A 72,089-nucleotide genomic window follows, 5' to 3' on the forward strand; every position below is an offset into this window, starting at 1 on the left:
GCTAGGTCACGTAACAGTATTGATAAGCTTACAGGCTTCCAAGCAATAGGTTGCTAATTAAATAAGTTTTCCTTCTACTCATTGTGATACTCTGCTAAAAACTCTGMTAGATATTATAATACAAATTAGATCCAGACGTAAAGTTGTGGGGGAAAAAKTAGTAGGGAAAACAAAAGCCAAACTACTAATACATCAATCCTTATGGTAGCAAAGAAGAAAATGGTGTTCAAGGATGGCAGTGATTACGTCTAGCTAGATAGATGAGAATTTGCACTGTTTTTCACTGAATTTCACAGAATTTTCTTTCATATGAAAGAAAAGCTATCTGATGCCTAAGCATTCAGATGATTCAGAAATTAAACTTCCTTAATATGAATACTTTGAAGAATCTCCTGCGCTCCCAAATCTTAACACTTTAGATTTTACAGAACATTAATTCTAGAAAAGTCCCAATTTTATTGGTTGTATAATGGCGCCTGAAGCAAGAAATTCTCTTTCTCTTCCCTTCCACAGTACCTCAAACTGAAGCAGACAAATCTGAAGGAAAAAATAAGGAAAAAGGTTAATATGGTAGTTAARGAATATAAAAAAGGCCACACTGCCCAGAGGCAAGAGGCAGCTGACTCCCACGCTGACAAAGCAGACAATATCCTACAGGAATGTACAAGGCCTGGACTGTAGGAAAAAGAGCAAAAGGGGAGGATCATAAAAAGCACAGATGGGCTTGGAGACCAAGCCCCAGGCAGCCAGTGTTGCAGGAGACAGACTGGAGGGGAACATGGTTAAGGACAAAGGACTCATAAATGAAGGTGCAGGGAGAGAAATAGGAAGCAGATGTTTCAAAAGGATGAAGAAAAGTGATGGTRATAGAAAAGCAGATAGAAAAGAACACTACAGAAAAAGGAAATTTACATGAAAATAATTGAACAAAGAATATTATAAGTTAATGAAAATCTGTTTAACTTAACTGCATCAGATTTTTTTCTACCAGCACCAGTCCATCTACCCCCAAACTTGCACACCTTCATTTTCTTCTAAATTGATTTTATTTAGATACTGCCTTAAGAGAGTCTCTCATTGGTGGTGAGATAGGAGAGACATTATCATAATTTGTTCTGAAAGAAAATTGGACTAAAATCCATCTATAGATTCACATACGTACAATCACAGCTAAAATTCTGGAGTTGGACAGAACTACTACTTACTTTCTGAATCAGTTCAGAAATAGAATCTGATGCTCAAATCTTTGGTCTTTGCTAAGAAACTCCAGTGACAAATAATAATTCTTCCAAAGCAACTGAAGTGGCATCTACAAAGGAGCATAGCTTTCTAGAATGGTTATTTCTCTTTTCCAGACTAGAGCATAACTTTCTTTTCTACTKGAAAAGTAAAATATTTCACCAATATTTTAACTTGCATTTATTTTCATTATCAAAGAATTTGTTTGCAAACATTAAATTATTTCAGWATTATAGTTTAAAAAGAAATTTGAAAATGAGAAGAATTCAGTGAAGTGTCACAAGAATGATTAAACAGGAATGACTGGAAGACAGGACATGCCTTACRGTATAAAAATTGAAGGATGAGGTGATGATAATGAAGTTGTTTAATAGCAGTCTATAGAGCATGGTCGCATCAGGAAAAAAAATCATATCTATTATCTATCATACAAATTAATACGAGTCAATAGCTAGAAATCTTTTTTTTCCTCTATGYAGCCCCATTTAGAAACAAAGAATGTTTTTTGGTCAGGAAGCTGAAGAAGGAAGAAATGTGATAYGATATTTCCCAACTTTTCTGTCCCATGGCAACAACACCAGCAAATGGCATATGGCAGGCAATGTCATAAGTAGCTCCTACAGCCAATCTGTTCCTTAGTACTGACTTCCTGTTGCCACAAGCAATATTAAAGCAACATGTTGCCCTTGAGACAGAGGCTAATATTCTCARTGTCAAGTGAACAAGATGCATCTATGCCCTGAATGGTACAAAAGGTACACGGCACTGCCAGTGCCAAGCAGAGATCCGAGAATCCGGTAAGCGGATAGGAGAAGCAATGTGCATTATTGTAGCACTCCTTCAAACTCAAGCCCACACCTTTCAGCAGGTGGAGCCACAGTAGTACATTTTAGCTTGTCTGATTCCTGACCTAGTGTTCCTATACTTAGAGAGGTGATCTTCATGCCACATTCAATTATATAATAAAAACATGGTCCAAGATATTTGCAGAAAGACTCATAGTGGTCTTTTATCCCAATACATTTTCTCCATAGGACTATTTTTATTTCTGGTAGGCAACTGCAAGCCGTAAAAAATGAAGCCATAGGAAGCATAATAAATAACAACTGATGCATCATTATAAGTCTGCTTCCCAGGAAAAAAAAAAAAAAGGAACGGGGAAAACAATGCATTTTGATGTCAACATCAGCAACATTTCTGGATCCTGATTTTGTGTCCTTAATCATACTGACATCAAGTCAGTAGAAATTTTTGCAATTGTGAAAACTTTTTGTTCCAATGGGACCTACAGATTACTCACTCTTTTGATTGTTTACAAAACAGTGGAATTCTGTCTTGACAGATACAGCACAATAACCATATTCCATTTTCTGTTTTGTATTTCCCAGAAACATTTTCAATTGAGATTTAAGTATTTAATTTCAACTTCATAAAAGTTATTGAATATTAAATAAATAGCAACTACATACTAAAACATATTTGCAGAGTATTATGGCTATGCAATAGGTTCATATCAATTTCACAGTTATGAATCTATTACATAATTTTAAATCTTTGGTGAATGTTTAATAATGAGTATTCAAATAACATACATCAACTGTCCTATTAAATCTGAATTAATTGTGGCTCAGKGAACATTAACTTAAAAGGTTACCTATTTTCCCAGCAGATCTGATCTTTGTTTCATATTTTTTTTTCATTAAAATTAATGTTAAAGACTTTGTGTAAATTTGTTTCATTTAGAATATTGTTACTAGGTGCCTGAAATATCTGGGAATCACATTCTCCCAAGCTTTTCTACTAATAGAGATATTAAAGATTTCTCCACTTTTCTTCTAGTGTAATTAGCATTACCTGGAGATAATAAAAACATTACATATTTGTTTTTAAAAAGTAATCGCTATTGAGTAAAGGAGTTGACATTCAATAGTTTATCAAAATCAGTAAGTTAAAAGTTGGCTGTAGGGTTTGCATATTTTGAATTTACAAAATGACCAGCTCACAGGAAGATACGTAAGAAATTTTTTGAAATACGTTTCTTCTCTAAATGAATGAGCATCACCACAGAATTGATCTAAAAGCAACTGAATCCCTTGCAGTCTTCTGCACGCCAAATAWGAGAAGCTAGGATAATGCTGGATTTAGACTTTGGCTTCTATCAGTTGCCAAAGACTGCACAAAAATAAGCAAGAGCAGGCATGAGAGTATTTTCATCTCTGAACTGAGATGTTTCATTGGAGAAAGAGACAAGATTCACGGAAATTATTGTCAGAAGAAACTCCTGAATCACTTCAACTAACTTATACTATAAAAGGGCATGAAAGCCCGTTCTGACCTCAGAGAATTGTTACCTGATTCAAGCTCTCTAGAAAAAGATTTCTTAATCTGAAAACATCCAGAGCTAGACAAGCCATTGCTTCTCTTGGTATTCTATTCCCATTTTCCGTTCAGCTTCAGTGTTAAAAATAAACATCTATTTTATTTTGGGGGGATTCAGTTATGCTGATTTTAAAGAGAGTAAGGCATTATTTAGCATCCCATGTCTAATTCTCATGATTGGATGTATATAGTCATATTATCACTTAGTCTTCGTAAAATCAAACARTCTCTCTCATGCAGAAATTTGTCCTAGCCCCTTGAATCACTTTAGTGAATTTTTTCTTCACTCTTTCTAGTTTTGCAGCATCCCCAAACACAGTTGCCAAAATTATACAGTATTCTAATACTAGGCTCATCGATACGATATGAAACAGCTTCTATGTTTCAACTCAGCATTCCTTTTATATTTCCAATGACTTTTTTTTTTCTTCCACTGTGCATTGAACATCAGTGTTCAGGCACGCACTGAATAGTCTGTTGTTTTGTAAATTGACCTCGAATTCTGGTTCCCGTCTAGATACCGTATTTAGATACACCTGTGTATGAAGACACATGTAAGTTTTTAACTAGAAACAATATGGCATCCAGCTTCATGTATTGAATGTTAGTTTTGCATGAAGGACTACAGGCTTCTGAAACCAAACTTTTGATGTTTTACTAGGAGAACTATTACAGTGATGCTGTAATAACATCTAACATAACTAAACCACCGTCACACCAGAATTGTGTTTTTGCTCTTCTTACGCAGTTTCTGCTTGAAACCTGCATCTTTCAAATTACAGTCATAAAATAATATAGATTGGAAGAGACATCTATAGATCATCTGGTCCAACTCCAGCTCTAGGCAGGGCCAGCTTCTATATTCAAGGTTGCTCAGGGCCTTGTCCAGTTCTATACAGGTTCTTGTTCAAGTTCCAGGCAAGCTGCTGCAGTCCCAAGGAATCTGCTATATTACCCTGTACATATTATCCATCACTATAACAGACATACATTTCAGCAAATATTTATTTATTTACAGAATTGAAATTAAAACATGGTATAGTATCTGGACTAAGTCTCTCATGAGATGCACTAGAAACATCTCAGGCCCAGTTCCCATAGGTATCATTTTAAGTGTATTATTTTTTGAGTGCTTAATCCAGATAACACATTGCCAATTGGTAACACRTAGCATTGATTTCTTTTAAACCAGAATTCTGTTTAGTGTGTTATTATAGCACTCTGCAAGAAATTAGATCTCTGAAGTTACCTCTATCAATCAAACCTGTCTCACRAAAGAATGAGCTCAAATATTTATAAGAGCTGTACTTAAAATATATATATATATACACACATACATACATACATATATATATATATAAAATTTTGTCTTTGTTGATCAGYTAAATCCTGTGTTGACTTTTGCTATATGCTTCAAGTTTAAAGGTTCACATAGGTCACGGTGCTTTGAATACTGGTACAACAATAATGCTGCTTCTGCTCTCTGGAGTTCTTTCAGCACGTACTAAAGTGAGTATCTCCAAGTAAGAGATATCCTTAGCAGACTCTCCTTGGAGTCTCAGCCACAGCTAATTGATCTTTTTTATAAAAAAAAATATTATCCTTAATAGATGTTGTTTCACATCCTCCAAGGTCACTAGTGAGGAGTCAAAACCCAATATGTTACTTGTGCAAGATTGCTGACTTCCATATATTAAATATACAGTTTTGAACTGCATTTTCTGCACTCCTGTGCAGACCTGTTAGGTTTGTCCATTAGCTCCTGTTTTGCAACATCTTGCAGCCAGGCTGTTCGCCTAAGTTTGCAGTGCCATCTTGTAATTTTTCTCCCACTCCGTAACACTGTATACCAGATGCATCAATTAACTATCTGTAGCTGACATACAAAGTTATAGAGCAGGATGGTGGCTGGGGTGATAATGTCACATCAGGTKAGTGGGCAAAGGTTACCTGTTAGAAAGCACATTCCTGAAGTGCAGGCTAATATTGAGCCTATCTGTCCAGCTTTTAATTTGATGTACAGAATCTTAAGAGAATCTGGGTTTGTATTTGCTGTAGGAGTGAAATAGTGTTGGGGAGTATTGTTCCACAGTTCTTTCTAGAGATCACCCTGTGGACTCTTTTCCATAGAAGTTGAGTAGGAAGGAAGCTGATGGCGGCTGCTATGGTAAAAGAGTACAAGCTTCATAATCCTGTCCAGTCTGAGAAAATAGGGAGCGCTTAAAAAGAGTTAAACTGTGTTAGTTAGACATATAATGTAGACAGATTTTACTACCCTTTAAATGTATAGAGGTTTGTGGCTGAATGCTGAGTCAGTTGATTCATGATCCAAAGATACTAAGCAAGCAATGTAACAGTGCCAACATTTTACTTTGCTGCCCCTCTCAACCTGTAGAGGTACACACTTAGGCTAAACAAGAAGTACCGGCAACAAGAGAAGGCATGGTTTTGTGAGCCAAAGATGAGTAACCACTTCTCTTTTCCAATTTGAGTAGAACTTTCTCCTTTGATCACTGAAGTCATTTGTTGATCAAACTGGATTTTACTAGTCAAGTGTTACTGTTTAGTGCTTACTCTGAAATATCACTCTGTCTTCATTTCAGGAAATCAAAGGGGAGTTATATTACATTTTTAAGAATGAGACTAAGCAATGGATGAAGAGAGGTGAAGAAGAATTATAGGCCACTAAGTTTAACTGCAATATCTGACATTTAACTGGAATAACTAGCAAAGCAAGAGCAGTCAGTATGTAAACAGCTAAAAGAAAAAGCAGTGATGAATCAGTAACACATTTGTAAAAAGCATAAATCAAGCTCAACCAAATTAATTGGTTTCTTTCATGGAATAAAGTACGTATAAAGGAAGCATGGCAGACAAAACTTCTTGATGTTAGTAAGACACTGATACTGGTTGCACATGACGATCTTAGAAGGAAGTTAAAAGAGAGTGGATGAAACCAATATAAAATGGATACACAGATAAAATAAATGAAACACTGAGAAAGTTTATGAACACTTCAGATGGTGGCTGGGAAGGGGTCAAATACATTTCAGATGACCAAATATCTTACATGACACAATAAGACTTGAGATRTGGCAGGCAGAGGTTTATTTAAAAGAAGCAAAAACAAACAAAACAAAACAACCCCCTCCCCMAWAAAAGAGACCAAAAGATCATAAAACAGCATCTAGTACAAGAAACACCTAAATAAAGAAACTGAATAGACTAGCAAAAATTACAGCCATTTTGGTTCTATGCCAGCACCAGAATAGCTTACATCACCATCGTTTTTCTGCTACACAGCTGAGTTTCTTTATTTAGATGTATTAAATACTCTAAAGCATATCTAAATAGAGCTTTGATGACTGCAGGATTATCTCAAATTTATTTATTGACATTGCTTCTGTTGACTGATATTCCTGTCCATTCATCTAAAAACTCCATGATTTATGAAATGTTTATGTCTTTTTGTTGTGACTGAGAGAGAAAAGATGTCTAGTAGCATGATAAGTCTCTGGAAACTTTTGCTACATTTTCTTTATAAAAGCAAGTAAAGATTGCCATGATTGTTTATTTACGTTTATCACAGGAAATATTCACTTAGGTGGCAGCAACCTAAGAGTTGCTCTATTTTGGATTTCAGGAATACAGTACAAAAACCTGTTCTCAAAAGCTGACCAATCAGGCCTCCAATTGCAATAACATCACAGTAAATCAATATTCTAATTTTAATTACCCTCCCCACCTTCAAAAATCTGTATTATGAAAAGCCCTTATTAGTCCGCTACAAAATGATAAACATGACTCATAATTTTTGTAATGTAAAGACAGTTCCTTTCCGCAAGATGCTTGCAGTCTTAAAAAGCTGAGTTCAACAAATAAGCATTCTCATGATTTCTCCAAATTGTATCTCACCAATCTGATTCTCACTGGTCAGAAAACAGTGTTCATAGCATTTTACATTAAGAGTTTAGCCAGATGGAATCCACTTTACATTAAACAATCTAATCCTTTGTAATTTTGGAGCTGGGTGAAAGAGCTATAAGCAAGTTTATACTTCTGGCTTAAAATACCAGAGGTGCTTGAGCTGACAGTCTGTACATCTTCTGCTCTCAGGCAGACTTTGTCAGTGAAAGAAAGGCCCCTCGTCTTTAGCATTTGTGCCCCAGATAGTCTAGCAAGCTGTTGTGCTCATATCTTCAGAGCATGCTGCAATTTTCCTAGGCTCTTTTTCTGAATAGAGCATATAATGTCAGGAGAATAATTTTGTCTTTATAAACAATGCCCATGTTGATGACTATATTGTTTATAAAACTCACCTATTTTATGTTCAAGCAGTACATTATATAAATGTGAAAATAAATGCCTGTTTTAGAGTCTTAAAGATGCACAGCTGAAGACTTCCTTCCTCTTCTAAATGCAAATGCTATTAAAATCACTTTTTCAGCAATTAAAGAGCATTAGGTAGACTCTCAGTTAAGATAAATTTACCTCAAGAATGTATTCATCACTCTCTTCAAAAGTAAAGCCCAAAAGCAGAATGCACATAGTTGCCAGCAGCTTTAGTTAAAGCTAAAATTAGCTATGCTGATTAAATGGATTTTGCATAACCTTAGCTATTAATCCTTCATATCAGTCTTTTTTTTCCTTTGAAAAACCTTGAAGTACCAATAACCTAAAGGTTTATAGAGTTACTTTTTAATACTACTTAGTTAAGATTTAATCCTTTGTATAATAGTTAACATTGGCACCATCTTTTAATAGCCAAAGATTTCTAACATGCACTTACCTAACAAAAAAGATATATTTGATTCCATGCAAAGAATGGCAAAACACATAAAGCAGCAGAACTTTAATTTAAAGAATTAAAAATGTATTTAGAAGAAATGAAATTGAAGTAACAGTAAATTAATCYTTCAGTTTTCACCCTTTCTGTAAATGGTAGTCTTTCAGACCTTTAAAATATTTCTTTTCATGCTAAATTCTCTCCCTTTCCAATTTCTTTAACTCAGTTCCTTATTTTCTAATAACTAGATTGTTCTCCATCTTACCTGGCTAAGCAGGGCATAAATTCCATTTTCTAGTGAGACCAGTATAGAATTTGACTCATAACCTGTTTTGGAAAACAGCCCTTATTTCATAGATCTTTCCTCTAAACTAGCAAGATAGCACTAAGGCTCAGATAGTACTGAGTCTATTATTTTGCTGTCAGAGACAAATTAAATTGCCTCTTTTAAAAGCTGAAATCATTCCTATTCTCAGACCAGGACAAGGGGGAATCGGGTAAATTGTTCTTACTGAAGTGGTGTATCACTGAGAACTTGCCTCTTGTTGTGGCTGCTCTGCTAAGAGAGAGTTCTCTCCCTGAAGATTAATCTAACACACTTTGCTTCTTGTTTGCTTCAGGCAAAGAGTGCAAATATTGTTAGTTACCAAAGCTCAGCTGACACCTGGAAGCTCATTAGTTTACAATAATTCCTTGGTGGGCTCGAGCCCTGCCTYGGAGTTCCATAGCATTTTCTCCCGTGCTTTTTCATACAAAAATTAATCAGYGTTCACATTTTAGAATAATTGGCATTTTCTGATATTTATTTCTTATCACCAGTAATTTGAAGAGAGTTTGGGAGCCTCAGTGATTCTGCTTTCTTCCACCTGGAAATATTTGAAAAAAAATCCCCAAATAAGCTACTATGGGTAGTTAATAATTTTAGTTCTCTCTTTTGCCAGACAGCCAATTMAAAAAATCAATTATAAAGCAAATTATTAATTAGTTAAGAATTAATGTTTTTACTCTTTTATATCAATTAGGCTTCTTTCCTCTGTGTTTAAGCATTAATTTATTAATTGTTTTAACCACCGCTTCATCAGCAGTGAACYGAGAGCAGCTGACAGTTGTGTTTTGTTTATGTATTTGATCAATACAACCAGCATTGATCATGCCACATTCTGCTGAGTAATTGGCCAGTAAAATTGGGTATTTGGAAACTAATGACTTAGTGGTTCAAGAGTCAATTCAGTAAAAAACTAAAGTTGGCTAAAACAGACTTTTTTSCCTTCCTTTTTCTATTTCTTCAGTGGGTGGTCTTGTGGGTGATCTGTCATCTCATCTCCAATCTTCCAGTTTTTCCTCTTTATTAATGATGGACTTGTTCCATAGATTGCCCTACTATACTGTCTATGTTGCATTGCCAAAGCAGTAGCAATAGCTCTCCAAATTGAGAGCATAATGACATTTGCAGGTAAATTTCCTTAAATTTTCTTTCTGTCCTTTTCAGGTACTTTTAACTCTTTCACACTTTCATAGCTGAAATTTCTCAGATATGATCGTTTCCCAAACTTCAATTTTATCTGAAGTGTTAGCAAAAAACTTTTCATCCAGCCCCCTGATCTTAAGTTGTGTAACAGGTCTTTTCTCATGTGAAGGATTGTGTTTTCTCGTACAGAAATTTAAGCAATGGTTAAAGCAGAAGACTTCAAAATTTAACTCAGAGAGCACATAGTATAGACACATTATTTTCAGTGGTTTATTATAAGTCTATTCCTGTTTGGTAGAGTTACATAGATTATCAAAGCTATGTTTCTCTTTCAACAGTGTGGGTCACATGTGGAAAGAAATAGAACTTTGAAACTCTAATGCAAATTATGAGATTGCCAATGTTTGGAGAGTTTAATTTTTTCCTCTTTGATGGATTCRTATTTCAGAGTAAGTTCATGTGAACATTTATCTCACTAAATGATGTGGTGCCTTCGCTCAGAAAACTGGCACCTAGGAGAGACTGCACTAGGGTCAAAGAATCATAAAGAGACATAATACCTGAAAAAGCAAGTGGGATGAATGAACTCATGGGAGCTTAAACATACTAGATGSTGCAAGTGGGATAATGTCATTCCTCCATAGATTTCAGTGAAATTAGAGAAAACTTCCTTGCCCACTATTCAGAAGAGCTCGCTATGGTCACTGAATAACACTGCTCATTTTTTCTTCTCCCTTTGCATAGTGACAGTCACAATTTCTTGCAGTTATGTTAGGCTCAAGTAGCCCAACAATCTTTTGAGMTATTCCCAGCCTTCAGCAGAAACTTTCTTTCATTTATCATAGTAATGGATAGCTTCAGTATATATACACRAACATAGATTGAGAAGAGTTTGGATTCAAGTTGTAATGATTGCTAAGAGGATAAATTGTAAAGTGCTGTGTAGACAGCAACAGAGATAAACCAAAATGGAAAAACATAGCAGGGTTTTTGATACTGTTTAGTGAAAAAGCTATTATTGTTTGCAGATAGATTTACCACATCTGTTAAAATTCTAGWCCCACAGTAAAACACTGATCTGCCCTCTTATAAGATTGTGATCACAACTCACTTCAAAGGCAATTAGAATTATTTCCTCTGTAAAACCACCTCTTCCTCTGACAAATTCACAGGAGAAATTTGAATGATAAAAACTATCAAAAAAGGWAATCTCTAATGTCATTTACAGTACTCTTATTTGAATTGATTGTATACTGAATACAAACCTTTAAGATTTACTTCTCCACAGGAGTTGAGATACTGCAGTATTGACTTAAATTTAATAGGCAGTCGTTCATTTAACTTTTAAAATACAAAATAAATTCAGTTCAGGAAACTCGTCATTGCAAAGTTATAGATGAAAAGATCTGTTTCAGCATGCAGTCAACARTACGTATGGGTTGCTGCATACAAACTGTTTAGAAGGGCAGAGTGATACATGACTTTAAGTTTCAGGTCTTCTTTCTGACATTTTAATGTTTCACTTATAAAGCTCCATTAATGTCATTTTTTGAGAGGTTGTATTAAGTTTCCCATTCTGTTGAGTATTTTTACACATATATGCTCCAGGACAAAGCAGCACTGTAATCTGATTTTTAATATGTACATAAATAGAGAAGACAGTTAAACCTAACAAAGTACTCTTAGCTTTCCATTTTTCTAATTGTATGCAGTAAAACAAAACATCTGTTAACATGTTTTCCTAATTCTTCAGATATGTGCTCGATGCAAAATAATTCTGCAGTAGGTGTGAGAAGGTACAGATAGGTATAGTCCCCTGAAAAGGACGTTTGCCTGATGAAAGATCAAGATGTTTTCCTAATCCTGATATTGATCTTTTGTATGGCCTTTGAGAAATTGTCTTTTCTCTAGGGACTCTGTTTTTCTTCCAAAGGTCTTTTCAGGGACAGAGAATGAGAATCTGAATATAGCAGCGTTGGAATCATTGCACTGGGATGTTTCCTGTGTTGTGGTATTTAGGAACAGTTATCATTTGTTTTTTTCAGGAATCTGTGTACTTTGATGGTGTATTCCCTGCTTAGATCTTACCTTTCCATTTGCTCATACATGATCTCTTCTCTAGGAACAGTAATTATGATTCCTAGCCATTGAAAAACTTGGCACGTTCAAGAAAAAGAAGTTCCAAAAAATTAATAGCATCATTCTTTGTGTATTATTTTTCAATTAGGGGAGAGACTAAACCATTGGCTACAGAATTGCTAGAGAAGATAGCTAGGTGTTGCCAGAAACAGAAGATATAATATTCACCACATCTTCTCTTAAGAAAATATTCTCAGCTTGCTTGATTGTGCTGACATTGTCATTGAACTTTCCTAGGAGAACAACAGTTTTGTTTTGTTTAAACCTTCTCCTTGAAAGGCAAAGTATGCTTAAGGCAGTAGTCCGCTATGTAACAATTGCAAGCTTTATAAGCAGTAGCACATGACAGAGCATGCTGAGAGATGCACATCTTGAGTCTGATCTAGGCAGCAGTCCAAGACTGTATGCTGCAACTCCAAGAGAAATATGGATTTTTTTTTAATGTGCACCACCTGCAGCCCATAGAAAACCTTTAGAAATCCTATATATAATATACCTTAATAAGGTGGGTGCCTAATCTTGGTTAGGAGTGGGAGAGCAAAACAAAAATCCCAGTCCCTTGTGCAGTAACCATTTAAGATCGCATTGCCATACTGGCAGTTCAACCATGTTAGAAGAAGGCTGAGATAATAGCTTTTAAACGATCAGTTACAGATCTGTGAAAAAAGACAGATTTTAGTCAAAGGAACAATTCAGGTACCATTCATGTGCTATAGTTTCTTCTCCTTTCATTCACGTTGACTAATGGGTTTATTTTCATGAAAGCTAAGATACGATAGAATTTACAAAGATTTTAATAAAAAGCTTGTGTTGATTTTGTTCAGCGAATTGTTCTATCTATATAGTCTCTGAAGTGAGAGAGTTTATATTCTGTTCTACAAATAAGAAAYGTGGTAGAATTTGACTTTTTCTGTCTCGCTCTGAGGCATTCCAAGCTATGATGTTTCAAAGGAAGAAAACAGCAAATATGGAAGGAATGACTTTAAAAAGTAGAGATGATTATGAATTTTTTATGATTTTTTTTTACTGTTARCAACTGATAGATCCATTAGTACCCAAACATTTTTCTAGAAGCTTACCATTGTGATACACTTTTTGTCAGTAAGATATCCAGATGTCAAAACAAAGGAAGAGAATTTTCAGGTTCAACTCAGAATAGCCAATACCTGCTACTTAGGACACTCATCTGGTTAGTGAGAAATCCATATTTGATCCTGACTTGAGCAAAATAAAAACTTAATCTTTCTTTCTAATATTTCATCTAAGACTTCTAGGCATCATGCCTCTATTCTTGGTTGTTCAAGGGCCTCTATTCTTGGGGTAGAAGGCTGCTTGCCGTTCTCTTTGGTTTCAGATTTGTCCTGGTAYGGACCAGAGGTGTTTAAAACAGGAGATTCTGCAAGAAGAAAACAACATTGCACACACAACTCCATTTAAAAGAGAAATGGACATAAGTCTGTATTTGGGGCTGAGGTTTTTTGGTTGGTTGTTTTTTAATCTAGGATTTGTAAACCTATGTAGATATGAAAGSTTCTTTCTAGGGCTAGAAAGAAGATTTATTTCTACAGATCACCTGCGATCGTGTCAGCATCCAGGGACTTTCCTACAACATACATAAAGAAGAAGGTCTTAAAAACAAACAAACAAAAAAACCACTGTATCATCCAAAATTTTAATATTAAATTATATGTATGCAAATTTCACATATCAGTTGACTTGATAAAAGTAATTGTTTTCTTTACGAAAGCCTCTGCAAAATAACTGAGCAATTTCTGAGAACAAACCTAGGAAAATACAATGTTTTGGCTATTAATAATATAGAAGCATTAGCATTTTCAGACACTGAAGGAGTGAATTGAAATTTGGACACAAATGACACCTGCGTGTCAGCATGCATCTCTTTGCCRTATCTGGTAACATTCACTCAGATTTGGACCCAGGATAAAAATTGGAAAGCATGCACTTCATAAATACTCAGTGGAGAACTTGTTGGAGTTTGGTAGCATAACTGACCAAAARTTCAACCCACTTTGAGAACAGCTTCCTTGCATTAACTGATTGGACCATTCCAGCACAGTTTGATCAGGCTCCTTTCTGCAGTTTAGAGACCAAACAAAATTTTCCTTGCCATTTTCCTACTGCTGCCAAAGGTTGTTAAAAAACAGACACTAAGATGAGGAATGCAAGCCAGCCAGAGGATARAAATAATTTATAATCAGTAGAGCACACACTGCTGCAGAACTTGGAACTCAACATAAAGTTCCTCAATCTTTGGCAAGGAAACAAATATCTGAAACCAATGACAAGCTGTAGTAATAGTCCACATAGAACGTAACAGCTTTCTGTTGTTACGTCTTCTTGCTTTGGCACAGACTAACAGAGGAAAGTGGTATGAGTAGCAGCATCAYCAGCGGCCAAATTTTTAAATACATTTAGTGAGCTGTTATTAACTTTGTATTCTGCTAAAAGAATGTTAGTTTACAAAATCTAGTTTTCAAAGGCTAGAAATTCATAGATTGCCTTTGTGTCCCCATCCCAGCCTATGTCATAGGTCCTGATATAATTTTTTAATGACCCAAATGCCCACTATTTTTCCCCAGGCCTCCCTGGGTGGGTAAAGAACCAGAAACATTTCTAAGAGCTCAGTATGTTTACCCAACTTTCACATCTCTCATGCGTTTAGATATTGCCTCCTGCTGGATATTGATCACAGCAGCCAAAAACTTTAACAGCTAGTACTAGGTCTGTTCACCAGCATAGTTTGAAAGAGGCAATTGAGAGAGATAGGTACAAAGGAGTTGGGTACAAAGACTGGGCTTGCTTATCCATAAACTCATTTTGTTGTTGTTGTTGTTGTTGTTTATATAAAATTCTTTAGTATTTTATCAGAAGAGGAAAAATATTTATGATTTCATCTACACTATGCAACTGCTCAGTTTTCTTTGAATCAAGTTAAAATACAAGGAAAAATCTGAAGAGCTTAAATTGAATGAGATACTGTATTCATCCATGTGACTTCTTTGTTAAGTAGACAACCTCTGTGATGATAAAAAGGTCAGTGCTGCACCATTATACCTACTGTATCCTTTAATCTTTTTTTCATTTATGTGTTTAAATCAAGCAAGAGACAGCTATGTTGAAGAGTTATATTGATTTTTTTTTTCTTTTGATTCTATTAGTTTAGCTTCAGGGTCAGGTTTTGTGATATTTCCAGAACAACATCATGCTAATACATCACTGCACATCTGTAATAGTGTTTGGAAGACCAAAAAATATACATAAAGCATAAGTTATTTGAAAAATAACCTATATTTACTGAATACCAAATAGGTATTTGGATTACTTTGTCAAATTAAAGTACTGCTATGCTACTTATCTCACTTTCCAGGTGCAAGCAGTAGTGTTCACTAATATTTTGCAGGATAAAAATGAAGAGTACAGTGGATAGTATTTCTTGCAAAAGGAAAAAAAATATTTACAGCATAATGGCATAGCACAAATCTTTTCAAAAGTAGTATCAACTACTGTCTCTCATAGTGTGCTGCTGCTTAATAGTAGATTGTTTCATATTGCTGATATAGAGAAGTGAATTTTATGTAAATGTACTAATATAATGAGATTTCTTAATCCTGACTGGTGGAAGAAGCTTTTCAAGCATATTTGCTAAAGTCAAAGTCAATGTCATTAGTCATAGTCAGTGACATTAGCAACAGCATTTCTATAAGAAAAGAAAATGAGAGATACAGTTTCACTGCTGTAAAAACTAGTTCCACTATTTCTAGCCCATTCTGAAAACAAAATGTGGTTACTTTACAGGACTTAATACATGTCATAAATGGAGAGATCATTCGGTTTAGTCAGCATATCCCCAGTACAAAATCAGTCTGAGCAGAATCCTTTCCTAGCTTCTTTATATATGTTAAAATAAAAAAAAATCTGTCAGGAAAAAAAGATAAAAATTGTTAAGAATTTTTCTAGGTTATTAGTGTTTCAGCGAGAAAATCTGCAGAGAACTAAAAAAGAACAAGTAGTTCTGTGATCATTAATGGTTTTAAAAACAGGCTTGTCTGTAGGTTTTTGACCTTTGCTTTTTTGTGGTTTTGTGCATCTTGCTTGAAATGTTTCCCATGGTTATTTGCATTTCTAATGTGTCCCCTCTGAATATATTCTCTGGAGTCTAGTATTATAGTTGTGCTTCCATTTTGGGCTTTGCATCAGTTGCAACAGCAATATGAATCTATCCAGTTTGTTTAGCCACATATTCTCACAAATGTTATTTTTCTATCAAATTTGGTTGAAACTGGTTAATGTTTTCCATTGATATTCCATCATTGGGGTAACAACATTCAAACTTCTCAACTCCATTTTTCCCGCTCTACCAGGCTATGTGACTGGAAAGCACCTTTCCCTCTGGGGGAATAGAAYAGCAGCCAGGAGCTTTGGGCATGTGCATGGGACAGGAGCTGTAGTCTATGCCTGCTCTGCCCTGCTTTGGCTAGGCTCCTGCCCACTGCTTCTTGTTGATGAGCCCATCAGTCTGGCGCATGGGGTCAGAAGCCCCCAAGAAAAGTCTGTGCTGGGAGATAYGTAAATTGTGAGGGTTAGGGTGGGAGGATAATACAGAGAGAGCACATATGTGAATCCCAGGAATCTAAAGTTATCTCTTAGGTTTCTGAGGATGAATATTAGTTAGGTCTTAACAGAAGAGAAGTTTCACAAAGTATTTTGATACTGGATACTGGGCCTGTGTTTTCAAAAGAGGCAAGATTGACTTCCATATTTGCATTCATGTGAACACTTGGATGATGCTCCAGTGTGAGGGAACCTTTGCTTGAGATGTTGGGATTTGGAGGTGTATATTTTTTAAATAAAATAAATAAGTGAACATACTGGTTATAAAGCAGAATATGGTATGTGCAGAGAAGATCATACATGCATGGATTTGAAAATTTGGCTGTGGGGAGAAATAGTGTACAGATTCATGTCATAAATAAGGAAATCATACTGCTTTCACATCCAGTTAAGATTTCTGGGTCTTCTATTTTAGAGATGATAAACAGTGCAGTTTAAAATCATTCAGACAAGTCATCCTAACCAGTTGCATCCAATTTGATTAGCTGCAACAGACATTTTCTTGGCAAAATCATATCAAGCAACTTTGCCATTAGGCAGTTTCTACAAACTGCTTGACGCTGTCCATTTTTGCAAAATATAGACAGCTTTCCCTGTAACATTAATGAAGGGGTACTGTCTCAGCAAGTAGGTTTCATTTACAAGGGACCTTTTTGATGTTCCTCTATGACTCTGGTATTTTTTATGTTACTTTTCATATGTAGCCTCCTTCTTTTTTTCCTGACATTTTTGCATGACAGTTTACTGTTTTTGTTTACTTAGAAGGTGAACAATCCAGAAATGTGGAACAGCAGGGAACATGGTGCATGAAGGAGTTTTTGCCAGTTTTTCTACTGAAATGTAAAAATTTTAAACTGGCTTAGCATGCTGCTGTGTGCACACTCAGTGTTGTGTCGTCACAGAGAAACAGTGACAAATTTCTGAGTGGCCTGACCTGTGGAGGCACTCAGCAGTGAAAGACAGCCAAGAACTACCAAGGACTTTTGAAGACCAGTTACCAATATGGAATATCACTGTATACACATACTATACAGGCTAATACTGTGCCATGCAGAATTATCAAAACTTTTTCGGATACAGGAAGTGGTACAACATTAGAGTTTGGCACCGCACCATAGTTCCTGTACAGTTATTCCCAGCAAGCCTAATTTGTGTGAGGTCCTCTTCTGGAATTAACTAGTCACACACAACTAGCTGCATCTCTCCAAGGTATTGTGCACATCCATCTGGTACTGGAAAGTTCATAGCAGCTGGCATTMGATGAGCAGTTTCCTCAGCAATTTCAAAAAAATTCAAACTGCATGATGTAATTACCATAAGGAATAGGAGAATATTTTATTTCTTCACTGTCTCATGCTCTTTATTGTCTTTCACCCCATCAGTCACTGTTACGTTACTCACTTTATGAGGGACAAAACACTTTGCAAACTTTATTGCTTAATTTTCTTCTTGGACAAATTTCTGAAGATGCAAAAAATACTGTTTTTTTTTCTAAAGATCTGAGTGACAGTCTGTTTTTCCAGTGCCCAGACTAAATGCATCTTCCAGAAGAGAGCTAAATATACAAGAGCTGCTTCAAGATAAACTGTTACTTCTTTCCTTATTCTCTCATAATTCTGAATACACAGCCTAAATTTCACTGTTTTTTCCTACTACTTAGTTACAAATTCTTGCCTAGTTTTACTGATACTCGTAACTTTAAATCTCTCCTGGCATTACAGCTCTCCAGATTTTCACCTTTTACCATCTGTCACATTTTTTAGCCTAGATATTCTTCTATTTTCTGAACTGAATCTCATTGCAAAATTCTGCCTGTGTATCTAATCTCGCCATGACCCCTTGTATTATTTCTCCATTTTCAGCAGTGTACTCAGCTCCTCCTAGTTTAATAGATCTGCAGATTTCATTAATGTACCATTTACTCCCTCTTCTAGCTCATTATTGAAGCTATTAAATGAGATCAGAAGTAATACTAATCTTTGTGTACCACACTAAATGCCTCCCTTCAAAGTTATTGTTTATCATTACCCTTCATTGTTTGTCATCACCCTTCATTTCAGTCAACATGATAGTTCATTTCCAATTTGATTTAAGTTTGGGAACACAATTTTGACACATTGGAGAGGGAAAAAAAAGGCTAATCAGCAGTCTCGTTGAGGCTCCTAATTTAGGCTCAATTTAGAGAATCAAAGTTAGGAGTCCTCTGTTGCAGAAATGGTGTAAGGTGGAAACTGTCTCTATAAGGTAGTTAAGAATACCTAAGTTCAGTGCTAAAATATCCTAAAGAAGGTAGTATACTGCTAAAATTCAGACACATGATAGTATAGCTTCTGCTTTCCATTCATTAATTTTGCATTACTATAAAAAAATCAGGTTTGTCTGGCAGACTTCAAAGTGTTTTAGTAAATTTGTTTTCTCAATAGCTGTTCTATTATGTTGCCAGGGATAGAAGCTAAATTTATGAACAGCAATTTCAAAGACAACTCACAGAATATGTGAATTTCTTCTGTTTTGGCTGTTGCAGAGACGTATGATCTTGCTTCCAAAGCAGCTATATCCTTCTTCTGTTCCTGCAGTGTACAGTTTCAGGAAAGAGAGTTTAATTTTCACATCCCTTGCAAAGTTTAATTTTTAAATTCCATAGTAAACACTATTAAAATTATTTATAATATGAAGGTAGGAAACATAGATTCAGTCCAGAAAAGATTGCCTCTGAGTCTGTTCATCTTTCATCTTAATATAATACCCACCTTTTTAGAAAGATAGGTTGCCAACTTTTAGCATTAGGGCCAATTACTCTTGGTCTGTATTGACTTACCAAAAAATATTTTTATCCAAATACACTTGTATATCCATGAGCTGCTCAATTTTTCCAGGGAAGACTTGGCTTGAATTCATCTAGTTACAGTCTGTGTCAATGCAAATGTAAAAGCAAACAAACTCTAAATCTAGTCTGGAAAAATTGTGCCTCTGGGTAGAACTGAAGGCTCTTATTAATTAGATTCAGCTTTGGACATGTACGAGTTGGACAAAACAATGGAATATTGAATTTTAGGTTGGGCTGCGATTATTAGATGTGGGGAAAATTACCAAAATAAGAATGAAACTGAATCAGTCTGGCATTAAATAATAGTGTTCAGTGGTTTGCATCCTAAAGTCATGATTTACAGTGGGTCTAATGGAGATAAAATTGAAGTCCCATTTCTGCAACAAAAAGTAGATTCATGAATCCAGAAATGTGACCAAAAGTGAGGTCACAAATCTAGCTTTGGGTTGCCAGAAGAGTTTGAGGCTAGCTGCCATAAACTCAGCTTCTCTGAATTTTGAAGCTCTGCATCTTTCAGTATCTGCCTACTTACCTGACACAGTCTGCTATCTCATTACTGTGAATCTGCCTTCACCTCTGAGGCAAATTTTGTTCACTCTTCCCCAGACTGTTTACGGAATATTTTCCTCCCACTCAGTGTCTCCTGAAACCCATCTCTGTCTCTGTTGATTCCTGCCAGGAAATCAGCAGTGACACTTTTTAGCCTTGTTTTTATGGTTAAGCATTTTTAGAAAACTTTTTATTGGGTTTTTATTGCTACTATCTCCTGTCTGCCCCTCTCCACCTATTACTGTGTTACATATTTATTATAACTCCTGTGAAATTGAATTGTATTATTTTCTGGGAAAAGATTTGTCACTTACCTTTTCAAAGGTACCTACCAGTAACATTCAATGATGGAAAAATGTGAATAATTGCTCTTGTTCATTAATGCCTATTAATCATTATTTAAGATGTCCCTGGCGAGTTTTTTTTTGTTAAGTGTCCAATGCTTACCCTCCTGCAAATGAAAGATACTCAGCAGGTATTAATTTATAGTTTTTGATTTTAGGATTTTCAGTGTTGTACTAGGATGCTCATGAGGAGGCCACTTCAACCAGAGAACATTAGTTAGTTCATTGTATCAGTTTTGGGCCATTTGTATATAACATACAAAGGATGTATGTTTGTGTCAGGATGTGTTTGGGGAACAAGTTTGTATGTTGTGCTTCATTCCCCCCTTTGTTCCTTTGTATTCACAGGGCTTTTACCTTTCCTTTTGAAAGACACTTGAGGAAGTGCTGGCCTGCTGTGAAAGCCTGATTCATTTTGCATTGCCTCTGCGCTGGCTGGTTCTGTAATGGGCACTTCAGAATTAAATCTGCTTCTCTGCAATTCTRCTACTTTTTTTTTCCTAATAAGTTGACTCTTCCATTGTGTATATTTCTGGCAAAAATATGTGTATTAACTGTGTTAGTGGCTCTTCTGTGTATGTTAAGGAGTGTCTTATTTTCAGTGTAGAAGAAAACGTTACTAATGTGTATGCTTTTCAGGGGTAGGTTCTCATCTGGAAAGGTTTGAAAATCAAAAAGATGCAAGCAAAAGTAAATAATACCACACAACCAAGTAAGAAGAAAAGAGTGTAGTGGTCAGGCATTATTGCCTAGTAGTCTAATAAATGCAGATACTGACTTTAGCAAAAACAGTGTGGTTATGGTAATATAAGAAATGAGAAAAAAATGCTTGCAAGTCCCCCCCCCCGAAAAAACAAAAAACAAAAAAACAAAACTTGCCGTAGTGCCATCTAGTGTGCCAGATGTGAAGGTAATTTACATGTTGCAGGTTTTTGGGTAGGGACAGTAAACTACTTGCAGCCTGTCCCACATGTTACAAGCTTATCTAGACATTTCTTCCTGCTGCTGCTTCCCTCTCAGCGTGCTGCCAGGAAGGCTGTAGTAGCGCTGACAGAGGGTAGAGGAAGAGACCTGAGGGCTGTTTTGCAGATGCTGATTCTGGCACACATGCCATATGGTTGTCATTGCTGCTCTAGAAAGTATGAGCAATCATGGGATGTTAAAGGAGAAGGACAGCTGTTTGTACTCCCGTGCAGACCTTCCTCTTCTACTTACTGATTTCCATGGCTAAACATGTCATGATTAAAGCAGCCCCTTCCCCCCCTACTGCAGTGTGGTCCGGCCAATAGTTGTGTTTGGAGAGAAAAATGCTAATTGGATACCAGAAAAGAAGAGAGAGTGCMGATTTTTGGAGCTTACCAAAAGGGCTTGAAATGATTCTTTGCCAGGTGACTAAAAAATTTATGTTGGGTAGAAGCTCCAGCTCCAAAGTCCTTATTCTGGGTGGTGGGAGATAGGGGGAAGTCAAGAGAGGGCGAGCAGAAACCTGTTCAGTGTCCTGATGCTTTGTCCTGGATAGAGCCCTTTTACGGTGACTGCTGCAGGCTTTGGCACTGATGCCTTTTCACTTTCACTGTTAGCTGACTGAACCTCTCTAATCTGGAGATGTGCAAGGTGTATGGCTTACCCTTCAGTGYGTGAAACTGCTTAGGGTTTATATTTGTTTTCAATATAGAATCYGCTTGTAACAAGTGGAAGAGTAGCCAGAAACCATTGTCTGTAAAGCCAGCCCAGATCTTCACAGTKTTGGATAATGTATTCTCCTGTCCCCTACAGCTGGTGTCCAGAGGATATTGCTTTTCCAGTTGGATTTGCTTGGGGTGCAGCTACAGCAGCATATCAAACTGAAAGTATCAACTTTTATCTGCCAAAGTGTTAAGGGAGTTTTAAGTGAACATAAGCCAAAAATCTGGATCCAGGAAGGAGAGTGTTTGATCTCTGACTCGTTACATAGATGCTAAATCTGATGCAAATCCATGTAGCACTTCCTTTAAATCCTTCTGGCCTGAGCAGTAAGAAGGAAGTAAAAAAAGGTTTCAGATCTCAGAAATATGACTGTTTAATGGGAGAAGGAACCTTTCACTAACTAGTTAGAGTGAGAGAAAAAAAGCAGAAATAAGTGATTTCCCCAATAGTCCTTCTCTAGAGCTAATCTAAGTAGATTACTATCGAATATTCCCAAACAGRATGGATGGGAGAACTATCTCATCAGATGTTAGTACTGACGGAGGAGTCCTCAGTAAGGAATTCATCTCCAAGGAATATGAAAAATAGTGAGCTGAGAGCTTAACAGCTGGACTTGGGGAGACCCTCCCCTAGAATGTGCATCATGTTCCGAACAGTGAGTGGAGACACTGATAAAATGGTTTGCCCACCATCATATGAAAACATGTAGCAGAGAAGGAAGGCAAAAAGGTACAGAGATCCCAACAGCTGTCATCCCAACCTTTCTGTCTTCATAAATGTATGTTTAGGGACCTTTAAAACACATATAGATCAGATTTTCTCATATTACACCCTGCAGCGTGCAGACACTTAACTCCCATTGATTTCAGTACCTAAATGGGAGTTGTAGATCTCAAATTGTCTTTGAGGATGTAGCCTTTAGTTCTTGGTTATTGCTGAAGGTAAGGATACTTGTCCATAGCTGGAACCTTTTAATGAGCTCTATTAGCTTCACTTAATAGACTGAACAGCTCTGCGTTCTCTGCAAATCAATATTCTGGGCCAGATTCTAACTGGAGTCCTGCAATGCGCATTGCTCTACTAACTGGTTTTTAAAATGTGAATTGTGTGTTTGTGTAGAGTGACTTATAATTTCCTGCCTTTTTGAGTGGCTGGATGTGCAACGTTAATGTTCTCTTAATGTAATTTTAATGAGCTTTCCTTAAGCTTCTGAGTGGGAGAAACTTAAAAAAAATCTATAATGTGGTCTAGACGCTACTCAGATGACCCTATTCCCACGGAAGTAGGAAACTCAACAGGGAATTCCTTCTCCTGAAAGCTTGGGAAACTGCAGCTTCTGACTTAAAGGCAGCATGATTGAAGCAAGAGTTCTTGTAGAGTCCAAACTCAGTTGTTGCACATATCACATGATACACAGTGGATGAGGCAAGGGCTGACAGGCTACTTTATTTTTTACTGTCAGCGATGTATTTATGCATAGCACAACCTTCTTCACTCTGTATATTTCAAAGTGCTAAAAAATCATACCAATTGTACTCTGCATGCTCAAAGTGCAGATTTCAAAGGTTCATGACTCAGTCAAATCAAAATCAATTTGCACCAGAACACTCAAAGGCACTTCTTCTTACTGAGGGCCATTTCTATGCTAAATTTCAACTCTCTGCTTGATTTTTTGGGGGAGAGGGGGTGAGGGAAAAGTTGCAAAAATTCTCATAATGGTAAAAGTGTTTTTCTTCACTTCTTTCTCATGCCAAATAGTTGAACTGCATTAATTCAAACAAAATTTCACCTTCTGGGCAGAGATCAGGCCAAGAAATTGTCACTCCAAAAGGTGAAAGCACAACTGAATTAGAAAAAAAAATCTAACTTGGAAAGGTACATGAAAACCTAAATACTCTGATCAGTAATATTTCTACACTAGCTTCACTTCAAAGGGAAAAATAGTCTGTCTTATTCCATTGTAATAGCTGTAGAGAATGAGGAACATGTACCCGCATGTTGCATGATAATTGATTCTAATCATTTGATGACGTTATTATAATATGTAATAATTTGGTAGTTAAGTCTCACCTCTGTGTTTGAAATGCAAAATCAATTCCTCATCACTGTTTTTTCCGACCCTGAAGCTGACTAAAACTCAGTGCGTGTCTACACTATGAACTGCTGTGTATGTAGCGTAGAGATTTCTGAGCAAGCTCRAAGGTGTGAGCTTTGTTCCTTGAAGCTCGCAGGAGCAGCGCAGAGCTCTGTGCAGGCTAATTGTGGCTCAGCAGAATACATTAGAGTGTATGGAGCTTTCTGCAGCCTTGGCTAGACTGCTTCCTATACTTCAGTTCGTTAGCTCAGATATCCAGCATTGTACCGAGGGCCTCTAAGAATARCCTAAAGCATGCCTGAAAGTGGGTCTGTTTGCCACCTCCCCGGGCAGGGCTTTATACTGGTTAATGACCACCAGTCATACTCCACTGARTCTCCCCCTCCTTCCCACCTCGTTTGCTGGAGGAAGGCAGGCAAAAAAGTAATCATTCAGTGTCTGTGCCAGCTGGTTATGCCTAAATGAAGGTATCTGAGCTGTCCATTAGGGCATTTTTTTTCTTTTCACCACAACCCTGGGGAAAAGGAACCGTATCATGGTCCAGACTGGGGAGACTGTTGCAGATATATTGCAGGAAATCTGCTGTTAAAGATTTCTAAATTATAGRTACCACAAAAGAATTACTATTTATTCCTTTATGTACTCCCCCCAAAATGACTGAGGTTTTTTGTGTTTAAAATCAAAAGTGGCACATAGAAAACTTTTAGTATTGTATTTTTCTGAGGAATGTTCAGACAGAGCACAAAGTCGGTGATAAAATCTGAGAGTAAAAGAAACTCAAACTGTCTGGATCTAAAAATTGACCTACTTTGAAGGTTGTACCCTGTAAGAGTTTAATTTACTGATCAACCAAATGTAGATGTATTGGTGTTCGTGTGCTGTGATAAAATTCTGTAAAGAACATGAAATGTGACAATGATCTTTGAAAAGCTAGGTTATAGAAGTGATATTACAGATTTTAGTAATGCTTTAAATTAAGTGTCTTCAATATGCTTAACCTTGCATTAAACTTAGATTTAATAAGACAGATGTGTATTAAGTACTGAATACACTTAAGGGAGCAATCTTGCATTGGCAGGGGATGGACTCAGTGACCTCCTAATAGTTCTCCTCCATCTCTAATTTCTGTGATACTAATTGATTATTAAAACGCTTTTATTGAGGATTGATATGTAGCTATTATATAGTTATTAATCTTACAACCCAACTGATATTTAATTTATACACGATTTTAACACGCAATGTCATTTTACTTTTTAGAGAGTAATCCAGGACAGTGCATTCACTGGAGCTCTGAAAAATATCACTGAATAAAGCTGGACGTTTGGGGGGTTATTTGGAATTTTATGACAAAATCACACTTTGCAGGAGTGTAAGTTTACTGAGCTCTSTGCATTAAAAATGAAATGTTTGCCCGGGCTACAGCATCATTCTGGAAAGATAAAGAAGCTTGTCATGAGGAAAGGTGCATTTATTTGGTTTAAATACCATATAATGTCAGATCTCAAACAGTAGCTAAATTTCAAATATTTTAAAGGTAACCTCTATCTCAATTTTAGAATTGCAAAGAAATTTCTCAGAACTATGGAGTGAAGAAAGTGGTGCAGGATTTTGAAYACACAAAATTCATTTCTGTGAACGTTTGGCTAAGCGAAAAGCAGAAGATTTGCAGAGCTGTGTTATTAATTCATCTTGTATACGCCTAGGGGCATGGCTCATAATGGCATTCCTTTCTTTTTAACAGACTGTCAGGATTTTCAAAGGACATCCAGAAAGCCGTAAGTGCCTATTTGTTGGATGTATTTCTCATACCCGAAAGGCTTTCTTTGATATGGACTGATCTTTTACATTTATGGATGGAAGCTGCATTAGAAAATGCCCTTTGTGAAAACATGTAATATCTCAAGAGTTGCAAGCATCTGATTTTTGGCTAAGAAAGCATGAAGTGTGTCAGAACTCTAAGTGCTTTTAGAAACAGGATTTTCAAATAATTAACAGCTAGCAAAAATATGAATGAATGCAAAACCTAATGCAAATATCTACTAATGCTTGAAAATTCCTAGTTACTTCAAATGATATGGGAGAAGGGAGCAAATGCTGCTTGCTTTGCTCATAAGATTTTGAGATTCTTGTGCCTGCTCTGTGATAAATATTTACATTAAACATATGTCTTTTGATGTCAAAAGTGTAACGACTAAGTTTTGTTTTCTAATCAGGAGGCTGGAATGCAGATGGAAAAGGCCCTAATGTCTGGGACACATTCACCCATCAGGGAAGAGATCGAGTTTTCAAGAACCAGACTGGTGATGTAGCTTGTGGCAGCTACACTCTGTGGGAGGAAGATTTGAAATGTATCAAACAGCTTGGATTGACTCATTATCGCTTTTCTCTTTCCTGGTCACGTCTGTTACCTGATGGGACGACAGGTTTCATCAACCAGAAAGGCAATTGTTTCTTAAAAATAGAAGGTTGCAGCTTTAATTCAAGGTTATTGCTGCAGTCTGGCATAATTAATCCAGTATGCTATTCTGCGGTGTAGCTTTGAAATTGCAACTTTTTTCAGAGTAATTATGGGATGATTTTTATAGGTTTGCAACAACTTACTAATTAATATTCTAGATCCCCTTGGATAGCACAATCTTTTGGGATAGGATTAGTATTATGTTTCCTATGTATTTTTTGCTTACTCCAGTTTTTTAATTGTAATTCTAAATCACTTTGCTTCATCAGAATGTTTATACTTATAGGGATCCTAGCCACAAGGATATTTTTGGATGGCTTACAATAGACAGAGCTCTTATTTGGCCAATACATTTTGATAGTTTATCAGTATAACCAGATGTACTGAACTCCACATCTACAGTTTTACACTGTATAAGAAAGACAGAATTTCTGCAGATATTTCCATTAGTTAGAAAATTAGAGGGAATTCTTCACACTCGGCAAGGAATTGTGCTTTGTTCTGTGGTAAACACAAGGCAGTCCCTGTTCTGAACAGAAAGGTTCTCACAATCTCAGCAAGTGATATAAAAATGCAAGTGAAAAGGAATGCAGCATATAAACAGGCTGGTCAGATTGCTAAGTGTCAGAAATAAAATTTGTTGCACATCTAGTTTGTTTTTTTTTAACTCCTTTGGTATGGACTAGGGGAAAAGATGAAGGTGACTTACTTTGAAAAGAAAGAAAAAGGCAGATTTGCTTGCACAATGTAGGGAATAGAAAAAAGAAGCAGTGGAGGGAATTATGAAGAATAAAAGGAACTGAAGCTGAACCAGAAGGGACAGGAGAATCAGAGTAGTTAGCTAAGGCCTCCTATATGCTGGTGGGAAAATGTTCCAACAAAAACAAAGTAAAGTAGATTTGGAGGAACTTCTGAATCTCAACCCTATCTCCTACTCTTATGAATCTCATTTCACCCAAGAAGATATGTATTTGTACTTCTGGGGCAGAGTTTGCCTTGGCAATTGTTTTCACCCACTGTTTTGAAGATGGCAAAGATGGAAGGCTGCAAAGRAGAGAATTTCTAAAAAGATGCTCCTTCAGGGTTTCCTGATCTGTGCTAGGAAAATGCCAGCAGAAGCAGTATTTCTCTGCAGAATTTTAGTCATGTAGAATTTCAGCTGTTGAAGCAGGCAACAGTCTGTCCTCTACACCCTGCAGATTGCATTTCTCACCAGAGAGTGGAGGAGCCTCTGTTTCAAGAATTTGCAAGGTGGGGGGGAGCGGGCTGGTGAATCTGCTGTAAACAGACCAGCCAGCCTTTCTCCCCTGCAGAGCAGGGCTGCAGAATTGTGCCAATGTCCCACAGAGGCCTGACTGGAAGCTTTACCTTTGATACCAAAATTTACAACATGCAGCCTGCTCTTACTGGCACAGCTTGCCCTTCCCCAGGAATGCGTTTTGTGGCATGCTGAATTTATATTTGGCTGAGTACTTGTGGTTCCTTCCCTGTACTTAGATTCCTTCAGCTAGTGCTGCAGGCACTGCTCGTTCGCCACCGAGCTGCCTACTGCACAGGCTTTGTTATTTAGATGTCAGAGCGGGAGATAGCAAGCAGACATTCTGAATGCACCTGGTAAGGAAAGCTAACATTTTGACAAAACTCAGCTGTATTTTCAGAAAATGTTCACTTGATCCCCAGTATAAGCAGTTGTCTGATTAATATTATGAACTTTACATTTAGTGAAAGGGCATTGGAGAAACTCCAAGTAGGCCAGTTTTCATTAGGCAGCAGTTCACTTCTCTTGTGCAGTGATCTGTTGAAGCAATTGTAACTACATAGCAAGGAAAGGCCATCATCTTCTATATAAACATTTTTACAAAGAGCATGTGAAGAATTAGAAAGCTTAGAGCAATGTCCTTTCAAATAAAATCATTCACACCAACTGATTCACTACCAATTTCACACCTAAAACATAGGACATTTGAAAACCTTTAAAATCCTTCTGCTTCCAACTCATGGAGTGTGTGTGTGGGGGGGGGAGGGTTCTTTTACAGCAGCAATCCTGTAGGTGTATTATTTCTAAGAAATGTCAGGTTTTAGGTTAAAACTTATACTGAGTTTGCTTTTTAAAGTATTTTTGTACAATTATTTTTTACCCTAGAAGCTGCTTTGAGCAGAGTAAGTTAGCTACTAAACACTAGATGTCAGTATGGAGAGGACAGAAGTAGTAGGCATAGAGGTGTTACGTCTGTCTTCAGCATTCAGGTAGAGAATCAAGATGGGGAAGGAAGACAGAAAGGAGAGAAGAATAAGCCTTCATTTTCCAATGTGTTCCTTAATGTCTATAATCCCCAAATGTCTGGAGTGTCTCCAACCCAACCCATGTATACACACTTTCYCCAGAAGAAAGTTTCCTTCTGTATTTCTGTTTTTAGGTGACCTACAGAGATAGCCATAAAAGTGAAATCAGGCTATTTTGGAAARTATGAAACAATCTGGAAATTTGACTTGACATTTACATTTTTCAGGGAAGCAGTTATATTTCTCTTTCTTTTTCTAACACAAAGCATAAATCTTTCCCATTATTGGTGTTTAATTGATATGTAAAAAATGACAGCTGGTTACACATAAATGTTATAAATTGTAGTAAGTAATATATAATCTGAAAATTGGAATGAGAAACTTTTATTGTCTTTTCAGGAGCACTGCTCTAAATGTGGTAAAACAGGATTCTGTATCAGTGAAGGATTTTTATTATCCCTAGATTAAATTTGTGTAGTAAACCTCACAGTCCCATCAGCAAACAGCTAACACATGACCAGTCCCATTAAAGTGAAATGAGTCACTGTTCAGGGGCAGTAGTAACAGATTGTGAATTTGCTCCTAACTGGATGCAAATTACAAGAATTTTCTGTTTCAAATATTGAAATTCTGATGAATGCCATCTCTTTTTATGTGAGTGCATTCTCAGGCATGTATCTCTTCAGAATGTAATGTGTTTTTGTGGTGCTGTATTTAGAAGGAAAAGCAAACCGCCTGTGAGATTTATTGTGAATTACTGTGTAAACAAACTTACTGAGTCTTGTTGTGATAAAGGGTGTGTATGTTCCCATTTGTTTACAGGAAGAAGCACTCAATCTGGGGCTCATAATTGCTTGTTACCTAAGTATTGTGTTAGAAAAGCAGCTTGACAGAAATCCTTAAGATCAGAAATGTCTAATTAATTARTTAAAAGTCTAACCACTGTCCTTTTCAGGATAATGTAGTATAAGGTTCTGTGTTGGCATTTTTACCAATACAGAGTAAACTGAACCTAAAATCCCAGGGGAAAAAGCCAGTATAGTACAAACTTACTCATGAACAAGTGACCTGTTTTGGAATAAAAAAATCTCTAATTCACAGTCTGGTAAAAACTATAGTCCAAACCAACATAATTTCCTAATCATACATTTTGTGAGTCTATGCAACGTAGTTTTCCTTTCTTCCTGCTCCTCCTGTCTTCCATATTCTTATCTTCTTTACTTCTTTCTTAGTTTTGGGTTTCAATCCAGCAAGGGTTTGGAAACTTTCATTGAATTTTAGATTCTAAATATTCTTAAACATGTTGTGTGAAATTATGTCTGATTTCTACATTCCACCAGCATGATAGAGACCTATTGTAGCTGGAATTTCTTAGCTTAATAAATAACTCAAGGACCTTATCGGCCTCTTCCAATTACCTTACTAAACTAGATCTAGTAAAAGAGCAAGCTAACTGATACTCTTTGAACCTGAGCTTATGATATATTTTGCAGTATCTAGTGTTTTCAGAAGGTTTAAAACTAGTGTAGTTGTATTTGGGTTTAAGCAAAATTAAAAATGCTCATACGACAGCTTGAAGTATCCTGGTATTTAAACTTACAGTGACCTCAGCAACATAAAAATAGTTCTTTAGGAAACCTTTTCGTGTCAGCCATTGCTAAATCCAAACAGAAGTTAAATTCCTTTTAAGGCTCTAGAAATACATCCCCAAAGTTCTCCCYGTGTTGGTCAGCTTAAACAAGCCATCCAGAAAATTATAGTTGCTCTCTGTCATGTCGGGAGTGGGAGGTGGGAAAGGTTGGTAATTCCTTCTTGCAGCTAGAGGGATTGAGCTGTCTGTAGCTGTAGCAGTGTAAAAGGAAGAGAGTTGGTTTCTTGGATAAACTAATGTTAAGTCATTCGCGTTGGTAGCTAAAGAGACCAATGCCCTAAATTCTATTCAGAAGCTACTAGAGCCCAGTGAAAAGCCGTAAATGCCGTATAGATCTGGCAAGACATTCTGTCTAGTATGGAAACCATTGATTCCACATGATTCTGGATTCCCTGTAGTTAAAAAATATTGAGTACATTGGCAGTATCCTCTTTGTCTTGATGATGGCATGGAGAATGATGGACAGTGGAACAGCCTAGAGGAAACAGTTTACCCAGCTGAGTTCAAATCATAAAAGACCAGCTCATTTACCTGGCTGAGTATCACTCTCACAGTGCTCATGGTGCCACTGTATTACTTTGAATTACCTCAGCCCTTAGAAGATGAAAGTGACTGGAGATTTGAAAAAATCATTGAGACCTTTGAAATTTATTCAAAGTATTGCTTCAGAAAGTTTGGAGACTGAGTGAAACTGTGGATGACTATTAATAAGCCTTATCTTGTTGGCATAGATAGTTATGAAAAAGGTATAGCCCTAGCTTTAATAGAAGCTTGTATCAGACCTTGCAAAGCAACTTGTAATATGATAAAAGCTCATACTAAATCCTGGCACAGATTTAGATAAGAAGATATTCAGAGAAAAGAAATGTGGACTTGTGTCTATAGCTGTGAACACAAATTGGGTAGAACCTCCAGACCCAAATTTTGTAGCAAATCAAGAAGCCACTAAACTTACACTGGTTTATGAAAACAATATTTACTGACTGTGAGTATCCAGCTGTCGCGAAGTTCTGTATTTCTGGAATAAGTTAAAATCAAAGTTACTTATCATCAAGGCTTCCAGAATTCATTAAAGAAGAAAAAAATTATGATCATGAGTACTGCTAACTTCTTTGCTCTGAATTATTACACTTCTTGCAAAATTAAAGACCATGAGATACAGACAATAAGCTAAGTATTTCATTGGACCATGAAGCTGAACAAATACGGATCTTTCATGGCCTGTTGCAACTTGGAGTTCATGGCTAGCAACAGTACTATGGGATTTCCACTGACTTCCAAATTATATCAAATTATGATAAAGGCTCACAGAACCATTTTACTAGCAGGCCCATGAGAGGATCTGGGAATCCAGTGAATAATATGGGTGATCTGTTTCCCTTTGTCTTTTCTCACTTTTTCTTTTCTTTTCCCTCTTTCTTTCTTTTCTTTTCCCTTTCCCTTTTCCCTTTCCTTGGTGAGGAGCACATCTGAATGGCATAAGACATTGTACAAGAGTATAAATAAACAAGTCACCTTGGGATTCTTAATTTAATTTTTGCATGCTAGCTATAAAGAGTAGAAGCCTCAGTACTTTCTTATTGCCTTTGGACTTGATAGTTATTTTACAGTTTGAAATGACACACTAGTGTTATATCATCTTTTGAACTCTAGAAATGATCTTTCTGATGCCAGCAGTAAGGCTTTCCTGGCAAGCATCTACTACTGGCAATGGGATGTGTGGTGACTGCCAGTACCAAGGGGTTAAGCAGCAGTGACAATAAGCAGATGCTAATGCAGAAAAGATATTTTAGTCTTCTCATTAAAATAAGTCATTTCACTGTCTTCATGGATATTTGCACAGTTTTGCTTTTCCATTGTTAGTCATAAAAGGTCAGCTCATGGAAAATTAAGTTAATAGGGTCAGTGCAATTCGATGAAAACTAGTTTTAGTTTGTAGCTTAGAAAAGATAGAGGGTAATGCATCTGATTTTATGGGCTTTCTTACATCTGTTCTGAGTAAAACTTCTGCTTTCTCATTCCAAGATACRTATAATAACTCTATAATTTACATCACTGAGAATGGGTTTTCCCAAAGTGACCCTGCTGTACTTGATGACAGTCAACGATGGCAGTATTTGAGGCTGATTTTACAGGAAATTTTAAAAGGTACCATTTAAAATGATGAAAGATCAATTGTGCAAACTTAATACAATTTTCCTTTGTGCCTATTTGCATTCAGCAATGACCAATGATTCTTGAAGCTAAAACTCATGTAAATCGGGGTAAAGTGACGTAATTAGGAAAAAAAATGTTTAGATGAAGAAGAGCAAGTAGTTTTAATCCTGCTTCCTGTCTTGGGATGGAAACAGATGAAAATGTGCTCCATACACATATTATWTCTAAACTCATTTTTGCACAGCCGTAGTTTTTCATTGAACAAAGCAACCACACTGATCTTTAAAAGTGCTTGTCACTCATACCTCTCATTGTGAAAGATAAAGTTGAGAGCACCTGGAAACTTGACCATTAGGTTTCATATTACTTGCAGAATACAATCTCCCATACTCAGTGAGGTCATGCAATATTTCATGCCTGGGCAAGGTCGTTAAGTCATTATAGTTCAGTTTCTGCCTTTATGTCTGAATGGGCAAAAGTGTTCAACACAGGCGTAGTTCTGTTTTTTCAGAGGAAGTTTCACTATTAACTTTGATAGAAACAAAGTTGGTCCAATATAGAGGTCTTCTGGAAACTCCATCTCTGTCTTTCTCATGTTGGTGGTATTCTCTGAGGCAACTCATAGGGAATGGACCTTTTCGCTATGTATCAAGTGAACTGTATTTAAAATGCCAGTTCATTTAGATGACAGCCAGTCTCCCTGTCATATTTGTCCAAAGTGATCACAGTCATGAAGGAAATATAGCTTTTGTAGTCATTCCTCCATCTTCATTTTGCTTCTCTTTCACTTTGGCTATGTTTGTTTGTTTGGGTTTTTTATTCTTACTTTCAATTAAATGTTCCTTTAAAAACTCTGCCTTGTGACTCTTCCTTCAAAGTCACAATTTAGACTTGTCATCCAGGCCAACTAATTATTTTTCTTCACTAAATAGAAAATACAAAGGACCATTCTCTGGCATTGAAAGTAAATGATAGGACCTACTGTTGTCTATCTGTCTATACTGTCTTTCCCCCTAAAAGCAGAGAGACCATGTCCTAACTATCTTTTGAAAGCAGTACCTGAGTTGTGCTATTCTTCCAAGCCATGTCTAGAGAGTTGTAGTTGGCATCAGACAGCAGCTGTGTCAAGGAGTAAAAATTAAACTTTATGGTCTACTGGAGGCCAGTGTTTTGAGTCTGAGCCTAGGCCCTGTTGTATTTGCTTGTAAAGTTGCAGACAGGATGTCTGTTTTTGACTTATTCTGAAGAAGATACAAAGAAATGAATAAACATTTGATTCTCGTTGTTTGGGGCAGTGTAAATGGGATTAATTTACCAAATCTGGACATTCTACAATATACAATGTCTTACCCTAAAGTAAACTTTTAAATTAGATTAGATGAATCACACCTTAGTATATTCTTTGACACAGTTCTGTTCATGCACAGTTAGGCAATCAAGGGGACTAGTTCTGAGGTAGATGCCTATAAGGGGACATCAAAGGCTGAGTAAAATGAACCCTACTTTGCCATTCATTCGGTCTGGCAAAGCTTTTAGACATGTGTGGTCTGTGTGTAATCAGTGCAACTGATTACCTCGGCCTCCCTTTTCAAGAAAGCCTCCCTTTTCAAGACCCTGCTTTTCAGAAAGAGCTATGCTCTAGTACTCTGAAAATCAGATACTTCAAAGCCTTTCAGGCTAGGGAGCCAAGAATTCTTGCATCCAAAATTACTAAAATCTTGGCCATCAGGACTAATTAAATTAAAAGATTTGGGAGGACAGGAGCAGTCTTTATTTCATGAATTCATACAATTACCTTCACCTAGTAAGACTGAATAAATAATAAATGCACTATTTTGTTACCCCATGCTTTTTTTTTTTTTTTTTTTAAGATTTTTAATGCTGTCAGAAAAGGAGAGACTTCTGCCTTTGGGTAGTGTTAGTTAAGAAGGCCAGGAAGAACAATGCAAATATGAACCAGGAAATACAGAATGCATAACCTGCAGCTACTATTAATATATCACGTTATAGATAGACTTTAGATGGAAAATAGTTTTTAGATGGATACAACTGCCACCATGTTGCCTCTATACTCTATGAGTAGATAAAAGCATCAACATCTTAATAAATGTGGATATACATATTTAGCATCTTTGCAGAGCCATAAGCATGCATGGTGCTTTACAGATAAATGAAAATGGTGTCTTCTTACCCCAAGGAGCTGAAAATTTAGTTTTGACCCAGTTCATGAAGAGATGAGAAATAGAAGGCTGGATGAGATGTATAAAGAGAACCTGGATCAGAGTGGTGAAATAGACAGACATGCTTTTTACTGTGGTTGCTCTTTAATTTTATGTAGTGTATGTTCAAGCTGACATCTAGACCAAAGATCAAGACTGTCTATAAAAAGTTAATTGAAACTGCTTAGTTTTGAAAGGTGGAATGTTCTAAAAGAGATAAGAATTTTTTCATAAGGACTATGGAGAAGAACAAAGCGAATACTGGGCAAACAATTGCCATAGGCAGCTGATAGAGGAGAATAATGAAGTTTTATTCTGTAATTTGGCCAACAGAAAATTAATACTAATGCTGGTGGGGAGGAAAGAATGAATTAAAGTMAAGTCAGATTGCAGAGGGCCACAGAAGTAGCCACTGGAAAAGGAGCTGAAGTTGGGAGGAATAGAAAGTAAAGAAGTTGAGGATGATGTGATGTGATATGGGCAGAGGCAAATAAAAGGCAGATGCAGAGCAAGAACAAATGTCTGTGAACAAGCAAGACTAGAGTTGGGAATAAATAGAAAACATATGAGCATKTAATTTGAAGTCAGCTAGAAGGTCAACAGGAAAAAATGCAGAGTAAATAAAAGAAATTATTACTGTGAGGAAGAGATAGGTAAAGCTTAAGCTTCAGATGCTGTTAATTTTCCCCCTAAATATGCTGGAATGAAGCAGAAGAGCAAATGAGGTACAGAGAATGCTGATTGCAACGGGATGTGCAGAACAGAACTAAAACTGACAGTAAGCAAGGTGATACAGTCAAGAGGATTTTAGAAATGCACCCTAAGTTACTTGCAATCCCTTCTGGACTGCTTTTTCTTTGTCCTTTTCTCCCCCCTAGACTTCTGATAGTTGTAATAAAACCTTTTATATATTGTTGTCACTGCACACTTCGACCTTGCTCTCATGAACTAACCATTTAGTCTGTGATGTAGATACATACTAGGCTGCTGTTTCTGCGTTTCCATGCATATAGAGCAGTGAGGCTATAATGCAATACTGTGGTCCATGAAAATATGATTTATTGTTAAATTAAATATGGATGTCATAATATGAGCCCCTCAGGTCAACGATAAGCTTGAATGTTATTGAAAGAGCTGCAGCAACAGCTCTGTTTCTTCATTGCTGCTGACAAAAATGCCTCAACAAATAGAATACAACAAYGCAGACATCTTAAGGAGTCTCTGAGATGTGCTGTGCCCAGCATAACATTGCCATGTGACATTTTCAAGAACTATAAATACATTGACTGCTTTATAGTATAAAACTTAAGGAGCTTTGCAGTGGTCACTGCAGAAGTGTTAAAATCGAACTGATTTTGTTGTGAATACTGTGAAGGATTCAATGATCTGAAAAAAAATGCAGATATAGCTAATATAGCTAGCAGAGAAACTGTGTGTTTATCAGATTTTTTATATAGTTTAAAAAGGTCCAGAGTGAATGGGTAGGATACCATGAAATTCTAGTCAAATGCCAGTTTTATAACTTCATGTTGTCACAAGTACAGTTACACATAATTTCTTAGGAGGTGTGTCTATGACTGCCTTGAGACAATATAAATGACCGCTTCAAAATTCACTTTGTTGCTGAAGGTTTATACTTGATTTTTTTGCCACAATAATCATAAAATATGAATTTTCTTGGTATGCCAAAGTGAGTACAGTACCATCTTTTGATTACAGTTTTCCAGTGCAAAATTGTGAAAAAAAAAAAATCTTTCTTCAAAATGCTCTGTAAGCTGCCTTTGAAAGCATCTGAACTAAAGACGACAAAACACAAATGTGGGCCTGTGTTAGGAAAATCACTCTTCTCTTAGAAACAGTTCATATATGGGAGACTGGCCAGTATACCAGCAGAAGAGGACCATCCCTCTCCAACAAAGATATGAGTGATTTTTTTGGCCAGTGTCTTGATTTTGATTGAAAAGAACAAATTAAAAACAAGATTATCCAATGGCCACCAGATGTCTGTGGGCCCRTGAAGTGGTCCCTAGGGGAGAGGCTGCAGAAGACACAAGGGAGTTTGGTTTGCACTGTTACAAAGMGAGTAGCTAGACCTAGTGGTAAAGCAGTTTCTTCCAGGTAAGCCATCTGGGTGTAACCAGCCTTCCACATCCCTCACTCACTATCTGGGACGTACTATGATTCAAAAGTAACTAGCTCCCAGCCCCTAGTGAACTGTTAGCTTTCAAAAGCTAATGAAAGCATCAGCAACTGCAGCACAAGAATAATTCCTACTCTATAGGCAAGAGAAAATGTGTCAGAGTTTTTGTGACTACTAGTTATCTCAGAGTGTAACTGAAATAGTTAGGTATTTTGAATGTTGTACTGGTGCTGGATAGTCCCTGGTTAAGTCCCTGGAAGTCCCCCCTCTGGGTATTATTATTGATACCAACAGGGGATTTGGTTTGCTTAGATAGAAGTATTACTGCATGGCTGAGAGCAAAACTCAAGATTTTTCCTCTTACTGCCAGTTGTCTCAGATGTGTAAGCTAAGATTTGGAATTTCAATGACTAACTCATCTCCAATCACCAAATCATATCTAGGTGGCCGGAAAGTTCAAGGCAACTGTTACCTGTAAATYAGAGTAGAGATTTCCCATAGGAAGTAATTTGTACATGTAAAACATAATCCACAGATCAGAAGTAACTATGGTAGTTTTTTTGATTCTGCTTTTTCACTGTGAAAGATGGAAGGTAATGGCAACTGCCCTGGCAAAAAAATAAAATAATAAAAAAAAAGCCCTCACAAATAAAAAGAAGGGATTTCAGCTTGTGTGATGAATAAGCGGAGTTTAATGAAAACTGTGAGTTTAAATTCATCAGATGTGGATTGCACATAGAATCATTGGGTTTGATATCAGTTCTAAGCCACATGCTTCATTTGGAGTTACCTTTCAGGAGAAAATGTACTGAATTCACAGAGGCACATCATAAGAAATTACTGTGCTAGTTTTGTGTCTTTGACACAGTTTTTAATTTAAATCCCCCCTTTTCAAGATAATTCAGTTTTAATAACTCAAGCCCATTATGTACATTCTAAATATCCTTCCTAGGATTATACGCAGGATCACTCATTGCAGTAACTAAGTTAATGTAAAATACAGWTTGAATAAGCTTTCCCATATATGTATTCATCTTTTTCTGGAGATGAAAGATAGATCCAGTTTATTAAAATAAGCATCTTTATTTAGATACCTAAAGAGTCACAGAGTCACAGATTTCTATTCCAGAAAATGAGATTTAGCCTTATAATATACAACAGGAAACGTATTTTTGCATAGTGCAGAACTCTACCAAAAATACTGTGAAAATCAATTTAAAAAGGGTTCAAAAAGATATTACAGATTTAGTGAGAGGGCTATGTAGTAGTAGTACTGGTAGTAGTCCAGTTGCAACTTCAGTCTCAACATGTTCCTAAATGATGATTGCTGAGTATTTTGCCATCTACTTTTGCCATGGAAAGGTTCACAGTATTCATGTCCTGTTAGTCATCTTTCTCTCTATATATCTRCTACTGACCTTTTAACTGGATGGACCTGTTATCTGACAGTCTTTATATGCATTTGATAGTTACTGTTTTCCAGGGCATTTTAAACTGTGAAAATAGAGTTATTGAGAAGAGAAACTTCGGCTAGGGTTGACAGAAAAAAAAAATATTAGAAAAGATACATGTTTTGAACTGCTTGGATAGCTAATTTATTGCTATGTTATTTTTCATGCCATTTTTGTGATAATATTAGCTCATCATTTGATTTCGTGGGACTTATTGTCATTCTAAAGGCCTGAAATGATGTAAATACAGCTGTACAGGGAATATTGCAATGTCAAATGAAGCAGTGTCATTGCAGGTTTACATATACACTGCTACAATGTCAAGATAAAAGGAAAAGAAACATACTGATCAATAGAGCAGAGTACCAGAAGTGATTGACTATAATGCAAACAATGCATTATCTGTTATCAAATTTTATTAAATGAAAATACAACTTTCAGGCTAAAACACTGCATTAGAATTTGAACTCACAGATGTCTGGATGTATAAAGCCATGATTTCCAGTGCAGTTTTTACTGAGCAAGTATATGTTTTTTCAATGCATTAACACATACATTCAATATGACCTACTTTATAATTGCTATGGGAGTTTGCCTTTGCATTTTTTGATAGCTCTCTGTTCAGATTCTCAACCATAACATTGCACTAGTTTATTTGCACTGAATCATTTTTGCTAGAGGATTTCCCATTTTTGTATAAAAAATACTTAGCTCCATTTCGTAGGGAGTGAAATATCTCAATCTCAATTTTAAACTAGGGAAATTGAGGTAGCACAAATTCAGTGTAATTTAGCTAAAGTCAAAAAGTAGATGAGATGCTAAAAGGAGCAGTCTCTGAATTTTCTGGTCTGTTCAGCCTCTGTATGTGCAATGTCACATTCTTGCTGTTTATACATGTATTTTGAAATAAATATTTGTATCAGAGAATGTGAAGATCTACCTGTATGCATGGTATAGATTTCTGYATTAGAAACACTGATGGGAAAGTCACTTACTGAACTTGGATAATAGCTGGAAATTAAATACAAAATATTACTGCTTCAAATGTATTAAAGACACTTATCCTCAGTCAGGCAAGTCTGATGTTTGAACAGAAGATTTTTGARGAGTTAATAATTCTATTGTACTGTGGAATCATTTGCCCAGAAAAAAAAGTGGAAGATTATATTTCTGAGAAATGAAAAATCAAACTATCAAAAAGTAATTTAAGTACAAGATATTCTCACTCTGTGTGGATGATGCATCTATATGGATGCAACAACATTCAGAATATATGTTTGAAAAAAAAAAAGCTTTTACTTCTTCATGCTAGGGTAACCACAGACTAACTGGCTGGATGATGTTTTCCAGACTTTCCTAAAAAATAACCTTTGGAAAGAAGTAAAAGTAAAGAAATCTCACTCAAAAGTAGAATTAAATTTTTGTATTTATGAATGCTTGAAAAGAAGAATTTACCTTTGCATTCAATTTTGTTTAAAAAGTATAATGTTTTCTTGTTATTCTCTGCAAGGAGGAACTGTGACTGGCACCATTTTTTTGATAAGTATTTTTTYTAAGACAATATTTATAGTATTTTTTTTGTTCTACTCTCAATTTGTGCATCCTGGCACATTTACCCAGTGTGAAAGTGACAGGAAGTACCAGAATATGGGTTTGTTTCTTTCTTTCCTTTTTTTTTTTTTTTTTTTTTTTTTTTTTTTTTTTTTTTAACTATCTTGCATGTGAGAGAAAATCTGGAGTGAAAGAGTGACCCTGGCATGGCAAGTAGTTGCTAATATTGGTCTCAAGGGATTAATTGCCATTTAGAGTAAACAAGAATAAGCCTCTGAGATGGCTGTTTGCAAAACAAGGCTGGGATGTCTGGAAAGGGTCTCTGCCCTACTTCCATGCCACACCTTCTATGTGTTTCAGTTAGTAAAAAGCCTTTAGGACACTTTCAAGTAAGGTAGCTACCATGCTTTGTAACACCATGGTAGCACCAATAGGTTAGACATAGCAAAGACACTTGAATTCCTAGAAACATTGACTGTCTCAGCTGAAGTGTAATTTGTACTGTTATATGTTCTTTGTCTTGCCCAATTTATTGGAATTCAGGCAACAATTGGTATGGAATGATAAATAGAGTTTAAATGGATATTAGCCGGGGGTAAGGGAGCATTAGTGAAGGACTTAAGCAACAAAGAAAAGCTTTAATCTTTCAGAAAGGCTCAACTGTAGTGCGTATGTACCTTAGTCAGATGGTCAAAAACCACCAGGGACACTTTGCACTCTCCTTTTTAGGAAGTGTGAGAAATATGAAACATAATTTTATAAAGGACGTTCAAAAATTAAAGACTTTAAGTACCATGTATCCTTTATAATGAATCCTTATTGATTAGTTGGATGATTGAAGAATCAAAATAAAAGGCAAAACAATGCTTGTGATCCTGTGAATACAGGGTCAGCACTTCCAGTGAAGAGCTCGTGTAATATAATTTCTGCTTTGGTTAATGCCATCACAGTAGTAAGTAGCCTCCTGCTGTAGCAGCTGAGACTGCTATGCACTTTTCAAATTTATTCCCCAGTCACAGTGCATTGTAGGAATCCAATCTAAAGATCATACAGGAATGAATAAGCATGGCTCAGTGCAAAGCCAGAAACAAATGYTTTAGTCCTTACAGAAGGGAAGAAGAAAGTCCTTTCGGTTTCCAAAACTTCTGTAACAGTAATTCTAAAGCTTTCACAGACTTGCATACCTTTTATAACCGCAACTCAGAATGTCACTTCTGATCTCAGCAGCCATCTTTATGGTTGTCTTTTTCTCCTGAGCTACTCCAGCAGTTATGATCAGCTGGATGTGTAAGTAAACAGTTCCAAGGTTCGACATCCTGCCCTTTGCTCAACATCTTTTAAAGTGTCTGTGAAGGATCTTTCACTAAGAAATACATTTTGCAGAGCCAGAGTGGGGCAAAATCAGTCCGCTCTTTGGTTTGGGCTCTGCAGGATAAGCATTATTTGAATTCTGGACCTGCATCTCAAGATATCTGTAATTTGATACTTTTAAAATATAAATTACAGTGTAAACTACGGTCATAAAATCCACTTTCCTTTTGTATTCTTTTGACCGATGGGGATTTTTTCTGTTCTTATTTRACTGTTTCAGTGTGTCTCTCTTCTTTTTCATTCCATACCTGCCCAGTTTGAACTGTGTTTTCCAGCAGACAGGTGCTGATTCTCCTCATACATGTGTAATCCCAATGAAATTTTCATTTTCCGTATTTTGTAGTCTGCTGCTATTCACCTTTCTAAACACAGGCAATAGGAGTCCAAGGGAGAAGAATTCACTAACCTCCTGGGGAAACTATGAATGATCATAGTCTAGCAAGTCAGTCTTTAAATATCCTTTGCCCATTCCACCCTCCCCTCTGCTACTCTTTAAGTATTTAAATCTGCCCCCTACCAGTCAGACTTCCTCACCAGATGGTGCCTTCTGACTAGCTCTGCCTTTCTTTAGAGGATGAATAAGTACAATGAAGAGCATAAGGAACTGGTGAGACAGCTACTAGAATATTTCATCAGTGCTAGTGTCCACTATTTTAAAAGGACGGTGAAAAATTGGAGAGAGTTCAGGAAGGAGCCACAAAAATGATTTGAGGGCTGGAGAAAATGCCTTACTGTGGGACTCTAAAAGAGCTCAATCTGTCTAGCTTATCAAAAAGAAGACTGAGAGTTGACTTGATTACAGTGTACAGCTACTTTCATGGGGAAAATATACTAGGTACTAAAGGGCTCTTTAATGTAGTGGAGAAAAGCATAAAAAGAGCCAATGGCTGGAAGCCAGGCAAATTCAAATGAGAAATCAGACACACTTTTTAATAGTGAAAGTGATTAAACATTGACACAGACTATCAGAGCTACTAGATACTGCACCTCTTGCCTTTGTATTAGTGCTGAATGTTGTTTGGAAGATGCTCTTTAACCAAACACAAGTTTYAGGTGGCATTCCAAGGAAACTAGTGAAATCTAAGAGCCAGTGATTCACTGAGGGTCAAATTAGATCTTATCTTCTCTGTCTTTATTTCTATAAATTTAAAAGTGTTCACTACAGTGACTGTCCATATGTCCTGAAAAGCATGCTGATACAAGGTATTCYCTTGGAATATTAGACACTAGTTTTGTGGAACTAGATCTGTATAAGTAATTATTTTATTGAACTGGAGAACAATCTTAAAAAAAAAAACAAATGGATTGGAGTGATTCAAAATATATCATTTAATATTTAGATTATTTCAAATTATAATTACTTTTTAAAGTCAAGTAAGTTTGCAAATGAAGACCTCATTTTGTAAAGAAAAGTTAAGCTCTTTCTTTTGTTAGATAGTTGGAAAGGAATACTTCACCAAAATCTTTTCTCATTGCTTTTTTCTGGCTGAAGGTGTTCTACCCACCTCAAACCACAATTGCATCTACCATATGTTTATTTTCAATGAGAAAACCACCCAAGATTTGTTCAGAATAACAGGGAAATATGTTCCACACTACTGCTCTTTGACTGTGCTCGTTCTCTCTGAGAATCATTATCATTTATGTAGGCAGTGATAGGTTTTTAAATGATGTAATCATCTATAGGTGTGAAGTTGTAATAGCTTTAACTTTAAAGATTTTTTAAAGGTTAATTATATTCTACAAATTGTTTTAACACTAGAATCTTAATATTATTGTAAGACCCAGATGTGGAAGGCAATTCTCTTATAAGATACATATATATTCTTCTCTATATAAGACATATATCATTTAATCCCAATAAACTTCCTTATTTTCTTCCCATTATTGCTACTGTTTTCATTTCTCATGCTAAATAATTTCTCTCCTTTGTTTGTGTTTATTCATACAACTGCTGATGACTGTGTTTTCTCTCCTCTAGCCATAGGCATCACTTAGCCAGGTGATGCACATTTATCTTTTCTTTTGGTCTTAACTCGTAAGTCCTTTTTTCTATCTCCTGATTGCTTTTGTTTTTCTTTGAACTTCATTCGATTTCTCACTGTCTTTTTAAAAAAAGTAATACCCAGAACATAAGACCATACTAATAGCTAGGGTTRTATGCTATGATTGCTGCTCTGACACATGAGATGCTTTTCAACAACTCCAGTGCAATTTCAGTCAAGAAAAAGGCAAGAAATAGTCTCAGGTCTAAGGCTGAAGAAGGGACAGAAGAGAAAACATGAGCTCAATCTGCAAAGTAAAGTGGCTTAGTGGATGAAGTAGAAAGACAGAGATCTCAGGGCTGTAGTCAAAGCAGATTAGAAGGAAAGGCACAGTACGATGGAGAACATGACAATAATGAACCTTGACTACACAAAAATTGGACACAGCAGATCTAGATGCAGCAAAATACTAGGTGCAGGAATTTTATGAGATTTAAGCCACCTATATCTCAGGAAATGAATTCTTCTCAGACTTCTTCGCGTATTTTACCTATATTATCTCATGTCTCTTTCTACCACCCAYGTATACAACGGTAACAGCTGTCCGTAGTCATCCTTGTTATCTCACAAGCTTGAGCTCTGCCCTATCTTACATGTATTTGGCTAACGCTTCTATCTCCATATTAGCAAAAAAGGTTGCATTTCTCAGTTTTTCAATTCTGAACTACCACTGTATTTTCTAGGTGCATCATAGACCTTCATGACTGGGCCTGGACAATCTGCTGGGCCTCCCTCTTCTCATTTTCCCATGATCACAGGTTATTTCTCAAAAGATTGGTAGTATTCAGGAAGTAGTTAAGCCTAAACAAGCAAAGACATATAGAACATAGAAAGGTAGATTCTCTTTCATTATACCAAACATTAGCTGAGTGGAGGAAGTACTAAATTTAGAGGTTAAAGTTCTTAATTGGTCATTATCTAGTCATAAGAATTTAACTAAYGTGGCAACATGCTGTTTATAGTATGTGGGGATTGCTGATTGATTTGTTTCTGTGGTATCAGCTTTTGTTTTGATTTTTTTAAAAATCAGCTGTGATCAAAGACTGAAAAATGGATATRGCTCTTTGCTGGCACTCACTCGGAGTCTGTTGCCAGAACTCATGCCTGTTTTTCATTTATTCTGAATAAGTGTCTGTACAATATCGACAGTATATTCTGTACATGATCTGTAACTGGAGGTGGCAGTGTTCTGCTGCATCCTTTCCACAGTCAGCTTTAGTCATGGAAAGTCCATTTTAATTCTTTCAGTCTTAATGTATTGCTTTTAAATAAGCTAAGTGTTTGCACCTGTTAGAAAGCTGTAACAGAGAAGAAAGATCAAGATGATATGAAAAATGTCTTTACTTAAATAAAAGTTTTTTCCAGAACCTTAGGTTTGTTAATATGTAAGCAGTGTTTATAAATTAAATACAAAAAGTACTGGAGGATAACATCAGTTCTATAAGCAGCAAAGGCAAGGTATGTTTTAATGCAAGAGATATCCCTCCTTGTCATGGATAGCTAGAAGTATGAATATGCTGCATAGTTGCTATAGCTATATGGAAGATTTCAGAAAATAAAGCAAGCTACAGACTGTGAAAAGAAACCTCTGTGTTAGCCCCCTGTAATAGTAAGCACTTCAGCCCTGCTCCAGAGGTGACCTTTCTTTCTCTTCTGGGTGAGAAGTGGTTCACCTTGTGGAGCAGTGAACACTTTATTAGTCCTGCAGAATTTGACTAATTGCAAGAGATTTTAGAGGAGGATTAGCTGAAGATGAGCTAAAGGAGGAAGTCTGTAACAGAATCCAGTTCCCCTGCACCAGTCCCAGCTACAAAAATAACACTATATGTGTCTATTGATTTTTTTTACCAGCCAAACCACTGAGTGTACCCGAATCTGTGAAACAATGGAATATTGATTTATTAAAGAAAATGATCTATTTAAAGTATATATTCTCTTTGCTAGTTCAGGGTGCTAGTCCAGGGTTCACCCATTTGCAAGTGTAGCCTGGTGTATTTGTACTGCAGGCACCAGTTGACACCATTTGAGTGTAAATGAGCCCACATCTCCTCTTTAAAAATATCTAAATACTGGTAAAATCTGTCACCGTCAATTTCCAGATACCCTTAGTGGTTACATGGAGCCATTTGAAATAGAAGACCTATTAACAAGCATAGTTGTTTTTTTTCCCAACTAGCAATTTGTTTAACAGGTTTTCACTGCAATTCCTAAATGATTTCACTTAAAAGGACACTGTGAATGTTAATTAAAAACATTCATTAGGTTTTTAATAATTCCTCAGAGGCTTTAAACTCAAATCTGTTTCTGTACCAAAAATGTTTTTCTTCTCGTCTTCATCCATCTATTTTTGGTAAACCAATGTGTGTTGCTGGACTGTTTATACAGCYTCTCCTCCTCCTATCCCCACCTTGCTTTGAGAAAAAAAGTATACTTTGGATTAGTGATGGAGAACAATCACACTCAAATATATATTTTCTAAAATAGGAGATTGGAAATCACGGAAACCCAACCCTCAGCTCAGTTCCAACCTGTCTGATTAGTGTGTTTTCTGTGTAATGCTGGTTCGGTGTCTAAACATGGTGCTGTAAATCCACCCCCCTGTTAAGCCAATGCAGCTCTGCAGTCTCCGTGAGGATGGTAAGTCTATAGCAGGGACAACATTTGTCTGTGTAATTTCCCTGAGTCTGTATTGATCACTTCTGTGAGTGGTATTGTTAGGCATGAATTATTGTTTGGAGATAGATATCTGAACATGCCACATGGGTGAAATTCAGGACCTTGAGTCAGCCATTAACTTCAGTGGGACCAAAAGTTAAATCTGCATGATTGTGCAGTGCTTTCGGTAGCATTTCTAGCTCCTTTCAGCGCTCACACATGTGAACGGGGATCTTTTGAATCTCTGTGGATGTATACTTTTGGAAATCTTCTTTAGGTCTTTTTTGAGAATATTTCCTGATTCTTTCTGCGTATTTTTTGGAAAACAAAACATGGAAAACATAACATAATTCAAATATTTAGACTTCTGTAAAGCATGACAGTCAYGATGGCATATGACTGCCTTAGCTGTGTTAGCAGCCTCGGTCTTCACTCGCATTTCTGGAATGGTAACGTTGGGACTGGGACTGGGGCAGGGACAGCAGGGTCGGGACAAGGACTGTGGGGCTGGGACAGCGGGGCCTGGCAGTGCCCATGGGGCTCTGACAGTTTCTTCTTTTTTTTTTTTTTTTTTTGGTGTTTCTTGTGTTTTTGTAGTTTATGCTGTTGAAAACTAGGCCTCAGTTCTGTCCAGTTCCCTTGTTCAGGTCAAAGTTTTCCCCCTGTACCTCTGCTGAATCTGCTAACTCCGTCCAGGTATGAGATATAGTCATGTGTATGAGTATTAAATTAATGTCGCCCCCCCCCTTATTGTGAAACATCTATTTAAATCAGTACATGTCATTTGTCTGTGTATTTTATTTCTACCTCTCTGTCACTGCATGACTGAATGCTTCTTGATAGTGAGCAAGATTCTGTATACAATAATATATCAGTTCCAGAAGTTTTCAAGGACAGGTGTTTTTCATAGTTTTCGGTTTGTGGTCTGTGAGGAATCTTATTTTCTGAATAAGAATTGATTGCCTAGTGCAAATGTACAAGCTTCCTTTTATTCAGAAAGAATGAGCTTGGCTGATGATGAACAGTATTCGTGGCAGTCCAATGGAAAAGAAATATCTTGACACCTGTAATTCAGTAATTGTACTCACTGTAAATTAGGTAAGTGCAAATGTTGATGTGCAATGACTTTTGTAAAATCAGTATGAAAAGCAGGATTTGACATTTTCATTTTAAGTATGGGACATTGTCAGTAGGTCTAGTTCTTACAAATTTGAGTGAATGAGCTAGTGTTGCCAACTGTATTGGTAAGAAATAGCCAATCCCATCTTAAAAGGAGCCCAAAGGAACTAGAACAGATAAGCAGTGAACAAGTATTCTCATAGCAAATATCATATCCCACTATTTTTGTCAGTATATTCAAGCAAGAGTGAGCAAGGGAGATATAACTGGCTCTCAGATTAAATCCTTAATGCAGAACAATTCAGATTGGGCTAGGTCCAATGTTTGTTAATGGGAGCATCTTAAAAAGATGGGAGCATTCCTAAAGACACCCTAAGGTAAGGAGAACAGAAGGTGCTTTATACAGAAAATAGACAGTCAGCTTGTCATTACGGGACGCAGTTCAACTCTGAGCAAAGCCACTTCCCCTGCGAACGACCCCTCCATGCTTATGGTATGCACTAACAGAATTCTCAGGTTTTTATTTTATACCTGCAAGCTCTCTAACAGTTGCCTAGTTAGAGCTGGAGGCCATACTCTCAACAGYACCTGACCAGATAAAGGGCTGCTAGTCATCTGTCTATCGTTAGTCATGGTCCTGGCCACCCGTGGTCTTACCTGGAACACTTTCTACTCCAAATAGGTAAAAGCTGGAAAGCTCTAATAAACAGGTTTATTACATCCAGTGTTTTCCCCTACTCTATCTGTTGTTAATATCCCAAGTGGTTCATTGATCATATTTTGCTGGTTCATACTCATACTCTGAGGCCTCCTACTTGTGCCTCTGCAGACAATTAGGTGCTAAAAAATTGTCATGCTCAGAGCAAAACTTTTGAAAATGCTGTTCACGGAAAATCTGCTCTTTCTCATGCTTCRTGTTTAACTTTGCAGTACAGATTACAATATGAAGCCAAAAATAGAGGAAAATGGAAAATATTCAGCAATACCATTGTTTAATAGCTGTTCTGGACAGCCATCAGCAGACTTTCAGTATTTCATATGTGTAAAGCAGAGCAGCTGGTTGCTCAATGAGCTACTAAGATGACAATTCAAATCTGACCTAACGTGCTTAAATGACCTAACATTTACTCGGCACTAGCAAACATAAAACTCTCTTTCAAGTGCCTAGATGCCCTTGCTGATTTTCTGTTAAGTCGCGTCATCAACCATGTTTCCCCTCCTAAGCAGTAATGTAACTGCATGAGTTCTTGCTGTCTATCTTATGCCATGATTGTCACCATTTGCAAAACGTGTTCCACTACTACCTACCATCACCGAAAATCACAGAGGAGTTAGATATGGCCTGTTAGAATATTTGCCCATGATATGCAACACTCGGGTTCAAAATTCACTTCTGCTCTGTGTGTTTTTATCTCTCATCTCCCACTTTTCAGAAGTATGTTCTAATATACAAGGTAATATGATACTCTGTGGAAGAACAAAAGTAGTCACATGCTCTCTAAAATTCAAAGAAAAAAATGAGTATGATACTTTGGCCAGGAGGGAAACTAGGATCCATTCTCTGCTCTAGTGAATAGTTAAGTGTTTTACGAAAACTGAATCAGTTTTCCAAAGTAATTTTGAAGGACTAAGTAGAGATATCAGCTATGCTGAAACTGTCCTGCGGGCTGGAAGCTGACATTCCCAAGCTACTGGTTGCTAGAGCTATAAGTTCAAGATGAATTAAAAATTACTGTAAAAAACAGACTGTAATAGAAAGTTCCTATATCATATTCTCAGAGATATGAACAGTAGTATCACAGAGCTAGGGAGTTGCTCTACCACATTGGTATAAAACAAGCAAAGACTTTAGCAAAAGAACTATATTTGCTGATTTTGAAAGAATAGGGAAATAGATTTGAATTAGTTTTTTTAACAAAGGAATAGTAGACAATGATTGAAATGAAGGAAGAGAATGAAGGTCAGAGAGGTGTTCAGTTCAGTTCAGTTCAGTTAGAAAGGACTTTTAGCTAAAATTAAGGTGGAAGGAGGAATAATGATGGGAGCTAACAATATTATAGAAGAAAATAGTTCTGGTGATTGCAAGGAGATAAAACTGAAGGAGCAGTCAAAGGAACTCTGAGACTGCATAAGCTGATGATTAGGAGAATAGGTGCCACAAGTAAGGCTGCACGTTCATCCTTAGACATGCAACATTGAAGGAAGCAGTGGGGAGGCCAGTACAAGATACCACAGAGTTAAGCCTGTGCAAGTGTAAAAGGCAGAGAAGTAGATTTAACAGTCATTAACAATGAGAAATAAGTGTGCTCAGAATATCTGGCAAAGCCCCTCAGGAGGTGACTGTGAAGAGGGAAAAAGGAGTGATGAGGCAGCCCTGAGAAGTGCCAGGAGAGATGGGTGGGGGGTGGGAGGAACAGAGGCTCCATTAGCAGTGGCACGCTAATGCTGTCAGCCGGGTGAAGAAACAATAAGTTGGTGTCACATAAACCTAAGGGGGGGAGTATCTTGTGGAGCAGTAAGCAGCCCATGGTGTCAAAGGTGGCAGAGCTATCAAGGAAGAATGAGTACAGAGAAATGACCCTACAAGAGATAGGCGCTTAATGTGAAGGATGACAAGACAAATTAGATACTTGGCAGTATACCTAAAGCAACTCCTTCAGCTGCTGCGACCACCTACACTGGCAGAGTAATTAGAAGATCTTCCATACGCAGTGATAAATGGCATGATAGGGGCAGACAGATCTATGCCTATTTATAAAGTGCCTGTCCTCATAGTATCTAGATATCACAGCAGCCAGTAAAAAAAAGGTAGTTACTATTCAGTAGCAAATTATTTTCTTCAGTTTGGTTAGCCAAGTTTGGTATAAAAAGATATCCCAAATGAGCAAAATTTTATCAAGCATGACAAAAGCAGGGATGGCCTCTCTACAGTGATGCATTTTGTACATCCTCAGGAATAGGAGGTATTCATGCTTTAAAACTGAAATGAAAATGTCTTTCATAAAATTTTGTAATGATAAACCTCCTCCTGAAGAACAAAAAAATCTCAACTATCCTATGTWGACAGTAGCTGGTGCACAATTTAACTAGCAATGTTAGAAAATCGTGCTTARGGCTTAAAAATAATGAGCTCCTCATGTGTTTTTCTAATCAAAGTATCAGCATGAAATTCACTGTATCTGGAGAATGTCCTGTTATCAAGGCAGCAGTGTATCAAAAGTTCACTGTGGATAATATTTYTATGTTTCATCTTTGAATTTGCCTTTGCCCCTTCCTTTTAAYAGTTTTAAGTCAAAAGCAGTAGAAACAAGAGAAGAGCAGTGCTTATCACGTCTATTCCAGCTTCCTAGGACCCACAGACATCCCTGTCAGTCTCAGTTATCTTTCCATGCAACACTGTTTTGAGCAGAGATTTAATACACAAAAGTKTTTCCCCCAAGATTTAGGTACCTCATAAATCAAATAGACAAGTCACATGATGGTACTTCTTTCCCTATTTATTCTATTGGATGCAGACAGGCTTATACTGTAGGTTCCTCAATGGCTTATTTTCTAACAAAAGCATACCATTGTGCAGTTCACACACCACRTCAAGCTCTTCGCCGGTTTTACCCATGCAGTATTTCCTGTCACAAAAATAAGTCATGTTTCCACTACTGAATCTGCATAATTGTAGCAGCTGTGGACCTAGTGTCATTTCTAAAGACTACTTTTTTTCTGTTCTTCCCTTGGCCTTAGAGGAGCAGCATGATTTATTCTTGAGGGGCTGATTTTCTGTGTTATGTTTTGTTAAAAAATTATGCATATGTATAATTAGTGACATGCACGATTATATTTCCAGGAATATGAAAAAGAGAAGCAGATTAGGTATGTTTTATCTTCTTAGTTAAACTAGTCAAAGGAATCCAGGTTTTCTTCACTTAATTTTTGCCTGGTTTTGATTATCCAAGTTATGTGAGCATTGTCAAATTTTATGCTGATACATTTTTCCAAGAAAATCTCTAAATAGGTATTGAGACAAATTATTACTTGGATTATTTTTGTTAGTTGTGTCTCATGTCCACGCTCATATTATATGTAGAAAAAAATACACCTATGGCTAAAACTCTGTCATTGATACAGGGGAATGTGCCACAGTTTATGGAAGAACAAAGAACTAGAGGGTACTGGAGGTGCTTTAAACCTCACCTTAGTTATCTAACAAAACGTATATCAAAATATATGCAGGCATAGAGAAGGGAAGTCAAGCAATAACATGGTAACATGATATGCTTCATGGCATATGTGTTATTTAAATAGCAATTTGATGGTCGGAGGTTGTATGATGGTTAAATCATGTGTGCTACTTTTCTACTGTGCTGTAGAATGTAACTGGAAATTGGAGTGCAACATTGTCCTTAATACGTATACAATGCATTTAAGCCTGGGATGCCATAAAAGCTGTCATATTAAGAAGAAGTTGCTAAAGGTACCCTTAAAAAAACCTGAAAGTACATGCTTCTCTTGACTTGAATTGCACAACACCAAAGCATCTCCCAAATTAGGCTCCCAAACCAACCCTTTCTTGAAAAAAAAACGTAGCTAGGAAGATGAGTAAATGCTGTCTTGTATTCGATAGCTTACTGGTCAGTAGAAGGGTCCTATATAGATTGTTTTTAATAGACAAAGATGGAGGAAAGGGAGAAGAGTTTAACAYCCAACCCTAGTTCTCCAACCCACTCTGCATTAGAGCACCAGCGCATCTCTAAGTGCAGAGAAGAGGAGTCAATAAGGTGACTATGCTGTTTTTTAGTTCTGGTTGTGTAATCATTGTCTAGAGGTAATCTGAACATAATTCCTGCAAAACTGTCTTTTAGATCAGTCCACAAAGACTTAGGTTGAGCTGAATACTGATTTGTAACAGTTACTCTTAGGCAAGAAAAATTAAATGTTTGTTTGTTGTCATCTGTTTTCCATGAGAGATGGGAACCCAGCTCTCTCTGGAGGTAGATTCTAACCACTAAAGCAGGATATCCTTTTATGCTCTTTGGGACAGTGAATACTCAATTAATTCTTCCAGAGTTTGCAGAAGGAGTTGAGACCATCCCACAGAATAACCTGTAGTATGCTCTTTAGGATGTGGATTGAAATCCTTTTGGACAATTGGAGTTCAAATCTCCTAAATTCCACATCAGTGCTTCAGCACTGGTCTCTTGTGTAAATGAGCAGCACTACCTTCATCACTATCTTTCTCCACTGCTTACTGGTAGAGCTGATTGGTGAGCACGTTCTGAAAATATCATCTGAATCAGGCCATGAAAGTAAGATCAGAGGAAAAAAATGATTTTTTAATACAATTCTATTTAGTTTTCTGTTTGTTCAGAGCAAATAAGACTCATAATTATGAGCAAATCCAGCAGCAACCAGGTAGGTGACTAGAAAACATACAGCAAAAATTAAAATGCCTAGGACCTGTAAGCACCTCCAACATGAAGCAGTGTCTGAGATGAGATTATATTTTGGAATTGGACCCTTAGCAAAGCAGTTAATCCTTATCTAGCATTTAATATCTATAAACATAGGAACATGAAATCACCTATAGACCTAAACCCCCATTAGTAAAACAATGTAATATTCAGGTCTCCTAACATTACAGCCAAGTATTCTTTATGAACTGCAAGAACAGACTAGTCACAAAAAGACAAGTTGTAAACACTTGGTGTTGCAGTTTGGGTCACTAACCCATTTGAAACTTGACTGTGAAAAAACCCAATCCGTGTACAGTTCATATTTGCAATTATATGTTATATTTTAATTCCAGYCATTTCTCTTGATGTTGTTCAACTTAAGGATATTTTGTGTGGTCCCTCCTTGATAGCTTTGAACAGATATGTGGATACAGCAGTCCATTTGAACTCTTCCACATCAATTTTGAAAATACAACCTTAAACTTGTATTCCTTACACATCAGTAAAAGAATATACAAAGTCATCCAAAGAATGGACTAACAAGATCAGCTAACAACAGTAATATCACTTACTGGCCTGGTGACTTTATATAATAATAAAATTGAAGCAGGAACATCTCATGCTGTGAACAGAGCAGTGACTTTACTTATGGGATAGTCTTAGGTGGGCTTAGCAACTATCATTTAAGCTGCATGTTAAAGGGATGCTGCCAACCTGAAATTTAGTCAGTCTTAAACAATGAGTTACAGACCATTTCACCATGAATTCTCTTGCTAGTTTTTGTCACTTTACAGCCACAATCTTCTATTTCCAAATGATCTTCTTTGCCTTGAGGCAATGTGAAGGCCCCAGTCAAGCAAAGGGAAATGACTGCARGAGGAAAAAATGATTACACAGAAAATGTTGACAAATGAACAAACTAAATTAACAAAAATATGGTGAAATAATTGATGTTCTTTTTAAATTTACTTCAGCTATAACCAGTGCTTAAAGTGCATCAGTATGTCTTGGTGCTATGTAGCATTACCACTGATTTGGAGGTTGTTCTCTTAAATGGGCATACCATCTCTTCAGTATGCTCTTTGAAGGAAAGGATCATTTTGGATGGTTGCAGAAACTCAGCAGGGACTATAGCACCCATCAGCTTCTCCAGACTGGGAGGTGCCCAGTAAGTGGTGGAGTTCCCCACCTCCTGCGGAGTTCAGCTCTCACTGCCAGCTGCCATTCAGCAGCGACTGCTTCTCTCAGCCCTGAGACACCTCTCACGGAAGGCAGTGGCTGCTGAGTCACAGCAGCCACCACCAAGTCTTGTACATGGCGAGAGCCTCAAGATTTAGCCACTTGTTGAGGGAAACGGCTGCTTCCAGCTTCAGCTGCATTCWGCAGCCCCTGCTTCTCATATAATAATCTTTATAATAATCTTACAAATCGGAGGCTAGGCTGAGACTCTCTGCACAGAAGCCTTGCTGAGAACCCTGGACACAGTAACTAGATCATGAATCCTGCTTACTGCACCAAAGAAACTGTGTGAACAAAACTTTTACCTCTGCAGAGAGCAAGGGCAGTGCTGATGTAGGGGTGTAGTAACACCAGCAGCAAGTCACTGCCATAGCTCCTCATTTTCTTTGAATTAGAGGGCAGAAAGAAGGGAATTGTACCTCAGATGAGTATCTCAGAAGCTTATTACATCATGGAGCACTGACCTGGCTTAGGGTCAGTCCAAATTAACCTTAACTTAGAAAGGCACAATCTAAGCAGAAATAAGTGAAAAGTTTTCAGACAGAAGCAATTAAGAGAAAGTTGATGACACATCCCTGTAAAATATATTAGCATAGATTCAAATTTTGCGTCAGTGATCCCTTGGTTTAGCAAGGTTCACATCGAAGAAAAGACTTGCCCTTATAGCAAAATGTTCATTGTACAAACTAAGCAGCCGTCTTCTTCTGACAATGGGGAGAAAAAAGTTGAACATTTTTTCTAATGAAAAGAACTTACAATAGGAAAAAGTAATGTGAAAAACTGTAACTTCCTAGAAAAGAAATGCACATTTCAGATGCTTAGATTAAAAACAAGTTGCTTTACCATTACACACAATGCTTACAATCTGCAGCTGTTCAAAAAAGACCAGAAGACTTAATCTATAAGCAAGTAAGATTGTTGGCTTTGTTCCCTTCTTTTATTATACAGGACACGTGTACTTTACCTGTTACAGTTTATATCAAGGTGCTCTCCTAGAATTAAGTCTTTATTTTTYTCTTTTTGGCGTTTGGGAGAGAAGAGAAATTTGCTTTTACTTTGAGTAGAGTTTTTCATGCTTCATCTTTAAAGTGCTTTTCTAAGTCTCAGAATGCTAAATATCCCCCATTTTATGGATAGGGAAGGAGGTAGATGAAAACTCAATGCTTTACATTCATATCTGATGCTGATAGTTAATCTTACAATTGCTTTCTTTTCCAATAACTGGTGCATGTCACCTCTAAGCAGTTCATTCTCAGGACCTAGGAATCAAATGAGCTACAGATTGCAAAAATATTTCAGTATTTGGCCATCCTCTGTCATAAGGTTATCCAAGCGTTTGATACAACCAATGGCAGAGTCAGTTTTACCACCTACAGCTTGACGCCTGTTGGCAGCAATTATTTTAGAGCAGTGCTGGGATCAAGATTAGACTCCAGAACTGTGGCTCTTCACCTCATTGTGAACCAAGATTTTTATTACTATCCATTTGATCTTTGCAGTTTATTCCCTTTTTCACCTTATACAACTTCCAAGAACATGATCAACAATATACTTTTTTCTATTTTAAATTTGGCTCCCTTGGTGATATCAGTATTAGGAGACCTGCACTGGACCATGTAGTCCATGCCGGCAATAGTTTTGCCTCAGCATAGGGAAGATTGAGAGTGCATGATAAAAGCACAATCCCTGTTAATGTAAATACTTCCTGTATCACTAACATGCAGCTGAATTGATCCCTAAAGGCCACTATCATTCTGCACTTGAGAGAAGCTCCACTACATTATTCTCTGGGTATTTCAGCTTCAGCCAAAGCACCAGCTCATAAACTTGCAGCTAGCATCAGATTATCACCGTGGTTATTTACACACAAGTATGTCAGTGGAACAAAGCTGGGCAGGAGAGAATCTTTTTCTCCTTTCAGGAGCATGACAGAAACAATTTCAATAAAGGTTACTTGAATCAACATTCATTAGTTAATCGTTACCTTATCAGTCTTGACTATTCTACTTTCCTACTTGCTTAAACAGTGAAATGATGATAAAGGCCTACAAATCTACTTTCATATTCTTATTAAAGACTTCCTGCTTTATTAGTAATTTCACACCCAGAGCCCTAAGGAAGTGATTCAAATAGGGATCTTCACATATGAATGTTTTCTACTTGTGAGGGGTTACTTCAGTGGCTTCCTGCAACAGGTTATCTTACTTCTCCTAATGGTGATTAGGGCCCAATATGTTTTTTTTGTCATTAGAGGAATACATTCTCACCCTGCCRTTGTTATAGCCCATTGTATATACATAGGATAGTAGCAGGTATTCTAGTTGCATGGATGATTACTTCCATGGGAAATGCAGTGTGCTGTATTTCCATTTGCCTTTTACTAAAAAGCTAAAAGGTCTTATCAGACTTCCAAAGCCCTCAGCAGAAGTATTGCTGGGAAAATTGGCCTCCATGACTACAGAGGAAGCTAAGAATACTTTACGTGTGTAAGACGAGAATCAGGACTCTTGTTTGCATAGCCTGTAGTGTGATTATGAAAGACTCCTTGCCTTCCCCTTAAATCAAAGTCACCTTGAGCCTGTGATAATTTTCTGGCTAAGAAACTACTCTAAGTGTCTTAGGATAAAGAGTAAATGGCCATACTAATAGCTATGTTAAACTGGATGTTGTGGAAAAATTGGCTAAGGTAAAGAGTTAATGYATTTTAAATTTACTTGATATTTTTAAATTCTGTTTCTGTCTGTTGATTTTTAATTGTACAGTAAAAAGATTTTAGTTATACTTGTTTAAAAACAACACGTGATATATATCTTTTATCTGTGTTTATTAGGTTGTCTTGTTCAGTTTTATAACATATTGACAGTTTACCTTTCCTTCCTGTGTTTCATATGACGCAGGTGTGCTTTTTCTTCTAATTAGGACAACTGGGCAGTGGATCATCTATCCTATAAAGGATATTTTAATGTTTTACAACAGGACAAATAGGCAACACATTTTTCCTTGAAGAAATTAATATTCTTCATTGTAAACAATATAGTCCATCATGTTTGGTCTACCTGGTAAAATGGATATCCTGATAGTTAGCATAAAGGCTTACTGAAAGTACAATGACCATCTGCATCTCTCTGTTGGGCTTTAAAGGCCAGTTCTCTGTTCCAAAGATTTATAATACAAAGGGCAATTCACTAATTAGTACTGTAAATTAGTGTTGCCATGAGGTTAAAAAAAAAGCTAACATCCCCTGCAGTATTTCAATTAATGTTATTTTTAATTGCATGTATTAGCATTTGAGAACAAGATTGATTAGCTTTTGACTGTCAAAGAAACAGGACTTGAAGCTCTTAAATACTGAAATGGAAGTTGTTAATTATACTTAAAAATCCATAGATACCGTACATAGAAATCTGGAAGGTCATCAGAGTACTAACAAGGGTATGTTTCATTTCTGTTCTGTTTAAACGAAAACTTAAAATGTTTGTTTAAAGCCACATGTATTTCTCATGCTGTCTATTAATTGATCACATAAATTAACATCTCCAAAATCACTCTAGAAACAAAACAGCTTTACTACTGCATCTGTTTATGGAAAGTAATTTTAGAAGTTGTATAAAGTGATTAGTTAATTCTCTAATTTGTGACTAAAGCAGCAGCTTCTCCTAAAGCTGCTGAGTTGTCCTGTCCTCTGTAGATCCCAGTTTAAGGAATAGTCCAGGTCTGCTAAGATTCTGTGGCTAGCACCAAGACAGGACTTGTGCTCCCGCCTCCCTAAGTTCAAGGATGCTGAGGCTAGCTGTGTTATGTAGCATGTTAGAGCTCCTTGTGTCTAACAAGGTACCCACAGGGTGATATTCTCTCCAGAACAGATCTGTAGTTATTGTTTATAAGAAACAACCATTATCATCACTTTCTCTATTATTTAACAGGCACAATTTTTAGAGCAGTCATTTGGGAAGTAGAACACCTGGATTCATGTCCATCCTCAGCTTGAAAGGATTTAAATGCATCACCCGTCTCACAGGGACATACATTACCAACTGAACTGTTGGGGAAAGGAGATAGAGAAAAAGAAGCTGGCAGAAAAACTATATCTTCTCTTCTAACCAGATCATTGAAGCTGTGCTGTGTAAGTGAATGCGTCAGAGCCTCAGCTGATGTAAAACCTCTGTCTGCCCTAGATGAAGATCTGCTTTCTTAATGAATCTTGGATACATGTGTAAATGCTTTGCTAAATTGAGGCCTTTGGCATAAACCAGAAAGAGAACAAAGTAGTTTCACATTCATTTTCTCAGCAACTGGGCTGGTCTAAATAGGCTCCCTGTCCTCATCCCCACCTCCAGGTTGACCCCTCAGGCCTCATTAATTGAGCTGGGAACGTAGGTGGCTAAGAAAACTCTCTTCTTTGTTGTTTTTGTTTTTGTTTTTGTTTTCCTCAGCCCAATTATTTTACACCCAGATTACCACAGGTGGAATATTGTAATTATCAAACTATGGATATAGTAGACATACCACTTCAGCTTCTGCTTTTAAGGAAAATAGAGCCTTTAAATTTTGTTCCATTTACTGCCCTAAGTTAGGTGGAGGAATGTCAAGCAGTAGAGTTTTATTGGCTTTAAAAATGTGACAGGTAGCAGAGAGAACTGGTGCACACTGAGACACACAACAATGTAGAAAAGTCAATGCCTGAGAAACTTAAAAGGCCGTCAAAAAAATGGTGGCCCTTAGGAATTACATGTGTCAAGACTGCGGTACTAACTGTATTGTTGCCATGACTTCCATATGGTCCCTTTCCCTTGCCTGTTTGTTGCACATCCCCTTACYAACCACATTCTTCAGCTTACAGATAGCCCAAAACATTGACTGCAGGTAATAAGTCATCATGTACCAGCTGTTCTACAGTAACTGTAATGTGAAGGAGTTGTTGTTTCATTTCCTACTGATTTACATCTCCTTCTAGACAATAGTAAAAAGAAAGGGACACAAAAGGAAGGGAGACTAGGATAAAGACATATAATAAAAATGAAACCTAATATTTTTCACTGTTAGGAAGATAAAGCCAAATTTTAATTGAAAAACAAAAAACTGAAAATCAGCATTTCTCAGATTTTCATCTTGAAAAAGGTTTTTCAGCTGAAAACGCTTGCATACAAAAATTTCAGCTACATGTGTCAAAACAGTATGTCAACTCATCAGAGGACCAGGATTTTTTTAGAGGCAATTAGAAGGTATATTTTAGAGCTAATTTGACTATCTAATAAGAATATCGCAAATGAAGTGATTCAAGATAGCTCAAATACTAGTGATCGGAGTTTGTCAAGGTCAAAAGTTTCATTTATTAATTTTTGTATATATAAGTGGGCAAATCGTTTATGCTCAGTTAATACTTTAAAAAAATCTCCAGTGTAGTGACCAACAAAGAATTATTATACCAATCTCTTTTAACCTGCTGTTGAATTCCTAGCTTTTGTACATATGTCAAATAGAATGCTATGTTTAATTCCTAGAGAAACAGATAATAAATCAAACTAAATAGAATTAAGAGTGCTTAATTACTAGTTATATACTTCACCTGGAGTATCATATTCAGTAGTGATCACCATACTTCAGGATATAATTGTCTTTTGTGGCTTATAATAAAGAACCTAAAGTACGATAAACCTCAGAGAAACACACTAAAAGGAAAGAGAATAAAAACAGCACTTTATTTTTAATAGTAGAATAAAAATCTTGAGCTTTAAGAAAACCATCATACATGGCATTTTTAGTAAACATCATCATAAGACAATGAATTGTGCAACTCGTGCAATTGCATCCTGCTGATCTATGAAGAGGAAAAGTAGCATTAAAATATTTTATTTTTTTTTCCTTATAGGGATGTGACTTTCTGGGAATATGGTACTAAATCTACTTGAAGAATTAGTTGTTTTTTTTTTTTTAATCCTCCACACTATGGTATTTTTAATTTGGCTTATTTGTATTGTATCAGGGCTGTGACTCAGTTTTTGGTCAAAAAAGAAAGAAAAATAAAAGCTTTCCTTACACATAAGGCTGCTGTATGTGTAGACACTCTGCCTTTTATTTTTGTGTCATGTAAATGAGATTAGAACAATCTAATAATGAGGAATTCTACAAATCTGTAAAAGGACATTGTACAACGCTGAGTAATCGGTACACTGTATTTAAGTCTTAAACTGAGGTGAAGGCACCAGGCTACTGAAGACTTTGCAAAGTGTGTGTGTTACTTTTGTTCTGTGCCAGTTTCCACGTGCAGTTCTCTAACTGGCTAAGATTTTCAAGAGCTACCCTAAACAAAAAGGTTATCGATATTTTTTCTGCTTATTTGTTCCTCCAGATCTAGAGAAATGAATGCTGGAAACAAGGAAGTTCTAAGTTGTCTTCTATTAGTTGATCATCATATTGCCACTATTACTTTATTACAATGCATAGAACTACTGTGTGAGTTAGGTAGATACGACTAGTACTTTAAAATGGAGTAATCAAGGCAAAATTTTAAATACTTTGAGAGTATTTAAAGTATTGAGATACTTTAAATCTCAATACTTTAGAGAGTATTGAGATTTAAATACTCTCTGAAGTATTTTTACTTTAGAAGTAAAAGTAAAACTTTTACTTCTAAAAGTAAAGTGAAAGAGAGTCTCCTAACTCTCTTTAGGAAGAGAGAGTGAAGAGAGTCTCCTAACATCTACGTCTCTTTTTATCTATCTGTATGGGGGAAAATGTCTACCTACTTATATATGTAATCAAAACCTATTTCTCTTTGGTCTTCACCTAATACATAAGTACCAACTTATTGTTTTACAAGTGCATAAAATGGGAGAGAGAAGATTTGTTATATTGCTAAACCTTTTTCTACTTTCTCTTCTTTGAAAATAAGGACATAAAAATACTTCCTCAGGCTAGACTTAAAGATTAATTTCTAAAAAGCTTTGTAAAAGCATTGGTATTTTATGGAAAGATGGTCCAGCAGTTAAGGATGAGATTAGCTTTCTGTTCATTGAAATTCTGATATGCACACAACCTTAATTTTTGCAGACATCTACTTCTTTTTTGCTAGTATGTGAGAGTTTTTCTGCTCTTTCTTAGCTCTCTCATTAAGGACAATGATCCTAATATGGCTAATGATGATGCTTCTTTACTACCAGTGCTTTTTTAATTTCAGAAAGAGTGACAGCCACTCAAAGAAGGAGAGGAAACTTACCTCATCATCCATGCAACTGTAGAAGTGAGGTGACAGAGAAACTATTATAAGTGAAACAAAAATCCAAGTTTTCCTCTATGAGAATTTTGCTAATGTTTTTGTCTACCTGTGTTTGAACAGCATGGCATTTCTCTACTGAGAAGCTGTTATTTCCAGATTTTGCCTTGCCAGGGGGAAGGAAACTTCTATAAAGAATGACCTTCTCACTAGATGCTCTGTATCCATATAGAGCAGACCTAAGGAACATGTGTGTGGAGTATTACTGCTGGCAGAGTTACGAGTTAGGAGCTGCCATTCTAGGCATACAACCTCAAGCCTTTTCATGCAGCAGGTTTTACATGCCTTTGTATATTGTTAGTGCCATGCAGAACTGAAAAGATTTCATTTACCATCGTACTAGCAATAAATGGGACTCTGATGGGAACTCTATATAATATTTCCAGTTTTCTTGTAAGTATGTTTTCACAATATACAGTTCTTATTACTTTAATGGACTGTGAGTTGATTTGCTTGCACTATAGAAATAGTGAGAGTGTAGCTTGGAGAGGGACATCTTTCTTGCAGTTTCATTTTTTACATTTCAGTAGGTCACAGAAACTCTCTTCATTCCTCTAAATTTTGATAAACTATTCCACTATAATCCTTCCTAATGTCAATCTTTATCTTATCCGCTATAAACTACATTTAACCCTGTTAGGATTGTCTTTACTGAAAGACAAAGATGCACTTATCTGAAGACACTGAAAGCCTTCCTGCACCAAGATAATCACACTCAGCAGAAGTGACTGAATCCATTTTTAAACTTCTTCACACATTTGCTACGTTGTCATGTTGTGTTGAACCTGGCTGGCAGCACTGGATTGTTCTGTACAAGTAATTCCTGTGAGCAGGAAGCACATTCTGTGCCATGTAGGACACGGCATGACATGCTCAGGGAGATCTATGCCATCATACCTCATGGAGGGGAAAGGCTGTTAGATCCATGTTCAAACTGAAATGATATGGCTACAGGGAAAACTTTTATATAGAATTTATGGCTAGAATGCCTAACAGGCCTAATAGAATCTAGGCAACCAAAGATACAGGAATCATTTATTGAGGTTTATAGGGTTTTTTCATAAGCTTTTGCAGTAGCAGTAAATTCTGGTTCTAATTTGATGCACTGGAAAACTATGCCAAAGCACACTTTTGTTCTTGTCATGAAAATATGGAGAATAAGGTCTACATATCACTGCTGTGGCAAGCTGACATCCAACAAGATTTATGCTATTTGAAAACCTTATTCTTGCTAAATGCATTGCATATGTAAGTTCAGTGTAATTTACTTGGAACTTTGCTGCTACAAATAATGTTAATATCTCTGTTTTGATATGACATGAAATTTATTTAATCTGGTACCTCATTTTGAAATATATTCATTAAAAGTGTTGAATGGAGGAAAAATCTGTCAGCGCAAATGGTGTTCATTTTCAGTGTGACAGTATTCACAAGTCCCAAGGAATAGAACAGTTGAATAGATAATGTCACATATCATAGCATTATTCGGATGGTGTGATCTTCTTATTGATTGGACAGCAGTTGCAAATTTAAAGCTTATGCTACATTTCACTAATACCGTGACAATGAAGAACATGAGCAATGGTCTGTCAAATGTGTGAAAATTGTGCCATGCAAGTAAATAAAGACACAGTTTATAATTCTCTGAAAGGATGAGGATAACATTTGTTCTGGAATTAAGCAATAATGGAACAGAGGCTCTGCTTTGTGCTCTAAACATAAAATGGGGTTATAATGGAAGAGTAATTCTTTCATTACTAATATTAAGAAATAGCTGAAACGGTTAGCTTCCCTGTATTGTAAAAAGGCCATTTCTCAAGCAGACAAAGAGATATTTCTATTGAAACCGCACTTTTTAATCTCTGTACTATTATCAGCCTTTAAGACGGCTTGCATTTTATCCTGTTTTATTGTTGTAAATAGTAGTGAAAGCTTTTTTTAGGAGAGTTCTTTCTCAGTAAAAAAATAAAATCAATATTGTTTCATATGCAAGACATTCATTGTAGCTTGAGTCAAAAGGGCCAAATTAACAATTCTACTAGGTTTCTTAAACTGTGTCTTTCACTGCAGTATCTGAGAAGTCCCAAGAAGTGGAACAATTAAATAAGTAATATTTGGATGGCATGAAAGTGATGCATCAAACAACCTGACTAGAATCAGGGCATGTTTTGTATTCCCTCCCCTTAAAAGGTCCAGAAAAAGGAGCAATTCAGATGTATAAATATAGATGCTCTGTGGCTCTGTGGCTACAGAGCATCATCCCACTTGGATCACCTCCAGCTGTCACTCTAGAAAGGCACAGGCCTTCCACAGATCTTGTGTTGTATCTGCCTGCATCATGGAGATGTCTTGAATGCTCCAGATCATCTCAATGTCACTGCATTAAGGCAATTAAACCCCCTAGGAGTGTTTCTATTTGCTATTGTGTGCTTAAAACTTTAAACAATTATTTCCTTATACCTGTGCACTTTTAAAAGCTGGGAAGGGAGGTGCCAAAACTGATTTTCTTTTGAAGGTCAGTTCAGGGAGAGAGTAGGTCTACAGGAATGATATCAGTCACATTGGCAATGTCAGATATTGCTCTAGACCTTTTTGGCCTGGCAGGCTGCATACCCTTGTGTCAGCCCTAGGGAAAGCCATATTTCTGGAAGGATCCCCATCACGTACTGTCCTGTTTGTGAACAGTGTCCTACAAATGCCTTATTGCATCCAAGTACAGTGCAAGTAGAGTTGGACACTCATGGACTTACTTGCAATGAATCTCTAGCTCCCAGGGTTCCTGTAAACACAATATTCCCATACATCATGATGAAATTGCTGTCCATTCTTTGCATAGAAATGCAGGAGGAATGGTGGATGAGATGCTCCTGAGCAAACTGCTGTTAATGCCAGACAATCTGTCTGCCCACAGCATGCTCCTGAGTTGCCTGCTACAGAGACGGTCTTTGGGGTGGACTTTGGGCTAGCTAGGTTGCCCTAGGAGAATATATGTGGTCTACAGACCCCAGCTGGAGTGAATAACAATATGAAGTTAATGAATAAGCAGGATCAAGGATCATCAGCTTAGTCCTTTATTCTCTCTAAGTATTTGAAACTGTATCTCAGTCATTTCAGCACAGGCAGTAAGTCTGAGAAAAGTTTTTATATAAATAACTTCAGGGAATATGCATCCTAGAATGATGAACTACTGCACAAAGAAAACAGATGAAATTATATGACATAAATTTGTGGTTTACAGAAAACCAAAATAAGCAATTTGAGTCAATTAGGTACGTGCTACAAGTCATTCTACTGCGTGTTTTACAAGTGAAATTTTCACTCTCCTGACACAGTCTATATATTCTCCTGCTATAGCTATTCAAACGGGTTATGGCTTTCTTTTCTAAAATGGCAAAATAAGAACCCTTCTGTTTCTGGCAGCAACAAAAGAGACCCTGTATTTTTACTGCTGTCAGCTACCCAGTGTGATCTATCTTTAGCTGAAGTGGTGCACCAGCCATGCTGTGCAGTAGCTTCACAAGAAACAGAAGATCCCACACCTCAGCAAAACCGTGAAGCTGTATGTGCCCAGGAGTCACATCCGTGGAACACGTCGGGAGAGCAGTAAAATACTGCGCTTCCTCTGTGGGATATCAAGGGGTCCTTTACCTTGCTGCAACCATTCATAGGCCCCAATCACTTTCAGATGATGGCAGAAAATCGTTGGAACTAAAGTCCCTACTGTCCAGCAATGACAAAGAAAACGTYGCTGTGTATCAATTGTCTCACAGCRATTGTCACTGAGCACTGACAGCATGCAAAGTGCACTGCCATTCCAATTATTAAAAGGTCTTTTAGTCAAACCTGGTTTTCCCAAAGGTAATTCATATCAATTTATTTATCAGGTTTTCCTAATTACAACAAGAAGAAAAAATTGCTTAGTGAGATGCATTGGCATTTCATAGTGTTTTCAGGGGAAAAATTTCTAGAAAAGTAGACAAAATATATTTCTGTAGGAGAATGTGATAAGTCATTTGCTATTGATTTAGAAACTTCGCATAAGGAAAGTTTTGCAGTGTTTATAATGAGATTGAAAAGTGACTGCATTGGATTTTTTTTATCTGTATTATCAAAGTCTAGGGTTGGTTTTGATTCAGTCTTTTTTTTTCCTGATGAAATGTTTCATGTTGTAATGTAATAGAATTAATAAGATCTGATACACTGACTTTTAATGAAATTTCATTTTTCAAAAATAGGCACATAAAAATGTCTCCATAATAAACTTAATTAGAGAAAATAGAAGATTGTATTATTTCATCATTAATACAAAGAGATGGATAATTAGGAGGATGCGATATGCATATAGAGTGAAATCAACCCTCCCGCAGGAAGCTGGAGCATAGAGGCCTTATGTGAGAAGTTATTTAAGCCAAAGTATGGGATTCCTAGCCTCATTGCTAGAAGGGTTTCTATGAGCATGGTGTTCAGGACTGTTCAAAAGGCCATGTCTGAGGCAGAGCCAATGCTATTTGGAAAGACATACTGCTAGTGGATAATCAGGGCCCATATGGGGCGTAATCCTTTCAGCTCAAGGGGCCTCATGGACCTTTTGCCAAACTGTTTCGCTGTCTTGTGTGTGGAAGCAGCGTAAGATCCTATCGATAAAACACCTTCCACAGAGTGTTGTCAACTGCATAGGGTTTTTCAGTGCTGAAGAAATGGTGCAATGCCTAACTTTTTGTCCTTCCAAAACCTACTAGTGACATCAGAGCTCATGAAACTTCAAATTATCCCAGCTGCATTGAAGACAATTTACACCAGGTGAGGAACTGACACCCTATAATCCAGTATCTGGAGGGGAGGGAGGGTGCAGCAGGGGGGGGCTCTGGAGCAGGTTCTCTRTAGCCTAAATACCTTTGTGTTAGTGATTTTGTTCCAGTTCCTGCCCAAAAGAATCCCAAAATGTGCCGTGCTTTCCGTATTCATTCATTTTTCCTTCTTGTTTCTTAGCCTTTTACTAAAGCTGTGCTTTCTTGGTCTCAGTACATTTCCTGACATTTGTCTTCATTTTCTTTGTACTAGTATATCTTCATGTGCCTCAACAATGTTATTGTCAAGGTCTTATTTCATTATATAACTCCTACTTAGATCAGTTGATACATTGCATGTCAATGTTTTTATTAACCAGATTTTACCAAGGAAACAATAAAAATGCTCCAGTTAGCCTGAAACCAGATTATTTGTGAATGTAGTATAAACTCCTCAAAATTTTGTGTTGATGACTGAACCAGTTTATGTTTGGCTGGATCATGGAACAGATTTATTTCAGATGTGCTCAGAATGAAAGGTAGTTTTTCAACTGTTGAGGGTGAAATTCACTCCTGTTCACAGGGTCTGTACAGGCACCTCATTTAAGTTTAGTTGATGCATGAGACCTTGTATAGGTGCTCTACATTGACTGAAATTTATAGAGCTGATTTGTTCAGGCTATTACATTAGTACTGTTCTGAACAGGCTTGAGCTCTCATTGGTGGATTTCCTCTTGTAATTTCCATTTTTTTACCCTGCAACCAATTTATGATTGGTATTAAATTAGTCCTGCCAGGGATGGTAGGTTCCCAATCTGTCCTAAAAAATCCCTAACTTGCTTTAAAAAGTACAGACAGTATATTTTTAAAAAATGTTCTAAATGATGCTTATATTGAAAAATAAGATTCTCATGACCAACATTCATCAGAAACTATACAGTAACAAAGTAGAGTAACAAGAGTTGGAGAAAAAGTAGTTAGTAAAACATTTTCATTTCAAGCCTACAAACAATAACAATGTTTTGAGAAGTATTTCTCATTACTCTTCCAAACTGAGGTGCCTGGGGTTACTCTTAAAATCATTTGAAATTAATTCTTCTTCCATGGATGCAATATGGYTTGGTCTTCCACTGTGAAGTAAGTTTGTTATGTAGCTTTTTGTTTGTTTTAAACAATAGTTTTCATTCCAGGCTGCTGCAGTGAGGCAGCATGCTATACCCCATTCTTACAAAGCCTGGAATGAGAATGATTTTTCAAGGAAGTACTGGAAGCAAGAAGTAAGTTAAAATGTCATTGAAACATATTTCCTGCTATGCATTCCTGAAGTCCTGTGGAGTTAGCCCCTCGATTTCCTCCTGAGATACGTGTTTTCAGTAGATGTGTCCATGTGCTTGCTTCCCAAACCATCCCTTGTGATGTGTCCGTGTGCTTGCTTCCCAAACCATCCCTAGTAATGCACCTTTGCCAGGTGACAGCAGCCTTCTGTAAGGCACAGAAGACACTTTGCTGTGTCAAAAGGCATATCAGTGTTTTAGGATCAAATTACTATTTCCCTATTTAAAATGTTGACTTTGTGAAAAGGGCATTTTTTTTGAACTGGAGAATACTCCTGTGAATTGTTCCTTTTCCCTTCTGACGAATAATTAATTCTGTCACTGTACCTCAGCAGGTACCCCATGGCAAAGGGTCTCGAGTCCAAGTTCAGACGTAGACTGGTTGCACCTTATTAGCTGCCTCGCTGGTTAAGTGTTTCTAAAGCAATTGCTGCTGGGAAGGTGTCTACCCATTAGTCTGTGGGTTTATTTCATGCCAGTTGCTGGGAGGCCACAGCCTGGTCTTGCTGTACTTTTCAGCAGTYGCCTCAAGGTCTGGCTGCAGTTCCCGCCGTAGAGCTGCACGCAGCTTGCTGTGCTTCCAGGTATTCCCATTACTTTCATTTCCTTCACTTTCTGCAGAAATGTACTGGTAAACCTACTTTTCAACAGCTCTCAGAAGGCTCAGGTCTAGAATCACAGAAATATGTTGCTCGTATTCCTCTTCATTTTCCCCCTCACTGTCTTTTCAGAGGCAAGTTTGGTGCAGGGGCCTAATCCCTGGAACAGGATCCACTGCAATAAATCACAGTTAGAGGCAAGTTCTGACTACCTAATTAGGGCTTTCAGTAGCCTCCCTAGGGTAACCCAGGCATCCTGCTCCAGGATCTCAATGCCGCTGCAGAGGTCAGACATCTAGAAATGAGGCACTGGGGCAACTGTTTGAACCTCTTCAACCTCAGCTACTTCTTCAAACAATATTAAGAACTGCCTTGCTTCAGGAAGAGAGTCAAACATATGGGATAGCTCCTGGCTTGCAACAAGACCTGGTGACGCCTGGGGCTAACCCCTTGCCAGGGAGAGACCCCCAAGTACTGATAGAGGACTTACCTAAATGAGTTAGAGGGTTGAAGTTCAATGGTAGTAATACCTTCTACTTAATTTCAGAGCATGTCAGTCCTTTATTAAATGTAATTCCTGATTGCTCCACTGGTATACTGCTCAGTTTCTACCTCAACATTAACAGCAGCCACATTTATTTAAGCACCCTCCAGATGGTGGTCCATTCTCAGATAGAAAGGAAAGGCAGAAAGGCTAAATAATTCTTCAGAAGTGTCTCCAGATCTCTCCTTTAACCTTAGAGGGAGTCTAGCTGAATAGCTTTGATTAGATATCTGATTTAGATGACTACATTTAGATGAGTCGCACACTAAGAAAATGCAACATTCTCTGTGTAGTTTGCTTTCTAATAATACAATAACGCTTCTTGAGGGTCTCTCATACAATGTCCCTCTCTGAACGTGGTCTAATTCCTCACCTTTTTAAAGAACTATTCCTAACTCCCTTGCATCTAAAGTGGAATAAGTTGCCCCCAATGCCCACAAATAGGTCAGGTGTTAACAACCCATACTGCACAGATCTTGAACTCCTGGAGAACAAACAGGGCAATAAGGGCTATCTGKGCAGGCCAAGATGCCTCGGCTTTTCTTCAGCTTTTGCAAGCATCAGTGTGCCCTAGCTGGCCACAACACATAATTCAGTTAGCACTATCCCTTAAATGTCTCTGTCTGCTGAGCTGTCCAGCCTTAATCCATTTTCTCCTGTGATCACCTTTATAGATTTATTTCCTGTTGCCATCAGTCTCTATCTTTATGTCATTTTACTTTGCATGAGGCAACATAATTCTTATCAGCTCCCATAGTACATYATCCAATCCTCCTTTGCTTTATATTGTATAGTGCTATCAGTATTCCATTCTTATATATTTTGTAATCTCAGACAAGAATATTGTATCATCTTTACTTTTGCTTTGATAAAAGCAATGTAATATTTTGGTATGGAAACTACTCTGTAATCCACATGAATATACAAGAGATTTGTTTTCTGTATTGAAAAGAGGTCTTTTTTGCAGTATCTTTAAATCAGAAAAGACATTATATTTTTTACATGTTTTTCTCCTTAAAGGATGAATTTAGTGCTCATGAAAGCTGCCACACTGACAGCTCTAAGAAAAGAAGCCTATTTAATTGGCCATGGAAAAGATAAGTAGCAGCAGTGTAAGCTTCCTAGACTGCTTATGCATTCACCTGGAAAAATCTATGATCTTGCTCCCATTCAAGTGAATGGTAAAATTCCCTCAAACCTGCTCCTTCATTTGGCTTCTGAGTCTGCCCACTGAAATAATCTTTATGGCACCAGGAGATATGACACGTTCTTAAAATTCTTCTCCAACTGGCGATACTGTGAGTTTGCTCTCAGAGCTGAACACCTTTTATGCCGTCACATCTCTGGCTGCTATCAGCCTACACCAGATTCACAGCAGTGACACAGAGAAGAGGGGGGGTATAGCTCTTTAGCCCTCCCCCCCAGTTTATATTAAAAGTAAAACTGCAATGGTATTAACTGGGCTTGATATATTACAAATCTCTTTTAAAATCACATTCTAGCTTTAAAAGGAGTAATAGACTTAAATCAATACATAGGTGATACAAAGTGTACCAGTGTGGTTTGTAAATGTTATGCCCAGAAGAAATCCTATTTTATAAACAGATGGATCCTTTTTACTTCATTCACTAATGCTTTACAATTAACTAATTAACAGGTTTATTGCCAAAATTAGCAATAAAAAGTGTTCAGGAGTTTTGACCAAAGCAGTCTTTGGCAATTAGATAGAGACAAAACAATCTGCATGATAGTTTGAGGCTAAACATTCTTCGGATCAGAATTTAACCTGCTGTTTTCAAATAAAAGTTGACAAATGGGAAAGCAAACCCTGCAGATTTCCTCAACCATTTCATATTTGAGAGCCTCAGCCTTAATTAGTATTAATTACAGGTAACACAACAAAAGTTTGAAGGGCTGATTATGCTTCTTCTAGACAAACAAAACAGTTTAATATCTTAGACTTTGATGGACTAGCTTCTTCCAGGCTCCTCTAATGATATAGTTCTGAGTCAGGAATCATTGTGCTTTTTGTGTTATAAATAACGTTTGGATTTAAAGGACATTGTATTGTATAGAAACATATAGCACAGGGGACTCTTAAAATCTAATTATTTAATATTACTGCAGATCAGGAAGAAAAGGGGGAAGTCTCATAAAAATGAGCTACTGGTTTTTAAATAATCAGCCGAACAATTCACCTGTAAAAATCAGACCCTTTAAACTGGACACCCCAAAAATACAAATGAACAAAAAATTATGATCAGAATTTTAAAAAATCTTATTCATTCTTTTGGAGATTTATCTCCAGAATATGTTAATAAATGAGGACTAGTGATTCACTAACTCTTGACCATGAAGACTTCAAAGGAAAACATATACCAAAATGCGACATATAGTCAGGTCAAGAATAGGCTAGTTTGTAAGTATAATGTGCCAGTTTGTATGTCCAGCCATACGTCCTGATTCACTAATGATTTATTATATTTATGCAGTGTGTAATGGACTCTGCCTGAAGACTGCCTATCCAGAGTGACCCATTCTGCTTTCTTTTATATTGTTGTGTCTTGCAAACTATTTATATTTTTCATTTTGGACAAGATCTGTCTGTGTACTTTGCTGAAGTTAACAAGTAAATTAACATTGTATTTTACAGAGCACTCAATTTTTAGTACAATAGGCAGAGAATTAAGTGCATAACTCTGTTACCAAGAATAGGAGTCCTTAAATTCTATTTTCTAAAGACTACAAAGAACATGCAGTATTATTTCCTCCTTCTACTCAAAGATTTACTGGACTGTTTAAATAGCTGGTAAGCAAAACTGTCCTCTAAGTGACCAGAAGAATAAAACGTTAGTTTTATTTCTGAATAAGGAAGTAAAGACAATATAATATGATTTTAATAACACCTGACAGGTTTGTTATTTGAATAAGAGATCACTATTACCTTTTATCCCTTTTAACCATTTAACATCAACAATAACAAAAATTGGAAGGTTTGTTTGGATGAAAGTTTGTTAAATTTACCTATTGTCTTAAACGGATGTTAAGGATATTTTTTTCTGATGACTGATGACTTCATTTGTTTTCACTGTTATGCTAGTATTCATTTCAAAAGGACTGCTCCTTTTCTGACTCTTATTTGTGTGAATGCAATATAGGCTTAAGTTCAGATCAGTTTTGAAAATGATCCTTAATTTTATATTTAACAGTGTTTATATATTTGTTTATCTTACTGTGTATGGTAGGCTGCGCTTCTTAAGAAGTACATTATATTATGGACTCATTTAATGAACTGAAGCATATTTGCAGCAATTTATTCCAAATGGGCCTCTTGTGTTTGTATGTATTAGAGAAGGACTCTGCATGAGAGGCTATAAAGATTGTGGAAGTTTAGAATTGCTTTAGGTTGCTGGAAGTTTGCTTCTGTTACTGTTCTTACCAAATATACCATCCAGAATGCTTTACAGAGAGCTTATGTACTAAAAGGCAAAATTTCAATTTATATCTGTTTTTTTTTTTTCCACAGGTGGATATTATCGTTCACTTAGAAAGAAGTGTTATAATAATAGAAACACTGAAAGGCTTAAATGCAGCAAAGCTAGTGGACAGTGCTGTAATA

The 72,089-nt window shown here is 36.9% G+C and overlaps 1 protein-coding gene across 1 annotated transcript; it reads left to right on the top strand.

Annotated features, from left to right (window-relative positions):
* The first annotated feature begins 22,116 nt into the window (after positions 1–22,116).
* Positions 22,117–53,247, top strand: LOC146594384 (cytosolic beta-glucosidase-like). The gene is given in 10 exon segments (XM_085307620.1): positions 22,117–22,213; positions 26,361–26,662; positions 31,057–31,377; positions 31,379–31,488; positions 31,490–31,625; positions 31,627–31,674; positions 31,676–31,706; positions 32,466–32,687; positions 53,077–53,174; positions 53,176–53,247. Coding segments are annotated over 10 exon segments (1,437 nt in total).
* Positions 53,248–72,089: the final 18,842 nt, after the last annotated feature.

Source organism: Rhea americana, unplaced genomic scaffold (assembly GCF_003343005.1).
Source record: "Rhea americana isolate MKP2758 unplaced genomic scaffold, rheAme1 scaffold_26, whole genome shotgun sequence".
NCBI lineage: Eukaryota > Metazoa > Chordata > Aves > Rheiformes > Rheidae > Rhea > Rhea americana.